The 55,202-nt window shown below is 35.9% G+C and overlaps 4 protein-coding genes across 8 annotated transcripts; all 4 read left to right on the top strand.

Annotated features, from left to right (window-relative positions):
• Positions 1–6,596: 6,596 nt before the first annotated feature.
• On the top strand, positions 6,597–12,869 carry LOC131330904 ((-)-germacrene D synthase-like). Its single transcript, XM_058364655.1, has 7 exons — positions 6,597–6,863; positions 7,621–7,906; positions 9,211–9,586; positions 9,932–10,153; positions 11,345–11,486; positions 11,575–11,823; positions 12,347–12,869. Exons 1-7 carry the CDS (start codon positions 6,726–6,728, stop codon positions 12,638–12,640), a joined length of 1,707 nt encoding a protein of 568 aa, XP_058220638.1. The 5' UTR covers positions 6,597–6,725; the 3' UTR covers positions 12,641–12,869.
• A 12,074-nt stretch (positions 12,870–24,943) lies between these two features.
• Positions 24,944–31,275, top strand: LOC131330902 ((-)-germacrene D synthase-like). Its single transcript, XM_058364653.1, has 7 exons — positions 24,944–25,225; positions 26,197–26,482; positions 27,955–28,330; positions 28,795–29,013; positions 29,760–29,898; positions 29,987–30,235; positions 30,728–31,275. The coding sequence occupies exons 1-7, from the start codon at positions 25,079–25,081 to the stop codon at positions 31,019–31,021; spliced, it is 1,710 nt and encodes a 569-aa protein (XP_058220636.1). The 5' UTR covers positions 24,944–25,078; the 3' UTR covers positions 31,022–31,275.
• Positions 31,276–32,550: 1,275 nt separating this feature from the next.
• Positions 32,551–41,833, top strand: LOC131330907 (uncharacterized). 5 transcript variants are annotated; one of them, XM_058364659.1, is made up of 12 exons: positions 32,551–32,925; positions 34,201–34,290; positions 34,384–34,407; positions 34,497–34,574; positions 34,668–34,775; positions 34,883–34,951; positions 35,079–35,186; positions 35,456–35,521; positions 35,594–35,701; positions 35,859–36,038; positions 41,312–41,383; positions 41,469–41,833. In XM_058364659.1, the coding sequence occupies exons 2-12, from the start codon at positions 34,264–34,266 to the stop codon at positions 41,568–41,570; spliced, it is 942 nt and encodes a 313-aa protein (XP_058220642.1). In that variant the 5' UTR covers positions 32,551–32,925; positions 34,201–34,263; the 3' UTR covers positions 41,571–41,833. The 5 variants fall into 5 exon arrangements, with proteins under 5 accessions (XP_058220642.1, XP_058220646.1, XP_058220644.1 ...); XM_058364660.1 differs by lacking the exon at positions 32,551–32,925 and having other exon boundaries at positions 33,283–34,290; XM_058364663.1 differs by lacking the exons at positions 34,201–34,290; positions 34,384–34,407.
• Positions 41,834–47,282: 5,449 nt separating this feature from the next.
• LOC131330903 ((-)-germacrene D synthase-like) lies at positions 47,283–52,592 on the top strand. Its single transcript, XM_058364654.1, has 8 exons — positions 47,283–47,531; positions 47,667–47,952; positions 48,808–49,183; positions 49,546–49,767; positions 50,787–50,928; positions 51,018–51,266; positions 51,724–52,174; positions 52,517–52,592. The coding sequence occupies exons 1-7, from the start codon at positions 47,391–47,393 to the stop codon at positions 52,015–52,017; spliced, it is 1,710 nt and encodes a 569-aa protein (XP_058220637.1). The 5' UTR covers positions 47,283–47,390; the 3' UTR covers positions 52,018–52,174; positions 52,517–52,592.
• The last annotated feature ends 2,610 nt before the right edge of the window (positions 52,593–55,202 follow it).

Below are 55,202 nucleotides of genomic sequence, written 5' to 3'. Positions count from 1 at the left end.
TCTAATCTTGGAAAAAGCACGATATGTGAGAAGTTCTTTGGTCTGATAAATAGTGAAATGCAAGCAGGCATTTTTTACAATTGCTAGAGGAGAGGAAAAAACGAGAAAGGGGAGATGATTATAAAAGGGTAAAAGTTAACCATCATCCCAATTGGAAGCAATTGCAGCAGCCAATTCACACACATTTACAACATGCTGGTTAGCCTACAGTTGCATATAAATTTACCAACGTTGTGCCCGTTTGATGCATGGGACAAACAAAAAATCATAGTGGTAATTTTTCTGGTCCCGTATTGAACGGGTTCAACTCTAATTGATAAAAAAATATTTTAATATTTTTCCTGCCCCAGTCACACAGTAGCGTGTTTCCATTTTATGCATGGGAAACTACTACAACACGAACAGCCTATTGTGAGGAAAAATTGTGAGAAAATAAGATAAATTCAATAATTAAAAAGCGTAATATTTATTTATCTTTGCTGTCTAAGAAAACTTACCTTCCCATTTCCCCTACAAATCTCTCTCTCTCTCTACCCTACCTAGTCTCTCTGTCTCTCTCCCACATCTCTCTTTCTTTCCCCACGACTCTCCCACATTTCTCTATCTCTCTCCTCTCTCTGTGTCAAAATTAAAAAATCAAAAGCCTAGAAAATTAGGATTGAGAATTTGGAGGCTATGGAGGTGCACACACATTTGCTTATAGTATAGTACTCTGTATAGTATAGTATAGATAGATTGTATCCTATTACCCTTTGTTGGCATTCAGAATGTGATTGCTAATACAACAATGCTACAACACAAAAAAAATACACAAACATTTACACCCACCCACACCCACAATGGGGGTAGGCTCCATACACATAATTTGGTGTTTGAAAATTATCATTGTTTTGAGATAGTATATTACGATATTGGAGTTTGAAAAAAGGCAAAAAAAAAACAGAGAGGAGAGTATTAGTCAGAAAAATAGATGTGGCATTATGCATGGATTTTAACATGTGGCAAAGTATAGGCCAAGTAACATTGAGACAAATATCAAGAGGAGGCACTTGTAGGAACTAATACATGGCACGTACATAATCGTCCTAGGATGACTAGTATGTACCTAGTACTGTTATATTTGTAATTAATGAGACCAAATGATAAAAGTTATGACTGAGATATTCTTATTCAGTGGTGAGAAAGAGCCGTGCTGAGAAAATTATGGAGGGAAAGAGATTTGGACAGATCCAATGGTGGGTCAAATGGTGTCTGACTGCGATAATAATTTGAGGTACCGGATAGTGTGCAATGCATTCCTTGCTAAATCTTTTTGCAAAGAGTGTTCTTTTAATTCTCATGTATTTGTACTCACTGATATCTAAGCTTATTGATTTGATTATTGTTAATTTTTGTATTGACATAGAAAATGTTTGGTTGAAAGCCATGGAACAGATTGATATATATATACATGTGCAAGTCCACTGGGTCAGAGAAGTATGAGAAATGTATGAATGATTGCCATACGAGGAGTCTCGAATGTTTATGGGTCCCAAGTGGCTATACAGAGTTTTGACCTGGGTGGTGCTTGACATGCTACCGAAATAAGCCAGGTATGAGGCTATAAAGGGAAAATGTTTCAGAATGATCATACTTGATTTGTTATATATTCTTGTTTATTGAGCATATTCTCATTGCCAGCCATTGTCCTCATATTGTATATACTACCGGGCGTTTTATATTTTTCAAGTGTAGAGCAAGTCAGTGGGGACCCGAATTGGAGTATTGGAAGTTTTAGTTATAGAGATTATTTTGGAGGATTTTAGGGTCCATCATGTCTATTTATTTGGAGAGTTGTAATTATTGGAGACATAATTGTTTGATAAAAGTTATGACTGAGATATTCTTATTCAGTGGTGAGAAAGAGCCGTGCTGAGAAAATTATGGCGGGAAAGAGATTTGGACAGATCCGATGGTGGGTCAAATGGTGTCTGACCGCGATAATAATTTGAGGTATCGGATAGTGTGCAATGCATTCTTTGCTAAATCTTTTTGCAAAGAGTGTTCTTTTAATTCTCATGTATTTGTACTCATTGATATCTAAGCTTATTGATTTGATTATTGTTATTTTTTGTATTGTGACATAGAAAATGTTTGGTTGAAAGCCATGGAACAGATTGATATATATATATAGATGTATACATGTGCAAGTCCACTGGGTCAGAGAAGTATGAGAAATGTATGAATGATTGCCCTACGAGGAGTCCAGAATGTTTATGGGTCCCAAGTGGCTATACAAAGTTTTGACCTGGGCGGTACTTGACATGATACCGAAATAAGCTGGGTATGAGGCTATAAAGGGAAAATGTTTCAGAATGATCATACTTGATTTGTTATATATCCTCATTTATTGAGCATATTCTTATTGCTAGCCATTGTCCTCATATTGTATATACTACCGGGCGTTTTATACTTTTCAAGTGTAGAGCAAGTCAGTGGGGACCCGAATTGGAGTATTGGAAGTTTTAGTTATAGAGATTATTTTGGAGGATTTTAGGGCCCATCATGTCTATTTATTTGGAGAGTTGTAATTATTGGAGACATAATTGTTTTGAGGAATGTAAAAATTCGGGTCGACACACCCACCGCCATTGTGACTTGTGAGTTTGTAAGTGTTTGTGTATTTGTTAGTAGTCTAATACTTATTGTTGCTAATATGTGCAAGTGTTTGCATCATAGTTTTAAATCGCGGTATCGGTCGCAGTATATCGGTATCGGGATATATCGGTGATACGTCGCGGGAATCGGGTGTCGCGGTCATGAATTTTTAAAAATCATCAGCAACATGTATAAAACTTGAAAAATATACTTTTGCGGCTTTTGCCTCCAACATTGACTTAAATTATCACATTTTAATTAATTTAAGACATGTAATAGCCCATTATCTTCATGTGAAATATCCGATAATTTATCAAAACCCGCAAGTCAATAAAATTTTACAAATATGAGAAAAATGTGACATTATGAATTTCGATATAATTGACATAAACAACAAAAATAAGATGAAGACATTAAAATAAATACACCATAGACCTTTTTTCCGGAAGGGATACAAACAACAGACAGCAACGTGTTTTATTTATACAGTATATAAACAGGAGTAGCAATTAAAGTCTTTTTTCCTTTTTCTTTTGTTTTGAAAGGGATACAAACAGACAGCTGTATAGGACTAACTTTTTGCTGTTCAGAAAAATAGGACTAACTTTTTGTCTTCCCCAAATCTTTCCTGATCGTCAACAGAGCTTTTGAAAAAACAAAACACAATAAGCTTTGAATCCAAACAGCCCCCTCTTTCTCTCTCTCTCTCTCTCTCTCAACAACCTCGCCCAGAGATACCACGAAAATCCAAAATCCGTCGCTGGCGACCGCCTGTGGAAATGAGACCACGAAAACCCAAAATCCATCGCCGGCGACCGCCTGTGGAAATGATGATTCTATGCCTACGAGTACAACCAAACCGATTTCGCCAACATCGATCTTCAAATTGAAGTCGTCAGTTTCAGATCTGTACGTTTGGGTTCATCATCGTAAGTGTTTTGATTCGTTCATTTTGAAACCCAGTCAGTGCAAATCCTGGAAACGGTTTTTTTCCCCTTCCGGCAACGTTTTTTCCCGGAACCGGACGAACCGGCCCAAAATATCCGTTACAGACCGATACGTATCGGAAATCGGTCGGTTCACCTGTGATTTCCGGTCTCTCCGTTATACCGGCTTATATCCGAACCGAAACTCTCAAATTCCGGTACGAACCGGCCGATACGATTCGTACCGGCCGATATTTAAAACTATGGTCTGCATGTGGAAGCGTAGTGAAAAAATTATTGGTGCGACGGTGCCCTTCGAATACCGCTGCGTGGTATTCTGAAACCCTTCTTCACCATAGATATATCTATGTGGGGTCTAATACAAAGTAAATCAAACCCGGCATACTTCAGTGGTGGGGAAGAGCGACGGTACACCACGTAGTGATGCCTGGCTCCAAGACAATTGGATATAAGCAAACTACAGCCGTGGGATAGGGAAAACAGGTTTGCCGACACTGTTAAATTAAGTTCCCCGCACTGTTAAATTGAGTTCCTCTGAACAATTGAAAACCCGTTAGATTATTACAAGCACTGTCAAAAAAGCTGCTCCATGAGTTTTTCTACAGATCTTTGGAATAAATCATCTGGTCCATTACAAGAACTGTCAAAGTTGCTCCTTGAGTTTTTCTACAGATCTTCGGAATAAATCATGTGGTCCATTACAAGAACTTTCAAAGCTGCTCCATGAGTTTTTCTACAGATCTTTGGAATAAACCACGTGGTCCATTACAAGAACTGTCAAAGCTGCTCCATGAGTTTTGACACTGTCAAATTTAGTTCCTTTGTACGTACACCTGAATTGAAAACCAGTTACACAAGAACTGTCAAAATTAAGCATTTAGCAGAAAAGACAAGAACTGTCAATGGGGTTGCTTTTTCCTTGCAAGTCTCTTACTGGAGATCCTTTGAACTTACTCCTCAAGAACTGTCAATAGGGTTGCTTTTTCCTTGCAAGTCACTTGAGGCAGATATTTCCTTTGTCCTTTTTTGCCGTTCTCTTTCAAACTAATACATTTTTCTTAACTCAATTATTCAAACATATTACTAAGTGTCACTGCCGAACAAAACTTATTCAAACATTACTAAGAGTCACTGCCTAGCAATCCAGACTCCGCTCCTGGCATTAGCTAGCATCCTATTGGGTGGATGGTATTCAGATCAGCTGCACATCGGGTCGGGCCATATTTGTACTAGATAATAACGAGACTTGTAAATGTCCAAGCTCGGCCCGTTAATGATTGGGCTTTGTTTAATATAGGTATACTAGTAGCTTATGTTTTCCTTCCTAATATTTTTTTCATATATATACATACATATAACACATCATTTTCATTATTTTATAGGGTCGGGCAGGACCAAGTTTGATTTTAACAGATGTTTCTAAACCCATCCCATTAATTAAACGGGCTTAAAAACTCAATCAAATTCAACCCAATGGGCCTAAATACATATCTCAAACCCTTACAAAAATAGGCTAAGTTGGACAGGCTAGCGAGCCGGCGTGTAGCCATAATTCAGATATTTAGATAATTAAGTACCCAAGGGTTGTTTGACATAAAACACACTCTTAGTCCCCTTACTAGTGTTGTGTCCGTTCAATACACATGACAATAGAAAGAAGAAGGTTCACCTTGGTTTTTTTCCCGTTTCCGTTCATCAAACGGGCACAACACTAGTTAATGAACATTAAAAAATAAAATGATTTTTTCTCTTACATCAAACGAACACAATGCAATTTAGAAAGTTTCGGCCATGAATTAACATCATATTTAAAGATTAAAATCATTTGGAAAAGCATGTAGTATACATTCAATTTTCTTACCACTCTCTTTACAACAATGGTGGAACAACACGACTGTATAGTGACTCAAAAATATAAATGAACAAATGAAACAATAATAAAATCACACAACCCCTCTCTTTATGACAACGGTACATAGAACAATACTACTGTATAACGACTCAAAAATATAAATGAACAAATGATCGAAATAAAGAAAATGACACAAACCGAATTTGCCAGAGTGGAAAATGAAGAAAACAAAATCAATGGTGGAAGAGAGCACAATGCTAAAAGATATATAAATGAACAGCCAAACAATAAAGAAAATGGCACAAACCAAATTTACCAAAAGTGAAAAACGAAGAAAAGAAAATAAAATCAATGGTGGAAGAGAGCACAATGCTAAAAGTGAAGGAGAAGTAAGAAAGCATGATTTATTAGAAACAAAGACAGTTGAAGGATGCCGATCAAAAAAAAAAACACAGTTGAAGGAATTGGAGAAAAAATAGAAAGTTACACTTGTCTCTCTCTCCTCCCACGTCCCTCTCTCCCTCTCACGTACCTCCTCCATTTTCTCTCTCCATTAAAATTCTACAAAATCAGAATTGGGAGTTTCTAGGCTTTAACAAAGGCAAGTGAAGGAATTCGGCTATGTGTATCGAACGGGTACAACGTTAACGCTAGTTGATAAAAAAAATAGTTTAATAATTTTTCGATTCCGTATTTAATGCACATTACCATTGGTATAATTCTATACATTAAAAGACATGTGTAGTGGAAATAGCCATTTCACCTCCAACGATTTCTCTAAAACAAAAAAAAAAAACTTGTCAGTACTCTACTTTAAAGCTGGAAGAGAAGAAAAAAGGATGGATAAAGGGGAATCCTGTAGGGCGAGCTGCCCTACAAGGATGTAATGCGGCCGATTCGATTATTTATTTCGGTAATGGATGAGCAATATACGGTTCTGATTAATAGGAGGTCAGATTAAATTCGAACTATCCGCGCCAAAATGGTTACAGTATAGGATTAATTTCCAAGTCCGGACAAAGGTTGGTGGTGTAGCGGAATTTAGAAATAAAAAAACACGTGCGTCCTTGGCTGGAGAATTGTATTTTGCAAGAATGCCATTCCCAACAGAATCTAGTCGTCTATAAATAGCAAGCATAGTTGCTCTTTATTCTACATCATTAGTGAGAGGGTGGAAAGGATTAGAGACTGTTGATCTTCTCTTACTCCTTCCAATTCCCATTCTCGGGTTCATTCCTCCATCTCTTATTCCTTCCCATTTCCATTTCACAGCCACCCAACATAGAAAAATGGAATTCGATTCTATCCCAACTGCTTTGTTAATCTCAAGTAAGGCACCTGTTCAGGTCACACCACGTCGCCCTGAATCAGTTTTTCATCCTAGTATTTGGGGAGATCATTTCCTTGCCTACGCTACTGTTGACATGGTAAAATTTATTTATTGTATTATTTTTCTTTCAACGAATATCTTTTTCCGATCAGATTTAAATGAAAATCACACAGTACTATACACTCTCTACATCATTCCAGCCTTCCAAATAGTGTAAATTAAGTCAACTTTTCCTTTTTTCCAAAAGAAGGTTCCAAACAAGAAATCTGAGGAGTATTTAGCGTGGAATTCTGACGCAAAAGAGAATTAGAGCCAACCCATTTACGAGGAACAGTAAACTTTAAGTCAAATTTGGTCTGTTACTTCAATGGCCAAATAGAGGACGGCGGAAAGGGAATACTACAGAGTTTTGTTATTTGAGTATTTAAAATGGACCAATAATTTAGGACTTCTTCGTTTTTCGATCAAAGCAAATTGGTTTATCGAAAGGTAATTGATTTTCACAATTCCTTTTGTATTTTTTTTAATAATCACACTCCCTTTTGATTCTCTTGTGATGTGAATTGACAAAATTTACCTTTAATTTGTACACTTTTTGACAGTTGGAATGATAACATTGTAAATTCATATCACAAAAAGACAATAAAAGGAGTGTGGTTATAAAGAAGGGGGAGTGTGAAAATCACTATTCTATTGAAATTGACAAAACTAGAAAAGCCTAACATGGCAGATGAGTATTATATAAGAAAGACATCGCTATCCAAGCTCAACTAGATTAAAAAAAGGGAGTGTCAAAATCACGTAATTAATAATGTACTTAATACATGGTTATATTTGCTTTTGGTTTTTCGCAGGAAATGGATATCAACACGAAGCAAAATCATCAACAACTTAAAGAAAATGTGAGAAAGCAACTAGTGGAAGCACAGGGTGAATATTCACAACAGCTAAACCTTATTGATGCAATCCAGCGCCTTGGTGTGGCCTACCATTTCGAAACTGAGATTGACCAAGGGTTACATCAAATATATGAAACCTATCATCAAAGTGGTCACAAAAATGTCAACAATGACGAGGATCTTTACATTACTGCTCTCTCCTTTCGATTACTAAGGCAACACGGATATTCTATCTCTTGTGGTAAGTCACCTTTATCCATTGTACGGTCAAGGAAAGTGATTTATTTATTTTTATCGGCAACGGGAGATTACATTGTTATTAAAGATAAACAATGAAATCGAGAAAGATAGGAAAAAAACAGAAGAAAGAAACGAGAGAGCTTTAATGCATATATACTATTTTAGTGCTGTTATCGCTAGAACTCAACCTGCCCTTAAGCTTCATTTTTTTTTTTTGGTCGGCAAAAGAAATTATATTAATTTCGGAAAAGATATAAAGATTGAAAAGGCAAAGACATCCGAAAGAAAAATTACTAATTTAAGGCTACCCAAAACCTAATTGTTGGCAAGAGTCCAACAAAAATGGGCCAAGCCCAAATCCCAAAACCCTAAAAACTCTCTAAGACTGCCGATTGCACCCAAAATACAGCCGCCAACAAAGATGAATCTCAAGAAGAGAAACAATAAATTTCATCATTAAGAAAACAGATTCTCATATATAGTCCCTTTTTATTCCCTACACACTTTTTTGCGGTGGCTTTGTCTATGTTCATTTACATAATTACTCTTCATATCGAGAAAGGTAAATCAAAAAGGAACCCGAGGTCTATGCTGTCCCTAAGTGTTGGGCTGATTCGGGCCATCCATGCTCAGCAATGGACGGCTCAAATTGCATTTCGGCCATCCATTGCTGTTTGGCTAAGATGCAATTTGAGCCGTTCATTACCAAGCATGGATATTGCCGAGAATGGACCAATGGACAATCCAAATCGGCCCAACATGATGCACCCCAAAAGAAGGTCACACATGACAAACAAAACGAGCGACGAGCATATAAATGATGAAAAAGAAGAGCTTGAAAATCATATAATCTGGGAAAGCATATCCAAAATTCTTTCTTTTTATGGAAATGGGAGAACATATTATTATTTGTAACATAGTCTGTTTGCATAATGATATTTTTTTGCACGCGCGGCAAAAGGAAGATTTTATTAAAGCTCTTTTTGAATAATACTAAATATTGATGGTCGCATAGCACATAATAATCTATTTATAAAGTCCATTAAAATAGACACAACTGGTAGGATTGATATTGTGACTGATATTGCTCAACAATGGTTGGAAAACAAAAAAATTAGGTGATTCAGGGGCCTGTTTTTATACAATTTCCTCTTTAGTTTGGAAAAAAATAATTGCCTTTATGACTACTTTCATGAAGTTTCTCAAGCTGCAACTACTGATTCTTATTACAATTGTTGGTATAATATATATATATTTCTAACATATTGTTTTCCAATTGATCATGTTCTTGAATGGTTTAAGCAGATGTATTCAACAAACTCAAGGACAATGAAGGGAAATTTAAGGAATCGTTGTTTGGTGATGTGAGAGGATTATTGAGTTTGTACGAAGCTACATTCCTGAGTGTACATCAAGAAGATATACTAGATGAAGCAATGGAATTTACCACCACTCACCTCTATTCTGCACTACTAAACTTGAGCAATAATCCAATTGCAGCACAAGTAGTTCATGCTCTATATCAGCCCATCCACAAGGGCTTGACAAGGCTTGAGTCAAGGCATTATATTTCCTTCTATCAAAAAGATGATTCCCACAATAAAGTTCTATTGGATTTTGCAAAATTGGATTTCAACTTAGTGCAGAAATTGCACCAGAGGGAATTAAGCGAAATAACAAGGTGGTATAGTACAACTTGTCTCTTCTTTTTGGCTTTTCAAAAGAATACTACATTATAGATTCATCTTCATAAGGAAATTCATAAAATGGATCCACTATTGAACCCGAAAAAAAATTGTGAATTTTCTGAGGTAGAGCTAAAACTAGCTCGTAGTTTACCTAAAATTCGTTCAGTCCTCTAGTTGAGATGAATTGAAAAAGACAAAAGAAAAAGAAAATTGCCGAAAAGAAGAAGAAGGAAAATACTAGTAAACTCGAAAAGAAATTGTTTCTTTCATATATATCCAAAAGAGGGCATTAATACGTTGGATCTTATATTTTTCATGGTACAATTTTTGGTTTATAGGTGGTGGAAAGATTTAGACGTTGCAGGAAAACTACCTTTTGCAAGGGACAGATTGGTGGAGATTTACTTTTGGATATTGGGAGTGTACTACGAGCCCCAATATATTCTTGCTATAAGGATTCTAACCAAAGCGGTTTTCTTGATTTCCCTTATTGATGACATATATGATGCTAGCAATGCTACCATCGAAGAACTTGTGCTCTTTAATGATGCAATTCAAAGGTTAAATTCTTCCCCCAGCCCCCCCAGTACTCCTCGTGATTTTAATCTCAATTTGACTTGTTATAATAATTGTTTTTTGTCAACATGGTAAGAAACTTTCATTAATAAAAAGGAGCATATTAGTACATCAAAGAAGTCGATTATCATTTCACATAAGATTTAGTAATCAATCAAGAAGTCTAGCTTCCCGAGTATGAATACTAGAACCTCGCAAACCTGAAATTGCCAAAGTACATGCAACTACATTCGCCAATATACAAATATAAAAAAATCACAAACCCTTATTCAATCAATTAACTTCTCGCCAAATATCTTTGATGACAACAAGATTTGAATCATGAATTTGTGATGGAATTTGCAGCTAAAAATAGATCCACTTTCTTATAAATGCAGTAAATATTACTATCTTTTAGTACTTCAAATTACACAATACGACTATACAAATTTTATTGTGTTTATTTATATAAAAATTGGAGAGCAAAATTATGTCGCAAAAGCAAAAGGGAAAATAGAAACTTCCTTAAATGGTCAAGACATGTAAGGAACTGTTTGATTTTTGAAGGAACGTTTATCGGTCTTGCTATATTGTCAGCCCAGCGGGCTGATGATAAGCATAGTAGAAGACAAAAAAAAATACATATTTCTGTATATTTTTTATACCCTTTAATACACATTCACACACTTACTATTGTTAGCCCATTGGACTGATTTTAGAATTTTCCAACATTTATATATCGAAGATACATACACAATCTTAGAGCAATGCAAGGAAGATCATAGAAGTCAGAAGAGCTCGTCAAAAAGTGTTATCAACAGACATTTACATTGTAGAGATTTTAAAAAGCTGAAAAACAATAAAATCTAATTGTAGAAAAACTAAGTTTGAGGTACTTTTGAGTCTACTGAATTTGACGAGCTTTTCGGTCTAGAATTTAGATTATAAGCAACTTAAAAGTTGATTTTCATTCTTTTGTAGTAAAATAAAATAGTAGTTTTCATTTGTCGCAACTTATTAATCATAATAATCTCACACAAATATAGCTACTAACATATATGTTTTTGACTTATGCTAGAGTATATATTAATTTGAGAATCTAAAAGTAGAATGTAAAGTTATCTCTAAATTTGGTTCCCATACCATATTGCTATACCCCTTTATTAGTCATTTCCCGTAACTTATTTGATTTTCAGGTGGGAAGTGATTAGTGCCTTGGATCAACTTCCAGACTATATGAAAATTGTTTATCAAAAGATTTTGGATACTTACGACATTATTGATGATGAAATGGCCAAGCAAGGAAGATCATATGGAGTTGAATACGCAAAATCCGCGGTTCACCTCGAACTAACTTACTTTTATTTTATTTGTAATAATACTAAAATTCCGCCCAATACTAACTCATTTGTCCTCAAAATTCCAGTTGAAAGAATTGGTTGGAGCATATTTGCTTGAAGCCAAATGGTATCACGAAGGCTATGTTCCAAGTATGGATGAGCATATGGCACTTGCACTATTGAGTGCTGGCCACAAGGCTATTTCAACCCTTTCCCTTATTGGAATGGGCGAGTTAGCGACCACAGAGGCCTTTGATTGGATGTCAAGTTTTCCTTTGATTGTTCATGCTTCATCAGTGGTTAGCAGGCTCATGGATGATGTGGCTGGCCACAAGGTAAGATATACAAGTCCAAGGAACAAATATCATTATTCATTGTAAATTTATATATGCCTCATGTTCTTGGGAACTGTCAAATCTCGTAGTATGTAATGCTTCATGTAGACCACTTGCTTAGTATCTTGATTTTGATCCACAAGCCACACCACATGGCCCAAAATGCTTAAATCCGAGGTACTAGTAACTAATGTCTTACATGAATTGTTTTATGTCCAAGATCACTCATGTAGACTTCCCATTATAGGATGTGGTTTCATTACTCAAGAGTACTACTCTCCCCCAAACATGGGGTATTACATTGTAACCTTCTGAAACAGGTTGCAAATCCATGACATTCGATCCTTGGTGCCCAAATATACATAAGCGCTTCCCTAGCTAACGAATTTTGATGACACTCAATCATGTCTTGAGATTCGAGATTCCAACCATACATGTTAAATGCTGTCAATGAATTAGGACAAAAAACAAATTACTACTACCTCTTTTCCATTCTAACATTTGTGGTGGTGCAATTATATAGTTGGAGCAAGAAAGAGGTCACCTAGACTCCTCAATTGAATGCTACATGAAACAATATGGTGCAACAGAAGAAGATGCTATCATTGAATTCCAGAAACGAGTTACAAATGCATGGAAAGACATGAACTCAGAGTGCCTCCGTCCAACCTCTGTCCCGATGCCTATCCTCCAGCTACCTTTCAACCTTGCACGAGTTATTCATCTTTTATACAATGGTGGAGATAATTACACCCATTCTGGAACCAAGCTCAAGGGATTTGTGATCTTATTACTCGTTGATTCTGTGCCAACTTGAAATCTCTATAAAAAAAATTGAATCCAAAGATCAAGTAATCTTATGTATGGTTACCATTGCTTAAAAAAATAAAAGAGTCTTCTAAACTCTGGCCTTGCCTTTGATGAAACATGCATGCATTCAGCGGAATGCATGTTTTTATCTTCTTAAAGCTAGGTTAGGAATTCCCTGTATTTATAGTATGCAATGTATTATTTCCATCAAGAAATACAATTTTTTTTCGTTGTTACTGTCCCCAGCGAGTATATTTGTTCAAAAAAGCACTCAAGCTTTTTGGACACTTGTCCAAAGTCATTTATTTGTGCAGACAAAATGGGTGCTCGAATATATATTATTGGTATTTGAATTTTATTTCTAACATGTTCGTTTCAATAAAATTGTATGTAGCGGCAACATGAGTGCACTCTTTTTTTCTAACAGCAATAAAGAATCTAATTTTTTTTTTATTAGCAACCGGAATTTTTGTTGATCGAGAAAAAGGTACAACGATTAAAACAACAAGCGCACAAAGCATCACAACGATGAAACTACATTTTAACCATGTTCGCACCTTTTCACTCTGCTGCAAATAGCACCACCTTAGATCTGGATGGAACAGACCCGAAAAGCTAGAAGCTCAAACGAGAGTCTGCTCCTAGAGAGCAACATAGCTTCCCTCTGTTTTTTTCATCAAATACAAGAAGGTCTTGGTCATTTTTGTTTCATTCGTATAGATACTAAAGTGACGTTTATCAGGGATTCGTACTTTTAGCCAATCCACACAAATAAAAATAAAAATAAAAGGTTTCAAGCCCTGTGAACATTTTTCCAAATTTACAAACCTCCGAATTATGCTATACAATGAGGTTTGTATTTATATAAGGGAAGGGAGCCTAATTATGGAAGGAAATCATCCTAATTATGATGAAATCGTAATCAATTACAATCAAAATAAAATCAAGGCAATCATATAATATCGTAATCATACCAACACATGATTATGATATTATATGATTACTTTATTCTAACATCTCCTCTACCAACTTGAGTTTGAAAACGCCTAGAGAAACCAAAAGAAGCCAGGAAATATGGTAACATAATATTGAGAAATATTATGTTAACATCTCCCCTCAAACTCAAGTAGGTCTATCAACTTGAATTTGAAAAAGCCACGAGAAATTAAGAATAACCAAGCCAAAAAGAAATCAGGAGAAGCCAGGAAAGAAAAACGGCCAGGAGCCATGAGCGAGAGAAGCCATGACAGTAGAGATCTGAGGTGAAATCTGAGTGCACAAGCCGATTACATATTACTACGAATGCCCGGTGGTCAGCGACGGAGTTTAGACCGCCCGCTGAGAGCAAAAATTCCACAAGACCTAAATCTTATAGCTCTGATACCATGTTAAATATGAGAGAAGAAATATTTTATTACATTCGATATTAAAACTATACAATGAGGTTTGTATTTATACTAGGAGAGGGAGCTTAACTATGGAAGGAAATCATCCTAATTATAATGAAATCATAATCAATTACAATCAAAATAAAATCAAGGTCTCAAGCTTGCCAGGGATAGGAATAAAGGCCTTTTTGGCTAAATAATCAATTTGGATTATTTTTTTGTCATTGTTCAAAAAATTCGCCATGATACCAGCAACACGAGATGATCCTTGAGTTCTTTATGCTCTGGTACTAAGCCAAGAAATTCGCCTTGACGGATCCACTGAAACCATGCGCTGATTTGGAGAGAATAGGGAGAGATTCGGTCCGACAATTTATAGGGACTGTAAATCTGAGGGACTAAACGAAGAAGGGGTTTGTGAACAGTGAGGTTTAACTGTGGAGACAACCAGCTTCAACGTCGAGATCGCGGTTTCTTCTCCTTTCGGCTGTAATATCCTGAATTTTCTTGTTCTCCCTCTTTCAATGTATACTTTAACATATGTAGGTATGTACTAATATCCGGATGTATCTTTTTCTGATCTTCAGATTGCAGTGGATGACAAGGATTCTATCATGGCTAGCATTCCAGAAGATTTGAGGGAAAAGGGTTCAGAGTTGTTTGATTCACTGATAGATGGGAAGGTACTTTGGAAGGAAGAGATTTTGCTCCTTTGGATGAATAGGGTTAGTAGCTTGAACGTTGTGCGCACTCTGACTTCCTTGACTTGTCAAAACTTGCTCTATTATCCAGCTCCAGTTGCCTTTCATGATAAGTAGATGCAATTTCCATGACATTTAGAAGACAATGATGTTGGGATGGTATGTTAAATGGGAACCCAACAAGCTGAATTCAAAGTGATGATAAGTAGATTCCTGGTTTATTCTGGGGGCCAGTGCGATCTAGGATGGATGCTGGACAAACCACCCTTACTTTTCTTATGTGGCTTACATTCTTCATAATCGCATTGATAGGAAGCCTCTATTAAAGCATGAGAAACATTGTTTCCCTGCGATTTGATATCCATAAAGAAGCCTAGTCTCAGTTTTGGCAGGCATTAGCTTTATCCATTAATTGGCTACACAAAAATGCTACTCCTCCGTTCCATAATGGAGGGCCAAAGCAACTATTCACACCTCTCAAAAAGTCATCTAGATTTTGTGATTTATAATTAATACTACTTTGTATGATATTTTTATAAAACTAAATGAGTTATATCAAACAAAATTCATATTACTTGTGTAAAACATTATAGCTTGAAAAACAGAGATAATTTTGTCTTATTCTTGAATAGTAGTTTGGGTCATCCATTTTGGAATGGAGGGAGTAATATATCAATTTGTTGCAATAATTTCTGTGTGGGTTGGCCAGGGAGGATTGAAAACTCTTCTTGAGTGCATAAAGGATGAGGACCCAGACAAAGTATCAGTTGGTCTAGCATCTTCACTAGATGACAACTGGAGCTGTTGCAGGTAACTGTGTTGCTTCTCTGTGCTTTAGTCATTTTTCTACGTCACTAGATGGTGCGAAACGTTATGTACTGGATATTGATGCTATCTGTGCTTGGAATTTCATTGCTCTATGTACGTGTTGCAACTTGCAAGTAATATACTATCTACAGGGTTTTTTTTTTTTTTTTTGAAAGGCCCCAGGGTTGTCCTTCTCGCTGCCACAGCAGTACTCGAAATATCCAAGTTAAGGCATCTCCACGGACTCTCATGTTATATTACAATCACTGTATCGATTTTGGGATCATACCATACCGTTACTGATCACAAAAGTTAAGTTGAAGAGGAGGTTAATTATATGTCCAGTGCACACCGAAGAAATTAAGTGTAAGATCTAAAAGTGGAGGTTAATTATATGGCCATGCGTGTTTGTGTTCCAATCACACGTGATAGATATTTGTGTCGACGAGCGCGATCCAGATTCTATCTTTATCTGCAACAAATTGTGTTCTTTCAAATAACTCGATCGTAGATCTTTTCCTTCAGTTCTTCAGTTCAGGCCTTGAGGTATAACTAGTAGTTTTTGAGTAAATTGTGTTCTGTTATTCTTTTTTTCCCCTTGTACATGCAATAGAAGAACGTACTTTGACCCTAGCCCATCCCAACTGACCACAATTGATATCAAACTCCTTGCCAATGGATTTGAACCCACAACCTCACAGCCCGAATTGTTGTTACACAACCATTAGACCAACTGTTTTGGTTAGTTCTATTATTGAAATAGTAATTCTCAACAGTGTAGAGCCTATCTTATAACATGCCATCAGAGGCGGACCGAGAGGGGTGCAAGCAGGGGCTCGGGCCCTTGCACACCTTCCAATAGTCTAATTAACTATACTATATTTTCAGGTTAATTCGGAAAAGTTCTATAGGATTGGTCCCTGTTGGTCTTCTGAGTGAATTTTTTTTTTATGAAGTTTGTGTGAAAAAGATCACTAAAATTGCAAGTTATCGACCACTCTTCGGTTGTTGTTATAAAATTAAATACGATTATATATGTGTACACAATCTCGGCTTCTTTTCAGAGCTTGTAAGTAGAAATATTTATTTTATAGACTATATTTTTCGTTATTAGCGTAAAAATACATGTGATTCGGTCCCCGCTTAGTATATATCCTACGTCCGCCACTGATGCCATGAATCATGATCCTTGAGAATTTTTTCGAGGGAGAAGAAATGTGCTCATCACATGCATATACCTAGGCAATCCAGAGAAGATAGAAAAAGAGAACTACTAGAAGCTACGAGCACTTAGTGTGCTGTGTTTTATGGTCACAGATATTGAAACAGAAATACATGTCAAATCTTAATAGTACATGAAACGATTCACTTGTACCAACAGCCTTTAAACTGGTTAAACTCTTTTCCATGGTAATTTCTATATGATAGAATTGGCATACCGGCTTCTGTGCTTGATTCTAACAGCTATGAACTATTTGAACAAGGGGATCATTCAAACACCCTATATATAGAGGCTAATAAAATAGTAGGTACGGCTTATTTCATACCTTGGTCATTAATGCTTTACTGAACTCCACAGGCTGACAGGGAGAGGAATTATAGGGTTAGTCATGAGAAAGGTAATGGTGCAACATTCTCTCAAATAAAAATGAATTGGAAAACAGCCACGATTCAGGTAAGATGAAACCCCGAATTGTTGCAAATTTACAAACCCCGAATTGTGTATCCTGTTTCTGTCTGATTGAATTTCTCCTGAGCTCATGCAAATACAAAAATGAATTGGAAAACCAATCTAAGCTGTAGACATGTTACAAAGCCGGCTTGGCATCGGCCGGAAATTCCGCCACCGCTGAGTGGGATGTCTAAAAGAATACCCATTGTTGTGTTAGCCTATGGAGAGCAGAGAATCACTATGCTTCTTTGGCTTGAAAACCACCAACTTGAACGTATTCGACTAATAAGATATATTGTTGAATATACTACAGAATGCTCACTTGGGGATTCTAACTAATAGAAAATTGTTTTGTAAAAATAAAATGATATATTTGGTTCAAGCTGCTTGTTTTCTGTGGGTAAATTTTATGAATTAGACAGGTGAAAACAATGTTCCATATGCCAAAGATTTACGCAAATGTGAATGTCACTAGGTGAAGTTTGAATTGATTATTATTATTATTATTATTATTGTTATTATTATTTTGAACGGTGATTGATTTGATTATGTTGACACTTACTCAATATTGATGGTTGTTACAGGTATGCAATAGAGCTCAAATGTCAAGGCAAAGAGGACCGTAAAGGTTATCATCTAATCTTTGGAAAAAGCACATGTAAGAAGTTCTTTGGTCTGCATGTGATTGTTAATACCCTATTACACTTCGTTGGCATTCGGAATGTGATTGCTAACACGTGTAAGTGTTTGTACGTGGAAGCGTAGTGGAAAAATTATTGGTGCCCTTGGAACACCGCTATATGGTACCCTGAAACCCTTTTCACCATAGATCTATGTGGGGCCTTATACAATGTAAATCCAACCCGGTGTACATCAGTGGTGAAAAAGAGTGATGGGGCACCACGTAGCTGAGGTTGGAATAAATCATCTGTGATGATTTAGTAGGTTTGACACTGTCAAATTAAGTACTTCTCCTCTTGTCACCTAAATTGAAAACCTGTTGGATTGTTACTGTACATTACAATATCTGTCAAAGCTGCTCCATGAGTTTTTTCTACAGAAGAAATCATCTGCAGCCAGTTTTGGTTTGACACTGTCAAATTGGAGTTCCTCTGAACACCTGAATTGAAAACCAGTTACACAAGAACTGTCAAAAGCTGCTCTATGAGTCTTGCCACAGATCCTCTGAAATTAGCACCACACAAGAACTGTCAATAGGGCTGCTTTTTTTCTTGCAAGTCATTTGTGGCGGGTTGCCCCAGTGGTACGGACGAGTGTCAGACTTAGGAAGTAATCCTTATAGTCTGGAATTCGATTTTTCACCGGGTGAGTACTCTGGTATTTAAGTAGGGGCTGCGGCTAGTGTGCTGTAGCTAGTTCTCCCCGAAGTTTAGGTTGTGCAGTCGCGTCTATTTAGTGGCTTGACTAAAGAGCTGTTCCTCAGTTAAAAAAAAAAAAATGTCACTTGTGGCGGGTATTTCCTTTGTTCTTTTCACCGTTCTCTTTGCCACTACCCTCATGTATTCTGGAATTTTGTTAGCAAAAAACCAGAGGACGCAAACATTTTTAAATAGATCATGCATATACACTTTTATAGGGCCCATTTCGAGTTCCACCAATATGATCCAAACACCTCATTTTCTTAAAATAATTTATTAAGAACTCCGGTAAAAAATTAACTCAATGGGATATCGGTAAGGGCTTTTTTAGAAATCGTAGAACGAATTTCGCCTTACGATTCCTAAAAAAATTCTTATCGATCTCTGATAAAGCTGATCTTTTACAAAGACCATTAAAAAATACTTAAAAGTTAATGAACGATTCAGATCATCTTTGTGAGATCCTAGATGGGTCTCACAAAAATATATGTGCAAAATAATCTGTGCAAGTAGCATGGCGCGTTAGTGCTATTCAAGATCAAAGTGATCCCTCTCAATTGCGAAATCGTCCAATATAAATAAATTTTAATTGTTTATAAAGTTGTAATCCCAAAGGTATAAAAAACAACGGTCTTGCTATTGTCATCCCAATGGGCTGACAATAAACACACTAAAAGACAAGAAAAACACATATTTTTGTGTACTTTATATACTCTTTAATACAAATTCACACACACATTATTGTTAGCCCATTGGGCTGATTTTAGAATTTTTCAAAAAACAAATTTACTCCAAGCAATCCACTAGAATTGCTTCATTTGGAACTTATTCTTATTTTCTTTTAGTGCAACGGAAATTTGTAACTTATTCAAACACTAGAGTTTGCTTGTGTCCGAAGGCACGATGCACAGCGCAACGCATTTTGAACATAATTAAAATGAATTGCAAAACGAAATTGATTTATACGGGAAGATTTTTTTCTTAAACGAAAAAGATACAGGTATCGACCCAACTGTAGGGAAATCGTACCGACGGCCGCGCCGGGTTGTCTACAGCCACCGGACGGTCGATTTGAGCCGTCCAAAAATTCTAGAAAAAAAAACCAAGGGGGCCTTCGCGTGAATCAACGGTATCTGATGTGTGTAGAGTGTTTGATCTAAACACCATATTTTTCATGTATACATGTATATACACGAAAAATAGGGTGTTTTAGATCAAACACCTTATACACATCGGATGCCTTTGATTCTCACGTAAGCTCCCTCGATTTTTTTTTATAGAATTTTTGGACGGCTCGGATCAGCCGTCTGGTGGTCGGAGACGGCCCGGCGCGGTCGTCGGTACGATTTCCCTACGAGTTTCGTCTGTACTTATAGCATTACTCTTTCTTAAATTAGGTTAGGATCAAACAGATTTTTTTCTTACCCTTTTGTTTAGTTTACAAAAAATACACACACCAAAAAAATTGAAATTGATCAACCGATAAACAAAAATATTTCTTACCCTTTTGTTTAGTTTACGATTTGCTTTGTCACTAATTTTATACATGAAATTTTATTACTTTCTATCTTTCCATAACAAAAGAGAGTTGGGATAGAAAAATTTAGGGAAAATTTAGCCTTACTTTGGAGAGAGAGATTGCTAAAATTTCAAAAATGATTTCCCTTTCTTATTTCAAAATCGGGCTCTTTTTTTTGGCAATAAAATTTTATTGCTTTCTATCTTTCTATAACAAAAGAGAGTTGGAATATAAAATGTTAGAGAAGATTGAAAATATGATTTTGTAGCCCTAGGACTCTTCTTAGCCGAATGATTTATGAGGGATAAGTTTGGGCCGTTAGAGTTATGTATATAAAATTCAAATATTGAGTTGTTTTATTATATAGATTACTAAGAGCATCCACAATGGAATAAATAAAACAAAAAATTGTTAAAGTTAGCAATGTTGGATCAAAAAAATGCTCACATTGAAATAACCAAACTTAGCAACCTTTTAACAACTCATTAAATTTTGGCTCTTCAATAATCAAAACTAGCAATATTTTGTCAATAACTAAATTTTATCTCTCAATCAAGTACACCAACATTACGCAAAAACATTCTCTCTCTCAACAATGTTTTCAAAAAAAAAAAAATTTTAAATGTGTAACTTTTAGATTTTTTTTCCAGAAATTTTTTTTTACAAAAAACAATTTTTTCAAAAATTTTAAAAACTGTAAGTATATAAAGTGTGTTTTTCAAAAAACTGTTTTTGAAATTTCGAAACTCTTTTATAGAAAACCATTTTTTACACAAAATCTGTTTTTAAAAAATTGTATTTATACTTTTTAAAATTTCAAAATTATTTTTGTGAATACAATTCTTTCAAAATTTCTCAAAATTGTATTTATAGTTTTTAAGTGAACAAAGTGTGTGTTTTTTGAAAAACTATTTTTTGTTTCATAAAACTATTTTTTTTGAACTATTTCTAATATAAACTATTTTATTTTCTTCAAAAATCATTTTTTCAAAAAATATGCGTGAAATGAAGGGAAAAAGTTTGGAGGGCCCATTAGTTTTGATTATGGGTAAAAAATAACCGATGTGAGAATTGACATTGTTAACTTTAACAACCTTTAAATAGATAATCAAAATCTGATGTGACATGTTTAGATTATTTACATTTACTTATTCCACTGCTGATGTTCTAAGAGTCACTGCGAGAAGCTCCTGTTTTTTTTCAAGGCAAAACAATCTCACTGGACAGTCAAAGAAATTAAGAAATCGGCATTTCAAAAAATTTAAATTTCATGTGTTTTTTTTCTTTTTATTTTGGATTATGGGTTGGAACTTGGAGTCCAACATCATACTTGAAGGAAAAAAAATCACATCCACGACAATTCCTTTCAATCCCCACGCCCACGCCCACACCCATAGGGTTGACAATGAGGCGGGTAGGGGTGGATATCACTATCCCTATCCCCGATCCCCGAATCCAAATCAATCTCCATCCCCTCTCCGATTCCCACCGGGGAATTATTTTTATCCTCCATCCCCTCCCCAAACGGGGAACGGGAATCCCCGTGGGGAATCGGGGATCCAACTGGAATCACAGGCAAAACCAGTATTCTTAATCTGGTATCCCTCCTACAGCAAAACGTTAAGAACAAACAACACATGCAGAGCTCTTTAAAGCTTCGTTTCTTAGTCTCTCAACACGACGCTATTTCATGAGTTTTCGACGTGAACAATATTTATCAAATGTGAACAATATTTATCTGACTAGAACTATCGATTTGAGCTCTTCTTTCTACTAATCTTCTATCCGTGGTAAGTAAATTCAATTACTTCTATGTTAATTGACAGTGAGATTTAGTTTCTTTTTTTCTTTCTCACTTATGTATATATAGTGCTCCTATATAATTTTCATTTATGTATATCACTTATTTATTTATTTTATATATATATATATATATATATATATATATATATACACACACAAACGGGGCGGGGGCGGGGCGCATACCCATCCCCTACCCGTTCCCCATTTTTATTAAAAAATTATCCTCATCCTTGAAAAATCTCCGAAAAATCCCCGAATCCCAAACCATTTGGAGTTGGGAATGAGACGGAGCGGGGTGGGGTGAAGCGGCCGGGATTGCCATCTCTACACATCCACCCCCCCTCTCTCTCTCTCAATCAATAAAAAGAACAAAACTGGTCCCACTCACTTTAATTCCTTTCAATACCCGTGCCGCCCCCCGGCCTCCCTCCCTCTCTCTCAAAAAACAAAAATGCTACTTGCACAACCGTTGTGTTGGTTGTGTATGTAATTCTGACCGTCCAGATGTATTTGAACGGTCTAGATTTTATAAAAACTCTTCAAAGGAAAAGATTAATTTTTATGGGAAAGAGTTTGAACGAATCCTGACCATTTATTACAACAATGGACGGTTAGAGATTGATTATGTGTTGTGTTTTACACAATCGTTATGTGTGTAGCGCTTTTGCTCAAAAAAATCCCACTCACTTTAATTCCTTCCAATCCCCACACCTCTCGCCGCCGCCCCCCCTCTCAATCAATAAAAAGAACAAAACTGGTCCCACTCACTTTAATTCCTTTAAAGAACAAAACTGGTCCCACTCACTTTAATTCCTTTCAATACCCGCGCCGCCCCCCGGCCTCCCTCCCTCTCTCAAAAAAATCCCACTCACTTTAATTCCTTCCAATCCCCACACCCCCTGCCGCCCTCCCTCCCTCCCTCAATTAAAAAGAACAAAACCGGTCCTGATACTCCTAAATAGTCAATTGAAAATAAAGTTTTTTTTTTTTATCAAATTAATTGATATGGTTGTAAAGAGTAATTGCAGTTAGGGGGTATTCGGACAAATAAGTCAAAATGGCTTATTTTTTGTCCTTATTCAAATTTTTTTCGTATCACTTGGCTTATTGTCATTTTTTTGAGGATTATTGCATCCTCACGACAAGAGAAATCTAAAAAGTAAAAAATTTTGACCAAAATCCAATTTTTTTTGAATAAAGACGAAAGTAAATCAATAAGCCAATTTTTTCGTCTTTATTCAAAAAAAATTGGATTTCGGTCAAATTGTTTTACTTTTTAGATTCCTCTTATCGTGAGGATGTAATAATCCCCAAAAAAATGACAATAAGCCAAGTGATACGAAAAAAATTTGAATAAGGACAAAAAATAAGTTACTGTGGCTTATTTGGCCGAACACCCCCTAGATCGAGATAATTTTTTGGGTTCCTATATAAAATCACTCATTTATAATTGCACTAGGTGTAATATGGACAATTGAGCCATTAATCCTTATCAAGCGGTACTCAAAAGAGAAATGTTAAGTGCAAAGAAAATAGACAAAGAAATGACCCTTAAAGTGTACATGAACGGTCTAGATTCACTGTGCAATGAATCTAGGCCGTTCATGTACACTTTAAGGGTCTTTTCTTCGCCAATTTTTTTTATCCCTAACACTCCTCGATATGAGGGACTATACTCCCAAATAGGGCTGCAAACGAGCCGAGCCGAGCTGAGTTTTAGAGTGTTCGAGCTCGGCTCGCCAAAAATTTAGTTGGTTCGAACTCGGCTCGAACTCGTGACGAGCTGCAGAACTCGAGCTCGAGCTCGGCTCGCTCGACTCGTTTATGAAAATATATATATATATATTTTCATAAACGAGTCGAGCGAGCCGAACTCGAGCTCTGTAAGTAAAATATGTTTCATAAACGAGCCGAGCGAGCCGAGCTCGAGCTCTTTAAGTAAAATATATATATATATATATATTTTTTGTTTCATAAACGAGTCGAGCGAGCCGAGCTCGAGCTCTGTAAGTAAAATATGTTTCATAAACGAGCCGAGCGAGCCGAGCTCGAGCTCTGTAAGTAGAAATAAATAGATATATATATTATATATATATATATATATATATATATAATATAGTTGGGCTCGCGAGCCAATTCAAGCCGAGTTTCGACTAGTTCGAGCTCGGCTCGTTTATGAAACAAGCCGAACATTTTAGCTCGAGCTCGTTCGTTTGTGTCTCGAACCGAGCCGAGCCGAGCTTCGAGCCGCTCGCGAGCGGCTCGGATCGTTTGCACCCCTACTCCCAAATAATCCCCTCACTACTATTTCCCTCACTAATAAATCTATTCGCCACAATTCCATCTAATCCAATCCCTCATATCAAACAGAGCATAAAAGACATTTGTAGTACAGTATAAAATTAATTTGGGGTTCCATGTCCCGGTACCCAAGCATAGGATGAAAGAAGTTAATGAGGGAGAAATTTGTTCTACCGAGACCAAAATCCCCTTGTACTTTTCTCTTCTCTCTCCTCCATTTACTTGGCCATTTCACCTCCAACGATTTCTCCTAAAAATAAAAAATAAAAATACTTGTCAGTACTGTACTGTAAACCTGGAAGAGACGAAAAAAGATGGAATAAAGGGAATCCAGTAGGCCAAGCTGTCCTACAAGGGTGTATTGCGGCCGATTCGATTATTTGTTTCACCAATGAATGAGTAATAGACGGTTCTAATCAATAAGAGATCGGATTAAATTCGAATCGTCTGCACCAAAATAGACGGCCAAATCGGCCGCACTATAATCTATACAGTACAAGATTTCCAAGTCTGGACAAAGGTTGGTGGTGTAGCTGAATTTAGAATTAAAACACGTACATCCTTGGCTGGAGAATTATATTAAAACACGTACACTCTAGTGTGTGTATCGAGCCCACCACTCATTTGAGTGTGTGTATGTGTTTGGGTGTGGTACTAGCACCATTGTTTAATTTGCAAGAATGCCATTCCCAACAGAATCTAGTCGTCTATAAATAGCAAGCAATGTTGCTCTTTATTCTACACCATTAGTGAGAGGGTGGAAAGGATTGGAGACTGTTGATCTTCTCTTATTCCTTTCAATTCCCATTTTCTGTTTCATATATTCCTCTTCTCTGAATATTCCTTCCCGTTTCACAGCCACCCAACAAAGAAAAATGGAGTTCTCTGCCATCCCAACTGTTTTATTAACCTCGTCAAGTAAGGCACCGCTACCCGTTCAAGTCACACAATGTCGTCCTGAATCAGTTTTTCATTCTAGTGTTTGGGGAGATCATTTCCTTGCCTACGCTTTTGCTGACATGGTAAAATTAATTGTATTATTTTTCTTTAAACGAATATCTTTTTTTCGATCAGATTTAAATGAAAATTAATCATGCATTATGTATTAGTATATACTCTCCACATCATTCCAGCCTTGTAATAGTGTAAATTAATTTTAATTCACATTTGGTCTGTTACTTCAATGGCGAAATAGAGAACGGTGGAAAGGGAATACTAATGACTTTTGTTATTGGACCAATAATTTAGGACTTCTTTTTGTTTTGATCAAAGCAAATTGGGTTATCGAAAGTAATTGATTTTCACATTCCTTTTTTTATAACCACATTCTCTTTCAATAGCCAAATAGCTATTGTGAATATTCACTCTTTCATGCTTGAAATGACAATATTATAAATTCACATCACCAAAAGACAAAAAAAAGAAAGAGAGGAAGTGGCTATAAAAAAAAAAAAGTTGTGAAAATCACTACCCTATTGACATTGACAAAACTAGAAAAGCCTAACATGGCAGATGAGTAATACATATACTCCGTAAGAAATAAACCACTATTCAAGCTCAACTAGATTAAAATTTGTGTGTGATGGGCTCGCCCGGTTGGGAAAATGATTTTGATTGCGTTCAATTTTAAAGGCCAAGCTTGGAAAAGCAAGTATTCTATTTCTAGGTTACATAGTTTTCGTTTTAATTTCGGTTCTCACACGGTCACACCTATCCAAGATGCGAATGTACTTTCTTGAGGAAATAAAAATAAATTTTAATTTAAAAAAAGAAGAAATAAAGTTATACTAAGTAACAGAATAAGTATATTTTTGTTAGACGAATCAATACAATTCCAAACCATCAACAAATGTATTCATAAAAGTTGAACTCACAATCTCATTATACCTAAGTGTAATTACGCAACCGTTAAACCAACAATTTTAATGTTCTAGTCCACATAATAATGTTAATACATATTTGTTTGTTTTGTTTTTTATAAATTTTTTGGCAGGAAGTGAATATCAACACGAAGCAAAATCACCAACAGCTTAAAGAAAATGTGAGAAAGCAGCTAGTGGGAGCAAAGGGTAAATGTTCACAACAGCTAGACCTTATTGATGCGATCCAGCGCCTTGGCGTGGCTTACCATTTCGAAACAGAGATTGAGCAAGGATTACATCAAATATATGAAACCTATCATCAAAGTGGTCACAAAAATATCAACAATGATGAGGATCTTTATATTACTGCTCTCTCTTTTCGATTACTGAGACAACACGGATATCGTGTCTCTTGTGGTAATTCACCTTTGTCTCTTGTACAGTTAAGGAAAGTGATTTTTTTTAACGGCAACGGAAAATTACATTGTTATTAAAGATAAGCAATGAAATCGAGAATGATCAATAGAAAAAAGAGAGAGAGCTTTAGAGAATGCGTATATATTGTTTAAGTGTTGTTATCGCTAGAACTCAATTTACCCTTAAGCCTCAGTTTTTTATCATAAGCAACAAGAAGAGAAACAAATAAATGTCATTGCAATTACGGAAACACATTTCCATCTGTAGTACTTTCTCCGTCTCTTTTTAAGTATTTTGTTTCGTAATTTCAACTTATTGAAAAGACATCATCATTTACACATTTCACATCAACCTTTACCTCTACTTTCCCTCCTTACCCTCTATGGAAATATCATTATTACATTTTTACTCACTAACTTTTCAAAATGTAATATACTTTTAGGAGCAAAATGAAAAATTCACAAACTTTTACCCACTAATTTTACAAAATAGATATTTATTAAGGGACAGCTCAAAATGAAATACTGAACCCTAAAAAAGGGACGGAGGGAGTACATTTTTATTCCCCATACACTTTTTCGCGAGGGCTTTGTCTATGTTCATTTATATAATTACTCTTCATATCGATAAAGTGTAATAAATAATATCATACCGGTATACGCAGCGCAAAAATGATCGAACTAACCTCTGGCCATTGTTGTTCAAGTTGAACACCGAATACGCACATATTAGATTTAAACCTATGCATGACTTGAGTTGCCTTGATTGATGGATACCATAAGCTACATATCTATGCTAGATTAGGGACCTATATTAGAGACCTTCTAGTTTCTTTCCATCAAAGAAACCAATTAATTAAACTAGTTAAACTAGTACAATAATGAAAGTGGGAAAGCCAAGAGGTTCTTGAAACCACAACTATATCTATAATAAAAGTGGGCATTTCCATTAATCACAATATGACCAAGTGGGCCCTTTAAAATATTTATTACAGAAAGATGTATCAAAAAGTAGGTCACAGTACGCAAAAAAAAAAAAAAAAGGAGCATATACATGACGATAAAAGGAGAGCTTGGAAATCATATATTCTGGGAATACATATCCAAAATGTTGGAGTATCTTTTTATGGAAACATGAAAACGTATATTACTTAGTTTCTTTGCTTGTGAATTTTTTTTTTCCGGCAAAATAAAGATTTTATTAAAGCTCTTTTTGACTACTACTAAATACCGATAGTTGCATGGGTCATATTAATTGCATAGGATATAAATAACTGTATCGTCCATTAAAATAGACACCGGTAATACTGTATTATATTTCCTCTCTAGTTTGGGAAAAATATTTGCTTTTATGACTACTTTCATGAAAGTTTCTGAAGATGGAACTACTAATCCTTGTTACAATTGCTGATAATTTTCATATTTCTAATATATTATTTTTCAATTGATCATGTTTTTGAATGGTTTACGCAGATGTATTCAACAAATTCAAGGACAATGAAGGAAAATTTAAGAAATCGTTGATTGATGATGTGAGAGGATTATTGAGTTTGTACCAAGCTACATTTCTGAGTGTACGTCAAGAAGACATACTAGATGAAGCAATGGAATTTACCACCACTCACCTCAATTCTGCACTACCGAACTTGAGTAATAATCCAATTGCGACACAAGTAGTTCATGCTCTATATCAGCCCATCCACAAGGGCTTGACAAGGCTCGAGTCAAGGCTTTTTATTTCCTTCTATCAAAAAGATGATTCCCACAATAAAGTTCTATTGGATTTTGCAAAATTGGATTTCAACTTATTGCAGAAATTGCACCAGAAGGAGTTAAGCGAAATCACAAGGTGGGTATAATACTACTTGTTTAATAAGCCTCTCTAGAAACTCTTCTTTTTGGCATTTAAAAAAAAATGCTACATTATTATTTCATTTTCATAAGGAAACTCATAATTTATGAAAGAAAAAATGCAATTTTACAATATCATTCCACCCACTACCCCTCTCAATTCCGGATTCCCCGTATTGAACCAACGCAACTACAATATCGGAAACCAGGCCATTGTTGCCAACTGGTAATCCTCACACACGTAAGTTGTCGATTGATTAAAAGAAAACTCATATTGTACATAAATTAATTCATTCGGTTCTCTAGTTGAGATGAATGGAAAAAAAAGAAAGAAAGAAAATTTGCCTAAAAGAAGAAGAAGAAAATACAAGTAAAATTGAAAAGAAATTGTTTCATAGACATCCCATACAGGGCATTAATACGTTGGACCTTATATTTTTCATGGTACAATTTTTGGTTTAGGTGGTGGAAAGCTTTGGACGTTGCCGGGAAACTACCTTTTGCAAGGGACAGATTGGTGGAGATGTACTTTTGGATATTGGCAGTGTATGAGCCCCATTATATTATTCCTATAAGAAATCTAACCAAAGTGATGTGCTTGACTTCCATTATTGATGACATGTACGATGCTAGCAATGCTACCATCGAAGAGCTTGTGCTCTTCAATGATGCAATCCAAAGGTAAAATTTTGTACACCCTCTCTCTCAGTGATCTTAATTTTGATTTGACCCGTTATAATAATCTATTTTTCTTTTTGTGAATATGGTAAGAAACTTTTATTGTTATAAAAAGCATATCACTACATCAAAGAAGTTGATTATTGTTTCACAAGGGATCCAATAACCAATCAAGAAGTTTAACTTCCCAAGTATGAATACTAGAACCTCACAAACCTAGAATTGCCAAAGTGCGTGCAACTACATTCGCTAATCTACGAATATAAAAAAATTACAAACCCTTAACTGTTCAATTTTGCGGCGAATGTCTTCGATGACAACAAGATTTGAAATCTTGAGTTCGTGATGGAATTCACAGCTAAAAATGGATCCACTTTCTTATAAATGCAGGAAAAAACTATCTTTTATAGTACTTCAAATTACACAATACAACTCTAAAATTTTTTTTGAGCATATTTATATGAAAATTGGACTGCAAAAATCATTTCGCAAAAGCAAAAGGGGAAATAGTAACTTCTTTAAATGCTCAAGACATGGAAGAAACTGTTTGATTTCTGAAGGATCATATATCGAAGATACATACGCAATCTAAGACCAATGCAAGGACGTGAATTGTAGAAAAGCTAAGTTTGAGGTACCTTTGGGGCTACTAGAATCTAAAAGTAGAATGTAATAATGTAATCTAAATTTGGTTCCCATACCTATCGCTATACCCCTAAGTCATTTCCCGTAACCTATTTGATTTTCAGGTGGGAAGTCGGTGCCTTGGATCAACTTCCGGATTATATGAAACTTGTTTATCAAATGGTTTTGGATACTTTCAACATTATTGAGGATGAAATGGCCAAGCAAGAAAGATCATATGGAGTCGAATACGCAAAATCCGCAGTTTGCCTCGAACTGACTTACTTTTTTTTATATTAGTAATAATATTGAAATTTCGCCCAATACTAATTCATTATCCTCAAAATTCTAGTTGAAAGATTTGGTTGGAGTATACTGTAAAGAAGCCAAATGGTATCACGAAGGCTATGTTCCAAGTATGGACGAGCACTGGCCAGTTGCACTATTGAGTTGTGGCTACCAAGCTGTTTCAACCATGTCCTTTACTGGAATGGGAGAGTTGGCGACCAAAGAGGCCTTTGATTGGGTGTCTAGTAATCCTTTGATTGTTCAAGGTTCATCAGTGATTTGCAGACTCATTGATGACGTGGTTGGCCACAAGGTAAGATATACAAATCCAACGTACAAATATCTTTATTCATCATAAATTTTTATGTCTTATGTTTCCCGCATAACCACTAGCTTAGTATCTTGATTTTGATCCACAAGCCACACCATATGATCCAAAATACTTAAGCCCAAGGTACTAATAATATCTTACATGGGATTGTTATAAGCTCAAGATCGATCACCCATGTAGACTTCCATTGCGGGATGTGATATCACAATACTTATAATGACTACTCCTCCCAACATGTGGTATTACATTATAACCTTCTAGTAACAGGTTGCAAATCCATGACATTCGATCCTTCGTGTCCAAATATGCAAAAGTGCTTCCCTAATGAATTCTGATGACACCCGATCATGTCTTGAGATTTGAGATTCCAACCATGCATGTTAAATGGTGTCAATGAATTAGGACACAAAAACAAATTACTACGTAGCTACCTCTTTTCCATGCTAATTAACAGTTTTTGTTGTGAAATTATAGTTTGAGCAAGAAAGAGGTCACATAGCCTCCTCAATTGAATGCTACATGAAACAATACGGTGCAACAGAAGAAGAGGCTATCGTTGAATTCCAGAAACGAGTTACAAATGCATGGAAAGACATGAACTCAGAGTTCCTCCGCCCAACCCCCGTCCCGATGCCTCTCCTCCGGCTACCTCTGAACCTCGCACGAGTTATTTATGTTTTATACAAGGATGGAGATAATTACACTCATTCTGGAACCAAGTTGAAGGGATTTGTGAGCTCAGTACTCGTTGATCCTGTGCCAACTTGAAATCGCTGTCGCAAAATTGAGTCCAAAGATCAAGTAAACAGATCATCATGAAAATACATATGTATGCTTACTATATTTTCTTAAAGAAATAAAAAGAGTCTTCCAAGCGATGGCCTTGTCTTTTATGAAACATGCATGTATTCATCGGAATGCATGTTTTTGTTCTATTTAAAGCTAGGTTAGGGATTCTCGGTAAGATATATCGTGTGCAATGTATTATTTCCATCAAGCAATAAAGTTGTTTTTTGCTGTTATGTGTCCCCAATGAATATATATTTGTTCAGAAAAGCACTCTGACTTTTTGGGCACTTGTCCATAGTCATTTATTTGTGCAGAAAAAATGGGTGCTCGAATTTATATTCTGTGATTTCTTATAATTATTAAAGCAAAAACAGCAAAAAAAAAAAAAGTGAGAAAAAGTATAAAAAGAAGTGAGATGGCCGGCTGAAGCAATTCTGGGGAAAATTGGGGAAGCATTTCTGGGGAAGGTCGGAGATTACTTGGTTGCTCCAATACAGCGACAATTCAAAATACATGTGCTACTTCAACAGTAACATAACGGACAAAAAAAATAATTCAAATAGATTATTTAGCCAAAAAAGCCCTATGTTCCTTTGAACACCTAAACCGAAAATCTGTTAGATTATTAGGGTATCACCAATGACATAACCGAATTTGGATATTCAACACTTGCCATTTCATCTTTTAGTTATCTATTTAAGGAGTTGTTAAACTTAACAAGGAAAAGTCTCACAATGGTCCATAATCAAAAACACATTTTTAGTAGAGAGAGTTGAGAATAAATATAAGTGATTGAGTCCAATGATAATGATCTGCGACTAGTTGGTTTGACGTTGTCAAATTAAATTCCTCTGAAGTCTGAACACCTAAATTACACAAGATCTGTCAAAGCTGCTCTTTGAGTTGAAAGATTATTCAATATCCTTGGGCGATTGTCACGTGGTGCCTCATGCCTCTAGTTAGCCAAATATTTCACTGGAGCGTTAAAATAATAAGTGTGAAGACCCCACAACAACGTGTGGTGGGAAGAGGCTTAGGCCCATGAAATTATACAATAGTTTGAGAGTACCGCTATGTGATACTTCAGACCACATTACAATCTCAAATTCTTGAGGGGTCTACCGTTAAATGTATGAGGCTCACAAAAACATGTGATTGTATAGTGATTCAGAGTACTACGTGGCAGTACTCTTACACTATTAAATAATTACTCCTTGGCCTCCAAGGCCCAAGGGCATTGAATAATCTTTGTGTCTTTATTAAGGCTACTCGCGGTTCGGTTCGGATTCTTAAAAATCTGAGGATTAAACCGCTAGTCAAGATTTTTACAAAATGAAATCCGTGTCTTTATTACAGATCTTCTGAATCTAGTGTTGCCTTTTCCTTGCAAGTCACGGGCTGCGGATTTTTCCTCTGTCCTTTTCCACCGTTCTCTTTCAAACTACTGTAGTACATTTTGGGAACATTTGTCGGGCTACTCAAGATGCGGAATTGTCCAATATATCTATCTGATAAGGAAGCTCATCTTTTTTGAAAATACATACACATTGTAGGGCTCAGATTGATTTCCACATGAAACAATGGTCATGATTGGGTTCTACTAAAGTGCTCAACGGCTCAGATTGAACAAGCTACAAACCCATGGTTAGGATCATTTTAGGCCTTCCACCATTTGCCCGCTCAAAAACGTCATTCAGTGGAGTACTGAAGTAGAACCCATTCTGTCATCAGTGGCTTTATTTGCTCAAGACAAGAAACCCATTCTACCATTTAAAATTCTTTACCCGATGTTGAAACGAAAAACCCCAAAATTGCAAAACCCTTTCGCTTGATCTCTACTGTTCTGCTCTCATATCACTCTCCTCAACTATCATTTTCTACAGGTAACTTCTCTGATTTTTACCTGCTGGAAACTCAACAAAAAATTTTGTGCGTTTGTTAATACTTTTTTTTTTTGGTGGGTTTGGTAATACTCTGTTTTCTGGGTGGGTTTGCTAATAATCTGTTATTATGTGGGTTGTTTTGCTTATACTGTTCGTTTTTTTTTTTTTTTTTGGTGGAGCTCAATCAAACCCAATTAATTTAGGGTTTTGCTTATACTGCTGGTGTGGAAAAATTCAATGGGTGTACTGTTTGTTGGGGGAAAGTTTTGGGTTTTAACAGAGTAACTTTTACCCCATAAGTAATTTTTGTCAAGAAATTCTGGATTTTGATTTTGAGGACCTGGTTAAATTCTAGGTTTTTGCTAATACTTTGGTTCGGTTCACTTAGGAATGAACGAAAGTCTATTGCTCAAAAGTATATAGACTTTGCACTTTGAAATGAACGAAAACCTAAGTAAGTAGTAGCCTTTAAAAACGAATACGGAACCTGCAAGATCTCAACCGTTCATTTTAGCAATCAATGGTCCAAATCGACCAAAATACTTTTCGACGGTCGCGAGTTCCGTAAATTCTTATTTACGGAGCTCCGTAAATAAGATTTCCCCTAAAAAGTATGTTTTTTTTCCCACTTTCGAATCAGCTCTCTTGACGTTTTCCAACCATACTAATAGACAATTTAACTGGTATGACGACGAAGCGGTGGAGATATATTACAATTTTTACACAAAAAAAAAAACAGGGACAATTAGGAACGCTGCAGAAGTTCTTACAAGTTTTCTCATAATAATAGACACGAAAAGAGAGTATCGGACGATACTCTTTTAAGGGTCCATGCTTCTTTGGGTGGGTTTTTTCGCTGATCTCGATCATAAACTCTATCTTTTTTGTATAACCCGATTTCGTTTCATGGACCCCCACAAAAAATGCAAATCAAAACTTTTAAAATAACGCACATGGAAATTTAGGGATAACTGGCCAAAATTAAAATCAACACAAGATACATAGATGGTGTCCTTGACAATGAATATTGTTTTTAGCTGACGTAGGAAGGGATAAATTGATGGTGTGATTGCCTCTATATTTTGACTGCCCATATATGATGAAGAATAAGAGGAAGAACCCTTTAAATTTTGGTAGGTAGAGAATCAACTTTTAATATTATTTTTTCATATATTTCCAAATCAATTGACTTATGGTCCTACCTTAATTTAACATTATAATTGACACATGCACGAATCTTTAAATGGTCACTGGCTTACATATGAAACTTGACAGGTTTTGCAGTACTACCTGTAGCGACTTATCAAGGTCTAAGCTAACTAAGCTAACTCTAGAATCATGGATAACATTACTATTTTCGGTCAAGTAAGTCATTTGTCCCACTACGAGTTAAGCATGCTTGGCGTATCTATCTATATGAATTCTCATATGCTTTGTTCTTTATCTCATGTTGAACAGGCAGACAAACACTTGCAAAGAACGGTAATTGAAGGCTCCGTTAATTCTTTTCTTATGCAAGTCGACATCTTCTTGGTCTGACTTTATTCTCGCAAATAATTTTCTGTATATAGGTTGAACTCCTCCAAAAAAACAATGTCAGGGTTGTGATACGCGATGAGCAAGAACTCAACGCTATTCGTATTCGTGAAGTAAGTTCACCAATTGAGTCTTTTATCCATGTTCATTTCTTCATATTGTTTTCCCCCAACTTACTCATGTACATGTTATCTATTCGCTGAAAGGAAAAACGAAGGGCTCAAGCAATAGCTGCGGAAAAACTACAGGCAAACCGTATGGGAAAAGGAAAACAAAAGGCTACATGTGCGGACAAGCGGAAAGATAATGCCTTGGTACAAGTCTCTGTGCTTTTCAAATTAATTCAAGCCGCATTTATGCTTTTCTCATTTAGTCTACATCTTCATATAACTTCTTTAACCTCTCACAAATCACTTTGCAGGTTGAACTTCGTCAACATAGAAATGGTGGAGTTGTGATCCGCGATGAGTTAGAACTTCATAATCGTCAAGTACGCCCACAATAAATTGGTTTAAGTTTGAGTCGGTTTATTTTTGTGAAGTACTGCCTTTAGATTCATATATTTTTTGTATCATGTTTTAGATATTTCTTAATGCATGATACCTATTTGTTTAAAGGAGGAACGAAATGCTAAAGCAAAAGTTGTGGAAAAACGAAAGGCAAACTCTATTGGCAAGGGGAAACAAAAGTCTACATGTTCGAACAACGGAAAAGAAAATGTCTCGGTACGATTCTCCTTACATTTCTTGATGTTTGTCTTCATAAAGATATACTAGGAATTGTCCGTGCCTAAAGAGATTTAGCAAGTACACCCCATGAGAATTGAATGTGAAGTTTACTATATACTATTGAGTCTCTACTGAATGTTTGTCCAAATTATTATTATGTTTGGTTTGATCAATCACAGTAGAAGTCATCTACAGTTTTTTTTCCTATAATCCATAACTTCTTGGTGCAACTTTTTTTGACCTCTTTATTCAATTTCCATTTATAGGTTGATCTTCTTCATCATAGAAATGGAGTTGTAATCCACGATGAGCTTGAGATTCGTATTCGTCAGGTACATCCCCCAACTAAATTTGTTTTCTTATTTTTAAAACATTACAGATGCATGTCACCTATTTATCAATAGGAGAAAAGAATGGCAGATGCAATAGCTGTGGAAAAACTGAAGGGAACCTCTATGGGTAAGGGAAAACAGACTGGAAGATATGCAAATAGGGGCGAAGAAAACTCCAAGGTACAACTCTTTGACAATTTATTGAAGTTTGTCTTAGAATATATAGTGAATAAACTCCACAAAAATGGAACCTGATCGAAAATCATAATTTTGCTATATTTGTGGACCGATGAACATACCACCTATAAGATTTCATAACACAAGTCTCATATTATAGGCACTCAATGATAATTTTATATCGAGAGCAACATTAGCCCAACGTGCACGACGAGATCGAGAAAATAGATTACAACAATGCACTGCGATTCCCCTTGGACAATGCTTGCGAGTAGACCCTCCACAAAAGCGACAATGTCTGCAATCTCTACAACAGAATGCACTACATGCAAAATCCACGGTACGACTCTTTGTAAATTTATTAAAGTTTGTCTTACCATACATACTGAGTAAACTCCATAAAAAAGAAAAGAACCTATTGGAATATCATATTTTTCTGTATTTGTGGACTATCATGTAGAACTAATGTTATGTTGTGTGTGTACCATGCACAAAGATAATGTACTTTCGGATGAATATTTGCACAAGGTTGTGTTATCGTTAATTTTGAGCATTCACATTAGAAGTCATTGACACTATGTTGCCGTTATCAAACTCTTACTTTTAAGTTATATAAATTGTGACATATATGCTGATTTAAATGGTGATTGATGAACATACAACCTATAAGATTTTATAACAAGTCTCATATTATAGGCACTCAATGATAATGTTATATCTAAAGCAACATTAGCCCAACGTGTGCGACGAGATCGAGAAAAGAGATTAAAACAATGCATTGCGATTCCCCTTGGACAACGCTTACGAGTAGACCCTCCACAAAAGCGACAATGTCTTCAATCTGTACAACAGATAACCTCTTTTACCACAGCCAGTCGCCTACATCCTACTTGCTCGGAACAAGGAACAGTTTCTACCAATGGGACCGAGCCTGCGCAAAAGCGTCAAAGGGTTACGCACATTGTTTCTACCAATTTGGCTAACATAGTGACTGAGCCGGCATCCTACTTACCTAAAACAAGGAACAATTCCACATGTTTGATGTCCTTGCCAAGCACATCGTCCGCTCCACAAAGAAACTGGTAAAACATGTTTAATTCTTAAGATAATATCCTTAAATTTAAAATTGGAACACCCTCAAATTGGTCATGTGAATCACAATATTTGCAGGTCAACTCCTACAAGCCAAATCAACCAAGAGGATCTTTCTTATGGTGTTAACATTGAAAATATCCCTACGAGTTCAAGAGTTCATAGTCTTGCACATATAAATTTAGGCAGGCATTATCTTGGCAAGATGGACATTCTATGTTCTCACTGTCAAGCCTTACATTGGATGGACGAAAAGTTGGCAAGATCTTCTAAAAAGAATCCCTTATTTGGAACTTGCTGTCTGCAAGGTACAATAAAGCTACATTTGCTTTCTACACCCCCTCCGCCTCTTAAAGCATTGTATGATGGTGATGATGTTAGATCCAAATCGTTTCGAAGTAATACTCGAGATTACAATGCAGCCAATGCTTTTACTAGCCTTGGCACTACATTGGATCCAAGAGTACTTAGTGGGAAGGGTCCTACTCCATTCACTATCCATGGGGAATTACGACATCGAACAGGATCACTACTACCGCAAGCAGGTCAGATTGGATCATATGCTCAATTGTATATTTATGACCCTAATTCTGCTTTAAACATTCGTAGTCAGAGAAATCCTCAATTAAGAAGGGATGTCCTTGAAACAATACAAGGCAGTTTATTAGAGGTTAATGCCTTTGTAGGTAAATTTCGCCAAGCTTATGCGGTTTTGAATCACTTAGCTGAGACAGGACAGAATTTACCGGCCCATCTTCACTACAGTTCATCTACAGATCGACGACGATACAATTTACCGACAATAGATGAGATTGCGGTTGTAGTACCAGGGGATGGAACTAAGGCCAGTGGAATGAGAGATATCATCTTACATCTGAGAGGAGATAATGGGTTAATGCGAATTAATGAATGCCACCCAGCATACTTGCCACTACATTATGTTTTACTGTTCCCATATGGAGAGCTTGGATGGGAACCTGAGATGAAAAAGTGGGATACTCGGACTAATCAACTATCTTCTGATCGACTTACTCAGCTGCAATTTTATAGTTATCGATTGTTTGAGCGTCCGAATGAGTATTCAACAATTTTGAGGTCAGGTAAACTCTTCCAGGAGTTTCTGGTGGATGCTTGGGCTGCAACCGAGCAAAATCGATTAACATACTATAAGCTCAATCAAGACAAATTTCGTACTGGACTCTACCAAGATTTTACTGGTATCCATCCAGATGAGCTAAACCCTAACCAAATTGGTAAACGATTTATTTTGCCATCTTCTTTTGTTGGTGGTCCAAGACACATGTTTGAGATCTTTCAGGATTCAATGGCTATCACACGCTACAACCAGCACCCTGATATTTTTCTCACCATGACTGCAAATCCCAATTGGCCGGAAATTACTTCAGCTTTGTTGCCTCATCAAAAACCTACAGATCGTCCTGATTTAGTTGCCCGTGTTTTTGAGTTAAAAAGAAAGGCTTTGATGAAGGAGATTGAAACAAACAAAGTGTTTGGTAAAAAAGTGGCACATGTTTATACAATTGAATTTCAAAAACGAGGTCTACCACATATGCACGCACTTCTTTTTCTAGAAGGACCATGTAAGATTCGAACTTGCGCTCAAGTAGACAACTTAATCTGTGCCGAGTTCCCAGATCCAAATGATGAACCAACGCTTTTCGAAACTGTCAAGAGTTGTATGGTGCATGGACCATGCGGTGCTCGAAATCCGAATGCATCATGTATGGAAAATGAAAAGTGTACTAAAAGATATCCTCGAGCCTTTGCAGAATCAACTACCATGGACCAAGATGGATATCCCATCTATCGTCGTCGTAGTGATGGCAAAGTATATGTTGTTCGAGGGCACGAAGTTGATAATAGGGATGTTGTACCTTACAATCCTTATCTTTCCAAACGGTTCAACTGTCATATTAATGTAGAGGTATGTGCAGGTATGCGATGTGTCAAATATATTCACAAGTACATTTATAAAGGTTACGACCGTACAACCATGGTGTTGGGATCTGCAAATGAAATTCAACAATATCTTGATTCAAGGTATATTGGCCCGCCAGAAGCTGCTTGGCGAATATTTGGTCATCATATGCATGAAGAACTCCCAACAGTTACACGATTGACAATCCACTTGCCCGGCATGCATCAGTTCGTTTTCAATCCTGCGGATTCACCAGAGACTATCCGAAATAGGGCTGCGCAAGAAGTGTCAACATTAACTAGGTTTTTCTCATGGTATGCTTCAAATAAAGATGCTGAGAAGTACACATACCAAGAATTCCCGCAATATTTTGTTTGGAAATCCAATCAATATTGGACACCAAGAGTAATGGGGTATGCAATAGGTAGAATGTACTTTGCTAGCCCTAATTGTGGTGAATTGTTTTACCTGCGTTTGCTATTAACTATTGTCAAAGGGCCAGATTCGTATGAAAGCTTACGCACGGTTAACAATGTATTGTACGGTTCCTTTAAATTAGCATGTGTCGCGCGGGGGCTTTTGGAAGATGATGAGGAATGGATACAATGTCTTCAAGAGGCTTCAGTCATGAAGACTGGATACCAACTCAGGAGATTATTTGGTGTTATTCTTACACAATGCTCTCCCCTACATCCATATGCATTATGGAAGCAATTTTGTATCCATATATGCGATGATCTTGCGCATAAGATTCGTACATTATTTTCCATTGCCAACCCAACCGAGGCTCAAGTCGAAGACTATGGTTTGTATCTCTTGGACGAATTGCTCCATGAATCAGGTAAAAACTTACTTGACTTCCCGCCTATGCCTATACCAATTGGAAATTGGAGTGTAGTATTCGGTAACCGATTGATTTCAGAACATCGGCAACTGCAGATTGAGGCACAAGAGGTAGGTATACAAACTAATATTGAGCGACTAAACAATGGACAGCGTGCTGCTTATGATGCTATCATTTCTTCTATTTTCGAAAATAAAGGAACTACATTCTTTCTGAATGGCGGAGCTGGAACAGGGAAAACATTTCTCTACAATACTATTGCATTAAAATGTCGTAGTTTGGGCTATATCGTTGTAAACGTTGCTTCATCTGGTATTGCGTCATTGTTATTGTTAGGAGGTCGCACTGCTCATTCGACTTTTCGCATTCCATTGGATGTGTTGGAAAATTCTGTCTGTGGGTTTAGCAAGAATTCTTTACAAGCAGAATTGTTTAGGGAAACAAAACTCATAATATGGGATGAAGTTGCTATGCAACATAAATATTGTGTTGAAGCAGTTGATCGTAGCCTTAGGGACATATGCGATAATGAAAAGCCATTTGGGGGTATCACTGTAGTTCTTGGTGGAGATTTTCGTCAAGTTTTACCAGTGGTACCTAAAGGAGTGCGTGAACAAATTGTTAATGCGTCATTGAGAAGATCTGAATTATGGAACGATATACATGTTTTGACATTGGATTTGAACATGCGCTTGAATCCGATGGATCCTGAAAATGTTACTTTTGCTAGATTCCTGATGGAGGTAATCTTCTCTCTAAGTATTTCTTTCTAAAATCTCAAGTTTGAATTAAGAACACATTTATACCTCCTAATTTGATGATTTTTAACTTCTTAGATTGGAGCTAATCCACAAGAAATTGTGCATCTTCCACCCACAATACGCAAATGCCAAGACCTAACGGAACTATTGTCTACAGTGTACCCACAATTGGAAATTCAAACCACATCAACCCCAACCTATTTGACAGAACGATCAATTCTTTCTGCTCGAAATGAGGATGTCAATGCCATTAATGCAGCCGCATTAAATGTGTTTCCAGGAGATGCATTCACTTACTTAGCTGCAGATAAGATGTCCGAAGATGATGAACTTGATCGTTCCATTACGAACCGCTATCCAAATGAGTATTTAAACTCATTGGATCCTCCTGGACTTCCGTCTTTTCGGGTAGAGTTGAAAGTGGGTTGTCCTATAATGTTGTTAAGGAACATTTCCCCCAAAAATGGACTTTGTAATGGCACGAGAATGATGGTTGTTAGGTGTGGCACTCGCATTATTGAAGCAAAGATTTTAACTGGGGAAAAATCAGGAAACTTGGAGTTTATACCCAGAATTTCCTTAACACCATCGTCATCTGAATTCCCATTTCGAATGACTAGACGCCAATTCCCAGTTCGCTTGGCGTATGCTATGACTATAAATAAATCTCAAGGACAATCAGTAAAGTTTGTTGGTGTAGATTTGCGCACTCCAGTGTTTAGTCATGGCCAGCTATATGTCGCATTGTCTAGATGCACATCTTTTGATCGTATAAGTGTCCTCCTCCCTGAGGATGAGACTGACACTACAACAAATGTTGTTTATCCGGAGATTTTGCTATAGCATTCAGTCTCAAATGAAAATCCAAGTGCACAGAATGGTACAACAAGTATTGTTTAGCCAATTTCATTCCTAATTCTAAGTTGGTGTTTTGACAAGTAAATGACTACCGTTATGCTTTCATTGGGGTTTTGTAGGATTGGGAGGAAAAGGCTATGGAGCGAAAGAGGATCAATTCAACTAGATTGCGTCATTGGCTGTCGAATAGTGTAAGATGAGTTTTACACTTCAAATTGATATACAACTTTTAGAGCAGTATCTATATGCTAATTTATTGTTTCACTAAATTAACAGATTGTGGTTCATGCTTTGAACTGGTACATAGAAGTTGATACTCAAACCTTTTGGAGAGTCATGGAAATGAAGTTTAAGCCTCTCAATTCCAGAGGAGTCTAAGCTTTTCTTAGAAAGAGGACGTCTACATGCATATGGAATTTTGTGAAGCAGGCACATATTTTTTGACAAAGAGACCCTATTTATGACTCTCTTTTGTGAAGTCTTCAAACCTAGGGGTGTAGTCAATGGGAAGCTGCTTTTTGTAAAGGCTTTTGACAATAGTGGTGTATATCTTTGTTTTGTCATTTCCCGTACAAATTGAAACTGTATTTTACTGTCTGTACTCATGATTGTTTAAAAATCATTTAGTTTCTTTGAAGTCTTATAACTGATGTTGGTTGGTTGTGACCTTAGTTTGAGTATTCTTTCAAAAGCATCCACAATAAGGATGTCTTTCATTGGCCTTTCTGGTAGCTCTTGGAAGGTACAGGCGTGGGTTTCAGCATCTTTAATATGGTGATCTAGGCTGTGAGAATGCTATTTGAGATCCAATGGTAACTTTTACTATTCAAGTATGTTGATCTATGTAGCACACATGAGCCCAACTTAGTTTATTTATTTTTATGTTTGTGCAGAAATACCACTCAAGTATGTCGAATCGCGAGACTTCAATTCTGTAAGTATTCACTTATTATGCAGAGCACTGTCTGGTGTGCTTAAATTTGTACTTATGTTGTTAAATGCAGAGCACTGGCTGGTGTGCTTTGATTTTTACTGATTTAGTTGATGCAGAGCACTGGCTGGTGTGTTTAAATTTTAAATGGTTGGTTTTTACATTTTTTTCTTCAATTTAACTTAGATTTGTCGAATTTAGAAATAGAATTCGGAAGTGCCATAGTCTTGAAATAAATGATTGGATTTGGTTTGTAAAAGAGAGAACGACAGGGTGCACACTGGGTCTGTGTTGACCATTGGTGTATGCAAGGGTTAAAGTTCAAGATGTCTGAAATTTTGAATTTTGCTTCGTGGTTAAGAAATTATGCTCTGGGGTTCTTTCAACAAAGTAAGACAATTGTCAATTAAGTACATAATAGGGTGTAGACTCTCCCTTGCAGGGCATGTGTCTTGACTCCTAATTGTACTTATGTAAAGAAACAACCAACCAAGATTATTTTTTTAGGGAGCTTTTGCTAAATGTAATGCATTTTTCTTATATGAAAATACCTTGGTGGATTGGATTGCGTTGATTTCATTTTGTGTATATTATCGTATTTTTCTTAAATGCGCTTGCTGGAATTTATTAGGTGGATGCTTTTTGTCACTTCACTAAAAATGTGGACTTTGGAAGGACTTGGGTGTGCGGGTGAGTATGATACTTAGGAAATGATACTTTTTTAGACTGAAATTGCCATATCCGTTTTGGACACTCCAAATACACTAGACACACCGGGAACATGTACGTGTCCATTAGATTTTAATATGATTAATGGTGGGACGAGCCGGGGACACAATAATGTGAATTATAAATTTTAAAAGCTTTGTGTTGGATTAAAGTCTTCGAGAAATACGAGTTTACATATCACTATAACATTATTTCCATAGCTCTTCGGCTATAGTTCCTATCTATTTTTTATAAACTTTTTTTAGTTTCTATGCGAACAGGAGGTGAATTGAAGTGATAGTAATTGGAGCATTGCTAGAAAGTTGAATTGATAGTAATGGGTTTTGTCAGATTTTAGCGGTAAGCACCTTCTGGCACGACACAATCCCTATGGATTGTCATCGGATTATGTTTACCATAGTAGGATCGTGTCGTTATAAGCTTTTGTACTGATTATATAACCTTTTGTACTGATTTGTGGTGTGCTTGGTTAGGTAATTTATTGACTATTCTATGGAATGAAGGCAACAACTCTTTGGTAGTACGTGATTTTTGCATTTGGTTTTGGTTTTGGTTTCTGTTAGGTAATTTGCACACGGAATTATGCTTTCTATCATGGTCCCTATCTCGATCAGCTTGATTTTTATCTAGGAGTTTTGGCGAAGATCCTCAATATTGAACGATGCCATTTTGAAAGTGTAGAGTTGAAGGTTAAAGTTGGACAATGCAACCATTCATTTGTTGTATCACATGCTTAATGCTGAACGATTCTATGACACGTTATTCTTACTATGGCATTATTAGTAGTTCTGGGAATCTCATATGATGTGTTTGTGGTGTTGTTAAAAACGGTTGCTAGGACAGTAATATTGGGTAAACGTAGGAAATCCACAACAATATCAGCTTGGTATTACCAGTTCTGGGGGATCTATTTTGATCTTTCTTCTCAGGCGGCGGAACCATTTTCTTTTAATTTCTTGATGTTCATATCTAAGGCGGCATGTCTATTTTTTTACTCTGTTGTTGTCTGTGTTTCCAGCCCATTTGTAATTCTAGATAGTTACAAGCTCGCCATTACGTCGCGCCGTGCCTTCAGGCACGGGCAATTTCTAGTATAAATAGTACATTTTAAACTCGGAATCCTCATGGGTATAAAAAGGAAGTTTAATAGCTACAAGCAATCCACTAGAATTGCTTCATTCCTAACTTATTCTTTTTTCTATTAGTGCAACGAAAATTCATATTTTATTCAAACATCACTAAAGTCCAATATAATTAAATACATTTTAATTGTTTATAAAGTCGTAATCTCAAAGGTTTAAAAATGACATTTGGTACAAACAAACCACTGGATACTTTTTTTATATTAGTGCAACGAAAATTCGTAACTTCTTCAAACATTACTAAGACTACTCTCGTAGCTTCTTCAAACTTTACTAAGACTACTCACCGCCTAGCAATCCTGACTCCACTCTTGGCATTAGCTGGCATCCTATCTGGTAGATGGTATTCAAATCAGTTGGGGAAAATGACGGCTAAGGACGTGTTTTGATAATTAATACTTTCCAAGGACAAGTTAAGAATATTTGTTAATATTGAAAATGTTCTTAGCGGGTATTAATTATCAAAACACGTTCTGAGCCGTCATTTTTCCAATCAGTTGCACATCTATCGGGCCGGACTTGTACTAGATAATAACGAAATTTGTAAATGTCCAAGCTCGGCCCATTAATGATGATTAGGAAAGAGAAGGATGAGTAAGTCAGAGAAAATGCAGGAGGATATTTCCTTTGAGAACGCTAGTGTTGTTTTTTCCTTGCAAGTCACTGGCGGCGGATATTTCCTTTGTCCCATTTCATGGTTCTCTTTCTTTCAAACCACTGTAGCATATTTTGGGAACATTTGTCCGGTTCGGGCTACTCAAGATGCGGAATTGTCCAATATAAATAGTACATTTTAAACTCGTAATCCTCAAAGGTACTAAAAAGGAAGTTTGCTAGCTACAAGCAATCCACTAGAATTGCTTGATTCGTAACTTCATGATTTATTATAAACAAATACAGTTGATGAAATTGGGGAGGGAACATAGAAAGTTACCCACGTCTCTCTCTCCTCCCACATACCTTCCCCTTTTTCTCTTTCCATTAAATTCTAGGTGCAAAATCAGAATTGGGAGGTTGGAGGCTTTAACAAAGATAGTTGAAGGAATTCAGAGCCCTGTGTATTAAACGGGCACAATGCTAGTTGATAAAAAAATAGATTAATATTCTTTTCGATCCCGTATTTAATACACGCTAGCATTAATCTGATTCTATGCATTAAAAGACATGTGTATAGTGGAAAATAAATTTGGATTACCACGTGACAAGAAGCATCAAATCATTTTTCTTCATATTCAACCCCCAAAAGGGGAGAAACTTCAAAGGGAAATACCTGGCAGGTGGCTCGCTTTATTATTATTTTTTTAGCCACTATGAAAAAGTGTCGTTCTTCAAATTTGGATCCCTTATTTGTCTTCTTATTGCAATTTGCAGAACCAATTTGCCCCTGCATTGTGTAGTTTTGGGTTTGAATTTTGTAACCGCAAGAAATCACCTTCTTTTTAAAAAAAATCATTTTCCATTTTTTGACAAAACACCCACTAAATTCATTTTGACCACGTCCCCCCAATTCAACCCATAGCCCCACGTCTCTCTCTCTCTCTCTCTCTCTCTCTCTCTCTCTCTCTCAATTTCCTCTCTCTCCACGTTTCTCTCTCTATTTTAAATAAATAAAAAATATCAAAAGTCTAGAAAATAAGGACTGGAGTTTTTGAGGCTTTTGGAGCTCAAACACATTTTCATAGAATATTGAAAGATATTGATTACAGTAATTAATTATAAACATCATATGTGTAATGTTTTACACACACACACACACACACACACACATATATATATATATATATATATATATATATATATATATATATATATATATATAAAATAAACCAAGTGTTCTATCTTCACATGCATCACACATACGTATTTGTACATAAGCATCGAATTGATTAAGGAAACTTTCGATCTTTTCGAAATCTAAACCAAAATTAAGCACTAATAATTCGAAGGTTTTTTTTTTTAAAGTGTGCCTTGAGGGCAAACATGCATTAAAAAATACCGCTAACTGAAAATCTCAACAAATAAACCCAACAACCATAAGAAATAGTGAAAGAAGTTAATGAGGGAGAAATTTGTTGTGCCGATACCAAAATGCCCTTTTACTTTTCTCTTCTCGCTCCTCCATTTTCCTAGCTGTTTCAACTCCAATGATTTCTCTAAAGGAAAAAAACTTGTCAGGTGGCGTTCCAGTTTCGCCCCTTAAAAAATAAGTGTTTATTTGTAATTTTGAACCTTAAAAATAATAGGCTTATTGAAATAAATAAAAAATGCAATATGGATCTCGATTGATAGATTTCGATGAGATCTATTAAACCCTACAACAAAATTAAAAAAATATTTTCGTAAGCTCATTATTTTTAAGTTTAAAAATAGGTCCTTATTTTTTAATTACTTATTTGAGAAAGTGGAGTGGGGCCTCAATACTCTCCTTTAAACCTTTAAAGCTGGAAGAGAAAAAAAAAGGATGGATAAAGGGGACTCGGAAATTCTGTAAGGCATGGACGGAGCCACGATTTATACGTAGGAGGGGTGAGTATACACAATTAAACAATTACTTAGTATTTGTTCAAATGACAACAATATTAGTACAAAATTAGTATTTGTTCTAATGACAATATTAAACAATTACTTACTCTTTTATTTAATTTTAGCCCATAGCTTTAAGTAATTGTCGTTGGTATCCTTATTTTGTTTAAAAGGGTTGGAATTAAACCTCATTAAGACTAATTTTAGTAAAAAGTTATTTCATGACTAGAAAAATATTAAAGCTATTATAATTAACTTTTTTAACAAAAAATGGAGGGGTGACGAGATATATCTCTGGAGGGGGGCGGGGCTATATAGTTTGATGATAATTTTTCTTTTTGAAATGTTAAAAATCATAGGGGGGCGACCGCCCCTATTAGCCCCTCTCTGGCTCCATCCTAGGGCGAGCTGCCCTACAAGGGTGTATTGCGACTGGTCCGGTTATTCATTTCGGCAATAGATGAGCAATAGACGGTTCTAATCACTAGGAGGTTGGATTAAATTTGAACCGTCTGTAACAAAATGGATGGCCAGATCGGCTGCATTGCAGGCTGTGCAGTACAGAATTTCCAAGTCTAGAAAAAGGTTGGTGGTGTAACTCTGAATTTAGAATTAAAACACGTGCATCGTTGGCTGGAGAATTGTATTTTGCAAGAATGCCACGTGAGAGTTTGCATTCCCAACAGATTCAGGTGGTCTATAAATAGCAAGCATTGTTACTCTTTATTCTACATCATTACGCAGAGCGTGGAAAGGATTAGAGACTGTTCTTTTTGGTTCATACCTCTTCTCTTATTCCTTCCAATTCCCATTTTCTGGTTCATTCCTTGATCTCTTATTCCTTCCCATTTCACAGCCACCCAACGCAGAAAAATGGAATTCGATTCTATCCCATCTGCTTCATTAACCTCAAGTAAGGCACCCGTTGATCAGGTCACACAACGCCGCCCTCAATCAGTTTTTCATCCTAGTGTTTGGGGAGATCATTTCCTTGCTTACACTTCTGCTGACATGGTAAAATTATTATTATTATTTTTCTTCAAACGAATGTCTTTTTTCGATCTGATTTAAATGAAATCACACAGTACTACTGTTCTAGTCCACGTAATCATGTTAATGCATGGTTATATTTGTTTTGTTTTTTGGCAGGAAGTGGATATCAACATGATGCAAAATCATCAACAGCTTAAAGAAAATGTGAGAAAGCAGCTAGTGGAAGCAAATGGTGAATATTCACAACAGCTAGACCTTATTGATGCAATCCAGCGCCTAGGCGTGGCCTACCATTTCGAAATAGAGATTGACCATGGGTTACATCAAATATATGAAACCTATCATCAAAGTGTTCACGAAAATGTCAACAATGACGAGGATCTTTACATTATTGCTCTCTCATTTCGATTACTTAGACAACATGGATATCCTGTCTCTTGTGGTAAGTAACCTTTGTCTCTTGTACGGTTAAGCAAAGTGTTTTTTTTTTTATCGGTAACGGGAGATTACATTGTTATTAAAAATAAACAATAAAAAAGAGAATGATAGGAAAAAGAAGAAGAAAGAAACGAGAGAGCTTTAGAGAATGCATATATATATTTATTTGCTGATTTCTTGCGGGGGCCCTTAAAATTACGTTTTGCATACATTGAACGGTTCGAATTTTCAAAATTTGATCGGAAAATGAAAGTCCCTTGTTTTAACAAAATGAGGGATCCCTCACTTGAAAATTCCTCTATATATATATATATATATATATATATATATATATATATATTTATATATATATATATATATATATATATAGACTATTTTAGTCTGTCATCGCTAGAACTCAGCCTACCTTTTAGCCTCAGTTTTGATAATAAGAAACAAGAAGAGAAACAAATGAATTTCATTATCATTAATTAAGGAAACAGATTCTCAAATATAGTCCCTTTTTATTCCCGACCCACTTTTTCGCAGGGCCTTTGTCTCTGTTCATTGACATAATTACTCTTTATATCCAGAAAGGTGTATCAAAAAGGAGGTCACAAGAACGTCAAAAAAACGAGCGTATACTGTTCTAACATCCACAAATAATCGTATAGGACATAATAATCTGTTATTACATCCACAAAAAAGATTGAGGGGCAAGGGTATACTGTTCTATTGTCCACTTTAGTTTGGAAAAAAATAATTGCCTTTATGACTACTTTCATCAAAGTTTATGAAGCCGCAACTACTGATTTTGTTACAATTCATATTTCTAACATATTGTTTTCCAATTGATCATCTTCCTGAATGGTTTACGCAGATGTATTCAACAAATTTAAGGACAATGAAGGGACATTTAAGGAATCGTTGATTGGTGATGTGAGAGGATTATTGAGTTTGTACGAAGCTACATTTCTGAGTGTACATCAAGAAGATATACTGGATGAAGCAATGAAATTTACCACCACTCACCTCAATTCTGCACTGCCAAACTTGAGCAACAATCCAATCGCAGCACACGTAGTTCATGCTCTATCTCAGCCCATTCACAAGGGCTTGAAAAGGCTCGAGTCAAGGCTTTACATTTCCTTCTACCAAAAAGATGATTCCCACGATAAAGTTCTATTGGATTTTGCAAAATTGGATTTCAACTTATTGCAGAAATTGTACCAGAGGGAGTTAAGCGAAATTACAAGGTGGTATAGTACAACTTGTTTATATATAATAAGCCTCTCTAAAAACTCTTCTTTTTGTCTTTTAAACAAAATACTACATTGTCGGATCATCTTCATAAGGAAATTCATAAAATGGATCATTTTCAAAAAGAACATTGAACCCGAAAAATAAGTGTGAATTTTCTGAGATAGAGCTAAAACTAGCTCTTAGTTTACAAAAAATCTGTTCCATCCTCTAGTTGAGATGAATCAAAAGAGAAAGATTGTAGAAAAGAAGAAGAAAAATACTAGTAAAGTAGAAAGAAATTGTTTCATAGACATCCAAAGCAGGGCATTAGTACGTTGGATCTTATGTTTTTCATGTTACAATTTTTGGTTTATAGGTGGTGGAAAGATTTGGACGTTCCAGGGAAACTACCTTTTGCAAGAGACAGAGTGGTGGAGATTTACTTTTGGATATTGGGAGTGTACTATGAGCCCCAATATATTCTTGCAATAAGGATTCTAACCAAAATGCTTTCCCTGATTTCCCTTATTGATGACATTTATGATGCTAGCAATGCTACCATCGAAGAACTTGTGCTCTTCACTGATGCAATTCAAAGGTCAAATTCCGTCCCCCCAACCCCCCGTGATCTTAATTTCAATTTGACCTGTTTTAATTTTTTTTTTCAAAGGTTAAAGTCAATTATCGATTCACATAGGATCTAATAACCAATCAAGAAGTAAAGCTTCCCGAGTATGGATGCTAGAACCTCACAAACCCAAAATTGCCAGAGTGCGTGCAATTGCATTCACCAATCTACGAACACATAAAAATCACAAACCCTTATTTGATCAACTTCTCTCGAAATATCTTCGATAAGAGTACAAGATTTGAATCATGAATTTGTGATGGAATATTTCAGTGCTAAAAATTGATCCACTTTCTTAAAAATGCAGTAAAATATTATCTGTTTAGTGCTTCAAATTACACAATACAACTCTATAAACTTTATCAAGTATATATTTATATGCAAATCGGAGAGCAAAAATTATTTGGCAAAAGAAAAAGGGAAAATAGAAACTTCCTTAAATGGTCAAGACATGTAATGTAAGGAAAGGTTTGATTTTTGAAGGGTCATATATCGAACTAATCGAAGATATGTCTAAGAGCAATGCATGGATATGCATGTGTACAAAAAATTCGAGGATTAGTTTTTGTGATTTTAGAAGTCAGTAGAGCTTGTCAAAAAATGTTATCAACAGACCTTTACATTGTAGAGATTTTAAAAAGCTGAAAAACAATAAAATCTAATTGTAGAAAAATTGAGTTTGAGGTACTTTTGGGTCTACTGAGTTTGACGAGATTTTCGGTCTAGAATTCAGATTATAAGCAACTTAAAAGTTGATTTTCATTCTTTTGTAGTAAATAATATATAGTAGTTTTCATTTGTCGCAACTTTTTAATCGATCATAATCTCACGCAAATATAGCTACTAGCATATATGTTCTCGACGTATGCTAGAGTATATATTAATTTCAGAATCTAAAACTAGAAGGTAAAGTTATCTAAATTTGATTCCCATACCTATCGCTATAGTAACCCTTAGACGTCATTTCCCGTAACTTATTTGATTTTCAGATGGGAAGCGATCAGTGCCTTGGATCAACTTCCGGACTATATGAAAATTGTTTATCAACAGATTTTGGATGCTTTCAACATTATTGATGATGAAATGACCAAGGAAGGAAGATCATATGGAGTCGAATACATAAAATCCGGAGTTGGCCTCGAACTAACTTACCTTTTTTTTTTATTAGTAATAATATTGAAATTTCGTCCAATACTAACTCATTGTCCTTAAAATTCCAGTTGAAAGATTTGGTTGGAGCATACTTTACTGAAGCCAAATGGTATCATGAGGGCTATGTTCCAAGTATGGACGAGCATATGGCAATTGCACTATTGAGTTGTGGCTACCAATCTGTTTCAACCATGTCCTTAATTGGAATGGGAGAGTTGGCAACCAAAGAGGCCTTTGATTGGGTGTCTAGTTATCCTTTGATTGTTCATGCTTCATCAGTGGTTTGCAGGCTCATGGATGACATGGCTGGCCACAAGGTAAGATATACAAGTTCAAGGAACAAATATCATTATCCATCACTTGCTTAGTATCTTGATTTTGATTTACAAGCCACACGCCCACATGGCCTGAAATGCTTAAATCTGAGGCACTAGTAGTTAGTATCTTACATGATTTATTATATCTCCAAGATCACCCATATAGACTTCCATTATGAGATGTGGTATAACATTACTCATGACTACTCCCCCAAACATGGGGTATTACATTGTAACCTTCTGGAAACAGGTTGCGAATCTATGACATTCGATCCTTGTTATCCAAATATACATAAGTGCTTGCCTAATGAATTTTGATGACACCTGATCATGTCTCGAGATTTGAGATTCCAACCATGCATGTTAAATGCTGTCAATTAATGAATTAGGACACAAAAACGTAACAAATTACTACTACCTCTTTTCCATTCTGACATTTGTGGTGGTGCAATTACAGCATGAGCAAGAAAGAGGTCACCTAGCCTCCTCAATTGAATGCTACATGAAACAATACGGTGCAACAGAAGAAAAGGCTGTTGTTGAATTCCAAAAACGAGTTACAAATGCATGGAAGGACATGAACTCAGAGTGCCTCCACCCAACCCCTGTCCCGATGCCTCTGCTCCAGCTACCTCTCAACCTTGCACGAATTATTTATGTTTTATACAATGGTGGAGATAATTACACCCATTCTGGAACCAAGCTCAAGGGATTTGTGACCTTAGTACTCGTTGATTCTGTGCCAACTTGAAATCTCTCTCGCAAAGATTGAGTCCAAAGATCAAGTAATCTTATGTATGCTTTCCCTTGCTTAAAGAAATAAAAGAGTCTTCAAAACTATGGCCTTGCCTTTGATGAAACATGCATGCATTCAGTGGAATGCATGTTTTTGTTCATCTTAAAGCTAGGTTAGGAATCCTCTCTATTTATCGTATACAATGTATTATTTCTATAAATCAATAAAATGCATGTTTTTGTTCTTCTTAAAGCTAGGTTAGGAATCCTCTCTATTTATCGTATACAATGTATTATTTCTATAAATCAATAAAATGCATGTTTTTGTTCTTCTTAAAGCAAGAGGTTACGGATCCTCTGTATTTATCATATGCATTATATTATTTCCATCAATCAATACAATGCATGTTTTTGTTCTTCTTAAAGCGAAGTTACAGATCCTTTGTATTTATTGTATGCAATGTATTATTTCCATCAATCAATACAATGCATGTTTTTGTTGTTCTTATAGCTAGGTTAGGGATCCTCTATAATTATCATATGCAATGTATTATTTCCATCAAGCAATACAGTTGTCTTTCGCTGTTATGTGGTCCCCCCGAGTATATTTGTTCAGAAAAGCACTCAGACTTTTCAGACACTTGTTTAGCCATTATTTGTGCATAAAAAAAGGGTGTTCAAATATATATAGATTATTGGCATTCAAATTTTCTTCTAAATAACATGTCCGTATGTTTCAATAAAATTATATATATTCGAATATCACTTTTCTATGAGATTTTTGGCCTAGTGGCATCATGAGTGCACTCTTTTTTTCTAACATCAATAAAGAATCTAATTAATTTTTTATTAGCAAAAGAAATTTTTATTAATCGAGAAAAGGTACAACAATTAAAATGACAAGCGCACAAATCGTCATAACGATGAGACTACATTTAAACTATTTTGGCACCTTTTGCTTCAACAATCATATGCTACACTTGACCCCACAAAGAGAAATAAAAACCTGGGTTGGCAAGGTACCAACCAAAAAACAAGCAACCAAATGTCTCAATCCGATGCAAATTAAAAATCCGGCCTCTCCTGTCATGAGCCATAACAACTGCTCACAAGGGCGAAGGTGTTGTGAGACAACTGCAGGCAACTAACCCCACTGGCTTCAAAATTTTCATAGGGATAGTTATAGTTTTTGCCCAATTTTTACTTATTTGACCTCAATTTAAAATTCATTTCCCTAGCCCATATAAGGATCGTGTACTTGAGAAAAAAAGGTGGTCAAAATAGGATCTGCTCCCATAAAAATCCCCAAACATCTAGTTAGAGGGATTTCAGTCTTTTCTCAAAAAAGAACAAAAAGGGTTTCATTCGTTTCAAACTCTCGGCATATTTCTTGGTTTATAGACTTCTTACTTTTACCCTTATTTTACCGGTTGCTACTGTCATTGGATGACAATGAAAATGTCACAAATTGCATATTTTTCATCACAAATAATATAGGTGATAAAAAAAAAATTGTCAACTAAAGGTTGTCGAAATTTTTTACCTAGTGACGAAATCTATTTTTCATCACCTATAGTGCCTTTTGGCGATGAAAAATTTCGTCATGGAAAAATGACTTGGTGACAAAATTTCGTCACAAATTATTCCCTTTGGCTCATCAAAAGTGGCCCATTGGTGACGAAATTTTTCGTTGCAAAAGACATTCTCATATGTGAAAAAAATTCCACTTTCTTGCTCCTGCTGTGTTTCAAACCCGAGTCTCCTAGGTTTTGCGCGCAAGCTTTAACCAATTACACGACACACACTTTTCAATATATGTTTGAAATATCTAATATATAATACATACAGTTAACATTAAAATATATTTTGTACAACATTTTTAACCATTAAACATTAAAATTAGCAATTTTGATAAATGTGAAAGTCGTAGCTCTTTATGTTATTGTTCAAATCCAATTTAAATTATTTCAATCGGAGTTCTAAGCAAAGAGTTATGCCCGAAATATATTTGGTGATGAAGCGTAATTCATAAATTTCATCACCAAAGGTAACCATTTGGCGACAAAATAAATTTTCCGTCGCTGAATGATAAGTGTCAAAATAGACATATTTGGCCCTGTAATATACATTTATTAGTTCTTTATTTTTGTTATGTGTTTTTATGTTTATAGGTTGCTCGAGCTCGGTTTCCAATAATGTGGGTAAAAAGAAAAATTTATAAAAGTTCCGAATCAAAATGCAAAGTCCTTCAAAGTTGAATGGCTAATAGGATATAATGTGAAGTCCAAGGGCATTTTATGTTATTAGGGGATTAAAACACTACTCCTATATAAGTCAATGGCAGGTGGTGTTGCACTTTCGTGGAAAAAGTTCTTTTTGAAAAAAAAATCAATTTCAAGCTCAAAAATTATGTGTTTACGTAAATAATTTTTCTACCAATATGGATCTTATTTGATAGATCTCATTAAGATCTTTTAAACGGTGCAAAAAAAAATTAAAAATATATTTTTCATTTTTATTATAGTTGAGTTTGAAATTACCCTCGTTTGAAAAAAAAAAATACTTTTTTAAAAAATGAAACACCCCCTGACTGACTTCAAAAAGTTAGTTTCAGACGGACGGGGCTACAGTGGAAAGTTACGGAGAAATAAACAGTGCCCCCACCGAGACTTGTATTTCGATAGTTTTTTTACTCCAGGTTTTGTTCCATTCAAGTTATTTGAAGCTTTGTTCAATTACTCGCATTTCGATAATTCGTTTTAATTTTAGTTCTTTATAAAAAGTTATTCGTTGATATTTGATTAGTTTATATTTCTTGTTTATTTTTCATCTTATGTAATAGAAGCATGTCTCAAATTAGAGTTTCTTTTGCTTCTTATTTAATAATAAATGAGTAGTCATTTAGGTAGGGTCGCAGGGTGATTAGCACACCGTGGTTAATTCGGGCATTGCTCTTATTTTCAAACAATGAAAAAAATGATTTTAGATTGGAAAAATACTTCCCGTAGACAAATCTGGATATCGTCGGAGCTCATGTGAATGAGGGTCCAAAACTCATTTTTCGCTGCGCATGGGTAAAAACGGCGACCATAAGGGTTCGCATCTTACGGGGTATCTTTTTAAGTTTAAAGTTGAATGTTTTTAAAGAACATCGATTGGGGCAGATGAGTCCGGGCTGGTTGCAAGTGCTATGAATCCTGC

Source organism: Rhododendron vialii, chromosome 6a, assembly GCF_030253575.1.
Source record: "Rhododendron vialii isolate Sample 1 chromosome 6a, ASM3025357v1".
NCBI classification, from domain to species: Eukaryota; Viridiplantae; Streptophyta; class Magnoliopsida; order Ericales; family Ericaceae; genus Rhododendron; species Rhododendron vialii.
This window is presented reverse-complemented; position numbering and strand designations above follow the sequence as displayed.

Bases quoted from the DNA above. Each gene is read 5' to 3' on its own strand.
- LOC131330907 (XM_058364659.1), top strand. From the start codon at position 34,264: ATGGATAACATTACTATTTTCGGTCAA. The intron at 34,575-34,667 runs GTAAGTTCACCA...ATTCGCTGAAAG, and splicing joins ACGCTATTCGTATTCGTGAA to GAAAAACGAAGGGCTCAAGC. The intron at 34,776-34,882 runs GTACAAGTCTCT...ATCACTTTGCAG, and splicing joins AGCGGAAAGATAATGCCTTG to GTTGAACTTCGTCAACATAG.
- LOC131330903 (XM_058364654.1), top strand. From the start codon at position 47,391: ATGGAATTCGATTCTATCCCATCTGCTTCATTAACCTCAAGTAAGGCA. The intron at 47,532-47,666 runs GTAAAATTATTA...GTTTTTTGGCAG, and splicing joins CTTACACTTCTGCTGACATG to GAAGTGGATATCAACATGAT. The intron at 51,267-51,723 runs GTAAGATATACA...GTGCAATTACAG, and splicing joins ATGACATGGCTGGCCACAAG to CATGAGCAAGAAAGAGGTCA.
- LOC131330902 (XM_058364653.1), top strand. From the start codon at position 25,079: ATGGAGTTCTCTGCCATCCCAACTGTTTTATTAACCTCGTCAAGTAAG. The intron at 28,331-28,794 runs GTGGGTATAATA...TTTTTGGTTTAG, and splicing joins GAGTTAAGCGAAATCACAAG to GTGGTGGAAAGCTTTGGACG. The intron at 29,899-29,986 runs GTTTGCCTCGAA...TCAAAATTCTAG, and splicing joins TCGAATACGCAAAATCCGCA to TTGAAAGATTTGGTTGGAGT.
- LOC131330904 (XM_058364655.1), top strand. From the start codon at position 6,726: ATGGAATTCGATTCTATCCCAACTGCTTTGTTAATCTCAAGTAAGGCA. The intron at 10,154-11,344 runs GTTAAATTCTTC...TTTGATTTTCAG, and splicing joins TTTAATGATGCAATTCAAAG to GTGGGAAGTGATTAGTGCCT. The intron at 11,824-12,346 runs GTAAGATATACA...GCAATTATATAG, and splicing joins ATGATGTGGCTGGCCACAAG to TTGGAGCAAGAAAGAGGTCA.